General features: G+C 41.0%; 5 protein-coding genes across 9 annotated transcripts; 2 read left to right on the forward strand and 3 right to left on the reverse strand.

Annotated features, from left to right (window-relative positions):
- Positions 1–1,274: 1,274 nt before the first annotated feature.
- Positions 1,275–3,303, reverse strand: LOC121974436 (probable mitochondrial adenine nucleotide transporter BTL3). The gene is made up of 4 exons (XM_042525501.1): positions 2,580–3,303; positions 2,202–2,505; positions 1,628–2,098; positions 1,275–1,488 (listed from the first exon to the last, which is right to left on the reverse strand). Exons 1-4 carry the CDS (start codon positions 3,143–3,145, stop codon positions 1,420–1,422), a joined length of 1,410 nt encoding a protein of 469 aa, XP_042381435.1. The 5' UTR covers positions 3,146–3,303; the 3' UTR covers positions 1,275–1,419.
- Positions 3,304–28,431: 25,128 nt separating this feature from the next.
- On the forward strand, positions 28,432–29,616 carry LOC121974455 (protein EMBRYO DEFECTIVE 514-like). The gene is made up of 2 exons (XM_042525521.1): positions 28,432–28,829; positions 29,190–29,616. Exons 1-2 carry the CDS (start codon positions 28,479–28,481, stop codon positions 29,511–29,513), a joined length of 675 nt encoding a protein of 224 aa, XP_042381455.1. The 5' UTR covers positions 28,432–28,478; the 3' UTR covers positions 29,514–29,616.
- Positions 29,617–30,139: 523 nt separating this feature from the next.
- LOC121974445 (phosphatidylinositol/phosphatidylcholine transfer protein SFH12-like) lies at positions 30,140–33,093 on the forward strand. The gene is made up of 12 exons (XM_042525512.1): positions 30,140–30,265; positions 30,351–30,597; positions 30,674–30,773; positions 30,839–31,105; positions 31,199–31,276; positions 31,370–31,471; positions 31,546–31,595; positions 31,684–31,777; positions 31,857–31,952; positions 32,275–32,353; positions 32,438–32,802; positions 32,983–33,093. The coding sequence occupies exons 1-12, from the start codon at positions 30,223–30,225 to the stop codon at positions 33,076–33,078; spliced, it is 1,617 nt and encodes a 538-aa protein (XP_042381446.1). The 5' UTR covers positions 30,140–30,222; the 3' UTR covers positions 33,079–33,093.
- Positions 33,094–34,482: 1,389 nt separating this feature from the next.
- On the reverse strand, positions 34,483–41,083 carry LOC121974461. Of its 4 annotated transcripts, none has more exons than XM_042525552.1 (6): positions 40,932–41,083; positions 39,307–39,606; positions 38,404–38,559; positions 37,561–37,871; positions 36,653–37,481; positions 34,483–35,253 (listed from the first exon to the last, which is right to left on the reverse strand). In XM_042525552.1, exons 2-6 carry the CDS (start codon positions 39,557–39,559, stop codon positions 34,733–34,735), a joined length of 2,070 nt encoding a protein of 689 aa, XP_042381486.1. In that variant the 5' UTR covers positions 39,560–39,606; positions 40,932–41,083; the 3' UTR covers positions 34,483–34,732. The 4 variants fall into 4 exon arrangements, with proteins under 4 accessions (XP_042381486.1, XP_042381495.1, XP_042381469.1 ...); XM_042525561.1 differs by having other exon boundaries at positions 39,358–39,612; XM_042525535.1 differs by having other exon boundaries at positions 39,307–39,612.
- Positions 41,084–43,985: 2,902 nt separating this feature from the next.
- Positions 43,986–47,929, reverse strand: LOC121974484 (calcium-dependent protein kinase 10-like). Of its 2 annotated transcripts, XM_042525579.1 has the most exons (8): positions 47,644–47,928; positions 46,699–47,530; positions 46,030–46,173; positions 45,737–45,889; positions 45,432–45,547; positions 44,780–44,947; positions 44,365–44,589; positions 43,986–44,262 (listed from the first exon to the last, which is right to left on the reverse strand). In XM_042525579.1, exons 2-8 carry the CDS (start codon positions 47,486–47,488, stop codon positions 44,152–44,154), a joined length of 1,707 nt encoding a protein of 568 aa, XP_042381513.1. In that variant the 5' UTR covers positions 47,489–47,530; positions 47,644–47,928; the 3' UTR covers positions 43,986–44,151. The 2 variants fall into 2 exon arrangements, with proteins under 2 accessions (XP_042381513.1, XP_042381505.1); XM_042525571.1 differs by having other exon boundaries at positions 43,986–44,589; positions 47,644–47,929.
- Positions 47,930–70,702: the final 22,773 nt, after the last annotated feature.

A 70,702-nucleotide genomic window follows, 5' to 3' on the forward strand; every position in this document is an offset into this window, starting at 1 on the left:
GAATCTTTTTTATTTTTTTTTCATTATACAACCTTCTTTCATCTTAGGCGAATAGTGAAGTCGCAATTAGCTGATAGAGGAGCTGTGACATTGATCCTGCTATATTGATCTTGGCATTGAACATTGTAGAAGAGTTTATGATTACTACTCTATCTAAATAGAAATTTCTCTCTCAAGTAATAGCAGTAAATCCAGTAATCATGCTTTATCTTTCTTCTTTAAAAAAGACAGATAATTCCTCTTCTTTGAGGAAAGCATGTGATTGATTTCTCTCCATGTTGAGGAAGCATAGAAATTACTTTGTATCATTATATAAAACATGATTTATACCATGCTCTTTATATTGGTGGTATCTGTCAAGGCTTGAAACTTAACAAATTCTCAAAGCCTCGTAGCCATTATTTGGTGTGGTCTTGTTACTAGTGCAGATCCACCATGTCGCCTTGCATACATTGTTGTTGCTGGGCGAAGCCCCCCCATGATTTACCTCCCTTTCAGACAGTGGGAGCTACCCTGGAGGGACCGCCAAGGTGACGGTTTTACCTTTTGCTGCCAATAATCAACTAGCTAATTAAACTTAACTTGACACTACAATGAAACTATAGAGATGTTTCTACATTGATGTCCAGGATTCCTAGTACTGATGGTCGTCTCAACATGGGAACTTGGCAGGTGAAAACTTGTTAGCTTTGAGTTATAAAGATTCAGAATAGAGCAGACTAGTTCTAAATATTCTGTAAAGTTTTAGTGGGTTTAATGAATCTATTTAGGACCATTCTTAATGAATGAACTGGTTTTGTAACAGGGAATATGGCTCTGTGAACATAGGGATCATACAACTCACAAAATTGTGATCACTCTTAATGGTATGTAGTTTACATAAGAACCATGCAACAACTCAGAATTATCATCAGAATTCTCAATGATATGCAATTTCACTGTTAAAGAATTGGAATGTTTTGCTGGAATTTCTCAAATAGATTTGTGGATTGATTTGTGAGAAAACATTTGTTGTAGCCTAATCAGTTTCCTACGCTAGAAAGATCCATGGAAGAAAAGGGTGAGGGAAAAAGCTTCTTGACCTTTTTATTGTTTACTGGGTGGAATGGCATAGTTTTCAAACTGTTTGTTCATTCTTCTATGTAAAGAATCACACATTAGGAAAATCTTTTATCCATTCCCTCCATTTTTTTTTTCTTATGTCTGTTTCTTAGCTTTAATACAAATCAATTCATACAATCAATTTCAATTGATTCACATTACAATGGCATAGTAATAAAGCTTGATGTCTCTGATTTGGTTTATTCGAATACATTAGCAGTAAGAGTAAAGAAAAAAAAAATTAAAAGAAAGAAGCAACTTGCAAGAATCCTTTCTCAAATGGTTAAAGAATGGAAGATGCATGACTTGTCACCTGTTTCATTGCACCTTCAGCACTATCTTCATGACCTCATACACCAAGTAACTAATGGAAGCAGAAGGTAACACCTGAGATGCAAGTATGAACACCCCCATCAAATTAGATCAAGGTTAGTATTTATATCATTCTCATCTTCAAATTGCATTTGGCTCAACTATCTAGTGTCTTATGCGTGTGTATGTTCATGTTTGTGACTAGTGCAAGTACCTGTAACAAGCTGGGAACCACACCGGCATAGAGTGCAGGCAGACCACCTTGCTCGACTATCTTCACGAGCGTCGCCGCTGCACTCATCTTGTTTGCACGAACCTGCATCTGCAACTGCCGCCGCACCACCTCAAATGGGTACGTAGCCGCTTCAGCACAACAACCGGCGACTGCCCCATACAACAACGTCCTCAAGGGTCCAAGCTCCAGCTGATCCAGTGCATTCACCTGCTTCCCTTCTTGCTGCCTCATCAGAGTCACCCTCTTTTTCCCCTCCGGTGAACTCAAATAAGCTGCCTTCAACATATCGTAAACACCGTAGAAGACCGCACCCGAAGGTGCCATGCTCACAAGGGACGGCACAAGCCCCTTGTAAAGCGAGAAGAACCCCTCGGTACGCACCATGTATCGAAAAGCCCCGACAATGCCACCTAAAGCTTCCCCTCCGGGCGCCACCATCTTGGTTCGAATCTAACAAATTCAAACACGAGCGCTGAATTGTGAGGAGTTCCTATTTACCTTCTGGCATTCTCAAAGAAATCAATGTGGCACGCGATTGAACGCTATGCCGTACCGTGTCCATTGGAATGCAGAGGACAGTTGCTGTGATGCCAGCGGCAGCACCAGCAATGAACCGCTCGAAGTTGGTGATCTCTTGTTTGCCGGAGAGTTGAAGGAGCTGCTTCCGGTAAGTGTCGTAAGCGCAGAAGTGAACTGCTTTAAAGGGCGCAGTGCGAAGAATGTTCGCAAGGTTGCCTTTCCAGAAGCCCTTGAGGCCTTGCGTGGTGGCGATTTTGTGGACGAGGGCAAACAGATGGCTCTGTTCGCCGCGAAGGATGTATTCAAGCTTCAGCCTCTCGAGAGGAGCAACGAAGGTTCTGATGCAACGAGAATGGATTGTTTCAGGATGCGGTCAAGGAAAGAAATTTGTACAAATTATAATCCTCAATACCTGGAAACCATGGCGGCGACGGCGCCTGACCAGAGGTGCTTGGTGGTATTCATGGCGGTGGCTTTCGCCCTCTGGACTCTGCGATTGGTATCCTGCTTTTTGTTCCTGTTTTGGATATCACTAATTTGCTGGCCCTCCGTCACCGATGAAGCCACTGATTCCAAATCGTCGCCCCCCTTCACGGATAAGCTGATCGATGTCAAGGGATTCCAGCGGGTGGCAGCGGATACCCATCCGATTGCGGCGAAAGGAGCGGGATTTAAGCGGTGAGGGGGTGTAGAAATAGGAGATTCGGGCTTGCATCGGGGATACTGAGAGAGGTGCCGCCCGACGGCGAAGAGGGTGAAAGGGTTGTCTGAGGCCTGGATTCCGGGGAGGATGGCGGCCAAAGGAGCGAGCTTTCTTCTAGGGGTTGGATTAATGTCGGGTGATTCATGATCCCATCGGAGATCCAGAAAGAGGTGGACACCGGCGGCAAAGAGGGGCGGATGATGGTCGGAGGCCTCGTCTGGGGTGCGGATTCCAGAGAGGGTAACGGTGCGGAAGCGGAACTCCATCTCCGGCATAGCGGCAAAGAAGGAAGGTGAGGGAGGCAGCGGGATTGAGGATCCGGTCCCAGCGGGATTCGCTAGGGTTCAGAGTTCGGAGAGCGAGGTGGAGGGAAGCGAGCGGGCGGACATGGTCGAGGAGACCTCGAGGTGCAACAAGAAGCGACACAGATGAAATGAACAACGTTTATTTATTTTATGTACTTTTATTATTTATTATCTATTTATTTTTGTACTTGTAATCTATTCATTTTATGTACTTTTATTATTTATTTATCTATTTAGGGTTTAAGGTTAAAACAATAGTTTAATTAAACTGAAAGCATATCGCCATTAATTAATACAACACAAACAAATTGACGTTCGTTATGAACTTGAAACAAAATAGATCGATTAAACTTAAGATCGGCATTGGAAGATGAAACCAATAATGTCGTTGCATTGTATAGAAAATGCAAACATTGTTCTTGATTGATGCGGTGAGGATCAAGGATCCCATCTCGTTATCACGGTGGAGGTCAAAGTCAAGATGATTAACAGATGTACGGTGTTAGTCGGTCGAACGAGTCATATGTCGATCGGAGATTAAGCGCCGATCCATCATCTTCAGCACATGGAGTAATTAAACCGACGCTCAAAGGACACGCAGAAGCCGGGCCGATCGGCTCCTCCGCTCGATCTAGCAGCAGACTCGACATCAGCTGAGCACGCAGACAATGAACTACCCACTGAGCGGCTATCCCACTCGGCCCGACAATGGACGATACTTGGACAGTGGACTCTCAACCGAGCGATTATCCCACTCGACGCAACAGCAGACTTTCAGTCGAGCGGCTATCTCGCTCGGCGTGGCGACAGACAGCGCAGGGATAGCAGAATTTCGATCCAGCGACCATTCCGCTCGGCCAAGCAACAGACACATCAGGATATCTTTCGACATCCTTTTAGAAGCTAGTGTTGGTGACAGGCGGCATGGTCAGACAGAAGATCGTATGGCGGAAGCTTCCACTGTCACTTCAGAGATATGCTTGATCCGTTAAGGTACTATGTCAGCGACACTTTACTGACATGTCTTTTCAGGGAAAACTTTGAGATGTGTGCTCACCTTGGGAATCATGTGTTAGGATCGATGGTCGCGGCTAGAGAGGGGGGGTGTGAATAGCCGCCCCCAAAAACTCGTTTCGTTCTACAAATCAAGGTTAGCGCAGCGGAAATAAAAATAATAGAAACAAAAACGGAGAAATCAAACCTCAACACGCGTCGATGTAACGAGGTTCGGAGATATACTCCTACTCCTCGGCGTGTCCGTAAGGTGGACGAAGCCTATCAATCCGTCGGTGGATGAGTCCCCGGAGAACCGGCTAAGATGAACTCCTTCTGGGTGGAGAAACCTCGCCACAAACTCTTTGCAACAGCAATAAGGAGTACAACAGTAGAGAAAGCAAACAAGAACAATCGAAATGTAAAACCCTTTGCTTGCCTTCTCGTTGTCGACTGGAATCCTGATGAAGCAGCAACTTCTCGGTTCCAACAACAGCAGCTAGAAAACCAGCAGGAAAGCTCACGCGAAGCTTCAGTGATCCTGTCCGAACCAGGAGTCAACGGACGCTGGGGATGTGGCGCTCCCTGCTGGATCCTCGAGTGCTCCGGCGAACCTGCAACAAAACCGAGCCGGGGGGGGGGGGGGGGGTCCCGGCGACGGCCCTCCGACGCTAAAGTTAGGCGAAGGAATAAGAAAGTGGCTTAGAAAATGTAGACTTGTGTACCTCCGGTTGAAGAAGTGGATGTCTTATATAGACCTCTCGAAGGAGCCTGGGCACACCAATCGAAGCGATCACCTGCTTTCGACCATGCCTAGGTGTGGGCCTGTCAGAAGGGCATTCATAAGACCATATTGCTACTGTATCAACCTTTCCGTGACGTGATGGTGGGGCCTTTAATAGTGCCATCTTGCGTACAGTCTAATCATCATGCCTTTGCTGACATACCATATCCCGAGCCGAGCGAATAGGCCGCTCGGCTAACCACTGTTCCCTCGCCACGATTCCGGCCGAGCGGACACCTCCGCTCGGCCATTCTGTCCTCGGCCGAGCGGACACCTCCGCTCGGCCACTCGGCTCCGGTTCTTCTGCTTTGGCGTCGGAAACCCAAACCTTTGGCTGGGTAATCTCTGGTTCCGCTCGGACGGGACCCCATCTGTGGGTCCCCCATTCTTACCGCCGGATCACTTGCCTCCCCTTCAAGTCTAGTCGAAGGAGGCAGTGAGTCCGACTGACTGGACTGGTCGTCGCCTTATCGCTGCTGCTGATATCCCTTGAGTCGTTCGGCCCTCATGCCAAATTTAGCTGCTCGGCTCTTCGCTTTGTATGCCTTGGCGCCCAACATGGATGTTTGCTTGTCTAAATCCTCTTGAAAATCGCGCAAGTCTTTTTCATTAAGCCGAAGCATGCGCGGTATGGGCGCATTAATTGCGCTTGGTGACAAAGCGCCACGTGGCTCGTCTCTAGTGGCGGTGACGCTCCGTACGATGGGACGCCCTTTGTTTTGAAATGAACGGCTAGATGATGACCTCGTCTCTTGTGCCCTGCATCCGACGGACGAGGCTGAGCGGTCTCGTTTGTATAAAGCCCTCGTTCTGGCCTTCACGCCGCACTCTCTGTCTCCTCGCGCGTCCTCTGTTGAAGCTGCCTGCAGCTAGCTTTCTCCGGCGACTCCCAGTGCTTGCTTTCCGGCGGTTTTCGAGTTCCTGGGGATTCTTTCCTTTGATCTTCCCTCAGTAAGCTTCTTCTCTTCTCTCGTCCCCTTGTTTCCGAGTATTGCTAGGCTTCCTTCCCTTCTTTAGTCATGGCGAGAACTTCTGCACCCGCTACCGAGGTTCACGGTCCGTGGTATATGAGTATGGAGAGTAGGTTCGATGAGGAGCGCGCCCGGCGCGTTGTTAGGACCTACGGGATCCCGAACGACCATGAAATAGTTGTAGCCGGCCCGACCGACCGGCCCCATAACCCGCCGATCGGTACTATTTGTTTTTTTCTGGACCAATTCCAGGGCGGCCTTAGATTTCCTACCCATCCATTTATTTTGGAAGTTTGTAATTATTTCCGCATCCCGCTCGGCCAACTTGTGCCGAATTCCTTTAGGCTACTGAGCGGGGTGGTCGTCCTCTTTAGGCTGCACAGTATCCCACTTGACCCCAAAATATTCCACTACTTCTTCTACCCCAAACAATCCGAGTTGGGTACTTTTATTTTCCAAAGTAGAATAGGCTTCAAATTTTTTGAGAACATGCCGACCTCCAACAAGCACTGGAGGGAGTTCTTCTTCTATATACGACTTCCCGAGCGGCCCGCATTCCGAACCAAATGGCAGACCGCTGTGCCGACCCAGCCGGAGCTCGGCAAATTCAGAAGCAATCCGGCCTACCTTCATGCGGCAAATTGCTTGTCCGGTCAGCGGTACAAAATCGACCAGTTGCTTCTCAAGGGGGTGTTGTACATTTTTGGATTATCTCCCGTTCGGGCCAATCTCCCCTACCGCATGGGTAAGGACTCTTTACTCCCTTCGCCTTTTTTGTCTAACTGATTTTAATTTCTTCCACTGCAGCTGAAGTCATGTGGCGCTCCAAGGCTACTGATCATCTGAAATTGAAAGTCGTGGAAATTGAGGCAGCTACCAAAAAAGAACTCGCTGAGCGGGGTCTAATCCCCAGCCGCCCGGCAGCTACAGGAGAGGGGGGGACGCAGTCCGCCCCTGAAACAGAAGTTACCCAATCCGCTTCAACGGAGGTTGAGGCGGATCCTGGGAGTCCCCCAGGCCGGGATTCACCACAGGAAGTTCGGCGGAAACGTCGAAGAGACTCTAGAGGGCGAACCACAGGCGCCGATCGAGATCGCTTCTCCAGATCGCACGCCGTCGCAGATCAGGACCCCCGTGGCCTCGCCCACCGCACATCCCTCTGGCTCTCCTCCACGGACTCGTCGTCGCTTACGACGGTTGGGCGAAACTTCAACCATAGGGGAGTCCTCGAGCCAGGCGACTGCGGCTGAGGAAGTGCCGGCCGACCACCCGACCATCAAGACTACCCTTCGATTCCCATCGGAGGAATATTTATTGTCTGTCGATCGGCCATCAAGCCCCGTTCATGAAATAACCTTGATGGGTCCGCTCGCCAAACTTTTTGAGGACGCCCAGATTCGGGTGGCCCTCATGACGCCCAAGCAGCTCGGCGATAACCACATGCAGCAGGCCACTCAGGTAGGTTCATTTTTCTTCCTGTGCTATGCTACTGTTCGGTTCCTGATTTTATTATTTCCCTTACAACATTGGGCTGAGCAAATCGCCACTAGCCATCGGCTGGCCGAGCTGGAGGATCTTATGGAAAAACTCCAAGTCTCGGGGGGTCCATCGGCCGAGTGGGAGAAACAAGCCCGCGAGGCCGAACAGAAGAAGGCCGCTAACCTGGTGAAGAAGCGCGACGAAGACGTGAAGCGCGCCAGTAGCCGGAAGAAGCGGGCGATCGCTGATCTGGACAAGATGAAAGTTGAAGTCCGAGCCCTAGATCAGCGATCTAAGGAGCTGGAAGCCCAACTAACTGCCGAACGGGATGGGCACTTAGCTGAACGCACTAAAGCAGAGGTGGACCAGAAAGTTCTCCAAGATTCACTAATTGCCTCCCGGGCGGCGCTCAGAAAGTACAAGGAAGGGGAGCCAAGTCGTCTGGCTGCTGCACGTCAAGATTACCTCCGCTCGGAGAGGTTTGGCACGAAATTTGGCGGCAGCGTCTCTTCAACCTTTGCCGAGGCCGTTAAGGTCACTATGGCCTACTTGAAGAAGGGCGGCCACCTTCCTGCGGGAATGCACATTCCCGCCTCCGATCTGGCGGCCATGACAGACGACATTCCGGACGGTTTCTTCAACTTCGAAGACCCCGAGTGAAGAGTGTTCCTCGTCTCTATCTTGTTTTTGCGTTTCTTACACCCAGCGCAACTTTTTGTACTTGTCGTCCGGCATGCTTTCCCTTTAATGCAATTATGTCTTTGCTTGCGTCTTCCTGATCATTATCCATAATATTCTTCTGTTTGCTTAACGTTTATGCTTAGAGTCAGTCATGCTCCAAGTGTTCTCCGTCACGCGGCCGATCAGCTTAACCCATTAAACAAAGCCCGAGCGGGAGGGCCTACTCGCTCTGCACGTATCTAGCCTGTGTGAAGTCAACAAACGCCAAGTATCGAAGGACCAACGCCCGAGCGGGCCTAAATGTTTTAATATTTGTGGTTTCCGCGGTTTCTTATTCTCTGATATTCGTTCATCCGCCCGGGGTATTTATAGTCGCCGGACCGACTCTCGATTTTTAACGATGGTGCTCGTCGGTTTTCCGCTCGATTTTTATAGACGCCGGCTCGTCTCTCGATTTTTAACGTCGGAGCTCGACGGCGCGGATATTTATAGCCCGTCGGCGCGGCTCTCGATCTTTAACGACGGGGCTCGTCGGTATTCCGCTCGGACGTTTATAGACGCCGGCTCGTCTCTCGATTTTTAATGTCGGAGCTCGACGGCACGGATATTTATAGCCGGTCGGTGCGGCTCTCGATCTTTAACGACGGGGCTCGTCGGTCTTCCGCTCGGACGTTTATAGATGCCGGCTTGTCTCTCGATTTTTAACGTCGGAGCTCGACGGCGCGGCTCTCGATCTTTAACGACGGGGCTCGTCGGTCTTCCGCTCGGACGTTTATAGACGCCGGCTCGTCTCTCGATTTTTAACGTCGGAGCTCGACGGCTCGGATATTTATAGCCGGTCAGCGCGGCTCTCGATCTTTAACGACGGGGCTCGTCGGTCTTCCGCTCGGATGTTTATAGACGCCGGCTCGTCTCTCGATTTTTAACGTCGGAGCTCGACGGCGCGGATATTTATAGCCGGTCGGCGCGGCTCTCGATCTTTAACGACGGGGCTCGTCGGTCTTCCGCTCGGACGTTTATAGACGCCGGCTCGTCTCTCGATTTTTAACGTCGGAGCTCGACGGCGCGGATATTTATAGCCGGTCGGCGCGGCTCTCGATCTTTAACGACGGGGCTCGTCGGTCTTCCGCTCGGACGTTTATAGACGCCGGCTCGTCTCTCGATTTTTAACGTCGGAGCTCGCGGGCGCGGATATTTATAGCCGGTCGGCGCGGCTCTCGATCTTTAACGACGGGGCTCGTCGGTCTTCCGCTCGGACGTTTATAGACGCCGGCTCGTCTCTCGATTTTTAACGTCGGAGCTCGACGACGCGGATATTTATAGCCGGTCGGCGCGGCTCTCGATCTTTAACGACGGGGCTCGTCGGTCTTCCGCTCGGACGTTTATAGACGCCGGCTCGTCTCTCGATTTTTAACGTCGGAGCTCGATGGCCTTTAAGGCTAATTTTGACGCTTCCGTTCGGCGAAGCTTTTTGCCATCCTTTTTATCACTTTTGCTTCCTGCATTATGAGGATATAGGCTAACAGAAAATATACAAAGAATTAGCGCCATATTACACCACTTTGCTTCCTGCACGTGGCCTTCGGTCCTCGAGCGTTTGGCTCGACTAATTTACCACCGGCCGAACGGATCGGGGCCTTCGGTCCTCGAGCGCTTGGCTCGACTAATTTACCACCGGCCGAACGGATCGGGGCCTTCGGTCCTCGAGTGCTTGGCTCGACCAATTTACCTCCGGCCGAACGGCTCGGGGCCTTCGGTCCTCGAGCGCTTGGCTCGACCAATTTACCTCCGGCCGAACGGCTCGAGGCCTTCGTTCCTCGTTGACGATGCCTTATATTTGTTCTCTTGATTTTTCATTTATGCATTTCAAGTATTCAGTCGAAAAAAGTACACAGGATGATTTATATTGGCACACCTTTCATCCTGCCCGGTAAGGCTGGAGGTGGTTTGCGCTCCACGGCCTATCTAGCTGCCGACCGTCCTCATCCTCCAAATAATACGCGCCCGAGCGGAGCTTTTCGATGATTTTGAAGGGACCTGCCCACGGAGCTTCAAGCTTGCCGACGTCGCCGACCGGCTTGACTTTCTTCCAGACAAGATCGCCGACCTGGAATGATCTGGGAATGACGCGCCGGTTGTAGTTTTGCTTCATCCGTTGCCGGTACGCCATCAGCCGAACGGATGCCTTGGCTCGCTCCTCGTCAACAAAATCCAGCTCCATGTTCCTCCGCTCGGCGTTGCCTTCATCGTAACATTGGACCCGGACGGACTCGACGCCGACTGCTTGCAAAGTGGTGGAGGAAGGCCGTTCGGAAGTCTTTGAAGCTGGTGATAGATCCGTCCGGCAGCCTCCGAAACCACCGTTGAGCCGATTCCGAGAGAGTGGTAAGAAAAACTCGGCATTTTACTCCATCTGTGTATTGATGAAGTGTAGCTGTGTTATCAAACTTACCCAGATGATCATCCGGGTCGGTTGTCCCATTATACTCGCCGATCGTCGGGGGCACGTAGTGCTTCGGCAGAGGATCTCGCAGAATAGCCTCTGAAAACTGGCGATTAATCCTCTCGGGTGATGCGTCCGCTCGGGGGGTTTTCCCCTTTCTATCATCTCGTCTAGGCATTTCATCCGAAGAAGATCCCCTATCTCTATGAGCTGGTACGGCCTCAGGGGTGCGGAATAAAGCCCGATGAAATGCAACGGTGGCCTGCGGTGCTTCCGCTCGGCCACCAGACGCAGACGTTGCTTGCTGCTCCGGCCGCTTGGCTGTTGCTTTCTGTTTTTGCTCCACAAGCTTGGCGGCCCTAATTTTGACCAGAGCGTCGAGTTCCTCCGTGGAAAGCGTCACCGTGTGTTGTCGTCCAGCCTCGTCCATTGTTCCCGTTCGGATGCAGAAGCGTTCCCACAGACGGCGCCAAATTGATCCTGTCCGAACCAGGAGTCAACGGACGCTGGGGATGTGGTGCTCCCTACTGGATCCTTGAGTGCTCCGGCGAACCTGCAACAAAACCGAGCCGGGGGGGTGTCCCGGCGACGGCCCTCCGACGCTCAAGTTAGGCGAAGGAATAAGAAAGTGGCTTAGAAAATGTAGACTTGTGTACCTCCGGTTGAAGAAGTGGAGGCCTTATATAGACCTCTCGAAGGAGCCTGGGCACACCAATCGAAGCGATCACCTGCTTTCGACCATGCCTAGGTGTGGGCCTGTCAGAAGGGCATCCATAAGACCATACTGCTACTGTATCAACCTTTCCGTGACGTGATGGTGGGGCCTTTAATAGTGCCATCTTGCGTACAGTCTAATCATCATGCCTTTGCTGACATACCATATCCCGAGCCGAGCGAATAGGCCGCTCGGCTAACCACTGTTCCCTCGCCACGATTCTGGCCGAGCGGACACCTCCGCTCGGCCATTCTGTCCTCGGCCGAGCGGACACCTCTGCTCGGCCACTCGGCTCCCGTTCTTCTGCTTTGGCGTCGGAAACCCAAACCTTTGGCTGGGTAATCTCTGGTTCCGCTCGGACGGGACCCCATCTGTGGGTCCCCCATTCTTACCGCCGGATCATTCAGCAATGGTGAGCTCAACAAAGCTCAGATCGCAGGAGCAAGAAGCGTTCAGCAAGTTGGTAGGAAGAAGAGGAAGAAGTAGAAGATGTTCTGTAGTGCCTCTCGATCCTTTTATAACCTCTGATATCCTGAGCCAACCTGCGAACCTGCAAGGCAAAAAGGCCAGAACACAGAAGCCCGAAATAGCCTAGCCGTTGAGTCACAACGGCTAGGCCTGGACCGATCAGGCTCCACCCTGATCGGTCCAGGGTGCTGCTGATCGGTCATGGGGACCGATCAGGCTCTATGCTGATCGGTCCCTAGACCGATCAGAATGCTTCACAGAGAGTTGCCCAACTCTCTGTGCGTACCCTGATCGGTCCCGGGGACCGATCAGGCTTCATGCTGATCGGTCCCCAGACCGATCAGTAAGCTCACAGAGGCACACTGATCGCTTTCTGATCGGTCTCCAGACCGATCAGGAAACCACAGTATCACTGGATCGGTCTGCCGACCGATCCAATGGCTAGGTTAGAGCTTCCCAGCTCTAAACCCTAACGCCTGGTCTAGAGAACGAGCTACCAAGCCCTCTCTGACCTAGTCCGGAGAACGAGCTATCGAGCCCTCTCCGACTTCCACGTCCGGTCCAGAGAACGAGCTACCGAGCCCTCTCTGACTTAGTCCGGAGAACGAGCTACCGAGCCCTCTCCGACTTCGTCCGGTCCAGAGAACGAGCTACCGAGCTCTCTCCGACTTCCCATGCCAAGTTTCCATACTTGGACTTCTCCGTGCCAAGTCTTCATACTTGGACTTTTCCCGTGCCAAGCTCTTTGCTTGGACTTTTCACCATATGTCTGGTCAATCTTGACCCATCTGGATTTCCCTTGCCTGGTTTCACTCATCAGGACTTTCCAACTGCCTGACTTCACTCACCAGGACTTTCTCATTGCCTGGCTTGATTTTCACCTGGCTTCACTCACCTGGACTTTCACTTTCACCTAGCTTCACTCACTAGGGTTTTCACCTGGCTTCACTCACCAGGATTTCCAATCTGCCTGGCTTCACTCACCAGGACTTTTCCGTCTGCCTGGCTTCACTCACCAGGACTTTCCAGTCAAGTATCCGGTCAACCTTGACCTACTTGACTCTTCTTCATTCAACCTGATCAGACCCTGATCAGAGTCTCTCCGCATGGACAACTGCACCTGCATTGTCCATGTCTACATGTCTTTCTGTATTGTCAAACATCGAAACCATGACCAAGGTTTACGCTTGGTCAACTAGGTCAACCTTGACCTACTGGAAATTGCACCAACAGCATGTACGCACACTTCTGGGGCTCTATATAAAGGGGGTCCAAGCATTGACGAAGATATACTTTAGACACGATTTCTACTGTTGCGCTATAGTTCTCTTTGCTTCTTTTTGCTTCGCAGGAGACTGACTTGAGTGTCGGAGAGCCATCGCGGGGGATCCCTTCCCTGGCTCGGCACTGACGATGGTTGTGTTGCAGGCGGGAGCGGAGTCCACAGGAGGTTAGCAGGAGCGTCACGTTCCCAGCATCCATCTCATCGACTTTCAGACAGGATCATTGATTTTTCAGAAGTAATGCTTTTGTTGGGATAAAATACCTTAATGTACTGACCCAACCAATTAGGGCAGCAAACAAGTTAAGTTTTCTAATATTTAAGTTTCTGTGTTAAGATGGTCAAGTCAGACCCAAAATAAACTAAATCATTTTTAAGTTTCTGTGTTAAGATGGTCAAGTCAGACCCAAAATAAACTAAATTTTAAAATGATTATTTAAACTTAACTTGATTTTTTTTTATGAGTTTGAGTTTGGTTCAAATTTGATTCAAAAACTATGGAACCACCATATTAACCACCATGCGACGGTCCTGTGTCGATGGAAGGAGGTTCATCAGGAGCACAGATATTAAGTATATGGCGGGACGAACATAGACGGTGCATTCTCTAAGATTTGAACCCTGTCTACTATGGACAAACTATTATACATTTACCATCTGTGCCAACTCCTAAGGCTTTAAGTTTAGTTCAAGTTTGGCTTGAGGTTGGTTCATTTAGGTGTTATCGAACTATCAAATCAAACTTGTTTAATTGTTTGAAATTTTTACATTATAAACGGTTTATTTTGTTATTGAACTTGATAATATAAACTTGTTTATTCATTTTAGTGTTTATTTAGTATGTTGATAAAAAATTTATTGATGAACCTGGTTTTAGACTGTTAGGACCCATGCGACTGGCAAGAGGGGGGAGAGTGAATTGCCTATAAATTAAAAATGGACCTTTCTTGATCTTTCAAACAAGATTAGTAGTACAATTAAATTAAAGTAATTTAACAACTAATAAAATAAAGAGGCAGAGAAAGTTACTTGATTACAACCTAGGTAGTTGTTAATCCAAGACAAAAGAAAGCACTAAAGATCTCCTTCGGTGAAAGCGGAGAAGCCTCTTACACTCGTTGAATGCTCAGAAAGTTAATAGGAAATGAATACTTGAGTTGTTAAATAATTCCTACCTCCAGGGGTATTTTTATAGCCCCTGAAAAATTCTATCCGAGGCTATAAGACACCTTCAATGGGCTTGAAGGCGCCTCCAGCGTGACAAGTTTTATCCGTGCGAAGATAAACTCTATCTTCGCTAACAGTTACTATTTGCCCAATCGAAGGCGCCTTCAAAGGATTGAAGGCGCCTTCCACCAAAAAAGGCGCGAGGGTGCCTTCAACGTTGTTGAGGGAGCCTCCAACAGCTCCACAACACTCCGTTTACTTTTCCACTACTTTGATCACTTGGGTGATTTCGTCCATCCGAAATTGGGCTCACCCGGACCCATCTTCCGACCTTCTCCTTGAGCAAACTTTAACTCCGGCTTCTCGTTCCTCAGAAACATCGCACACTTCATTCTCATCTACCAGCGTACTCTTCCGCAACATCTCGTCCCTCGGATACACCGAGCCCATTGAGTCTCTTTCGTGTCGTCCTTCTCGCTAACTGCGTCTTTCGCTCGACTTCCTGTGCTCCTAAGTTCCTACACACTTAGACACAAGACATCAAATACACACAGGACCTAACTTAACTCGGTTGACCACATCAAAACTACCTCGAGGTACTAACAATCTTCCATTTTTGATATACATCAATCCAAATTAAAGTTAGGAAAAATCATAATTGAAACTATAACTTTTGCCAACTACAAAAGTACAAATATAATCTTCCCCTAGACTTAAGCTCTCAACTCTCATTCTCCCCTTTGGATCACATTAAAAATAAAGTTGGGAAAAGTAAAGTTAGATAAAAAATTTGAAACTTTTCTAAGGGTAAGGAAACATATTTCAATTTTTATAAAAAAAAATCTGAATTTTCATGATTTAATAACTACATTTGCAAAAAAAAATGAGTTAAATTTTAAAAATTTATCTTATGGTTCAATAGAAAATTTTTCACAAAATGTTTATAAGTGTTTTAGTACAAACAAATCATTTTGCATAAAAACATAGGTTTTGCAAGTTAAATTTTAAAAATTCATTAAAATAAATCCTCAACTATTTTGCAAGTATTGATAAAAGAATGCATATCTAAAGAAAAATTTAAAATTTAAAATTTCAAAATTAAAGTTTCAAGATTTTTTAAATTTAAAAATAAAGTTTTCGGTAAATAATCCATAGAAAATTTATTATTTATAAAAAATATACAAAAATATATTTCCGATGATTCTATCAGTATAAAAAATTTAGATAAGAATTTCTAATAGAAAGATTATACAAAAAAATATTTTGACCAGTTATGATTCTTTTCAGAAATAAATATTTTAAAAATAGTTTTATTAGTCCAAAAATCAGGTTAATTTTTCTTTGTATTCAAAACATAAATGTAATTTTCCAAAAGCTTAGGGTGTGTTTGGTACGCGCGCTTTTCATTTTCATTTTTTGAAAAACGTGTGTTTTCTTAAAAATGGTGTTTGGTTTGCGTTTTTCGTACTTATTTTCTAAAAAAATAGATAGCGTTTTTAGAAAAACAGAGAAGGACAAAAAAGTCATTTTTTGTTTTCTAGAAAATACACGTTTTTTAGAAAATAAAAATGAAAAACATGCGTACCAAACACACTCTTAGGTTTTTCAAAATACTTATCCGAAGAATTTTAAATTTTAAATTATGATTTTTTAAAAAGTATTTTATTTGAAAAAAAAATCTGAAAAATGTAATACTAAGAGATTTTCTATTCTAGTAACAAAAAAAATTCATAAATAATTATTAACAGTAAGCATACAAACTTGGTTTTGCAAATTAATATTTCTAAACATGCATAATCTTTTATTTATTCTAAAAAGATTTTGGGATCCAAAATAAATTTTATCTACATGGTTAATAAGAAATTTCTTTGGAACATATTTTTGTAATATTTTTCTAATTTGTCCCTTATGATATTTAAGATATCAATTTAGACTTTTTTCCAGGCATTTTGATTATGACATGACCAATTTCTAGATTTTTAATTTGGTCTTTCAATTTTTTTTTTCTTCCTTTAACTTATCATACATTTCTAAAGGGCAATTTTTCGCTAAGATTGTTTTTAATTCAAGAACTTCTCTTTTAAGTTATTATTTTTCGATTTTAGCTTATATAGTGATCTAGTCATAGATTTAATATCTGAGTATAACTGGTCAGGGGTAGTAAACATACCTTACTTACTAGATCCGCTCTGAAGTCTGTTTCTTCCTCCTCGCTGTAGCTTTCTTCCAAGGAACCTCCCCCTTCATCCATGCTCTCCTCCTCCTAGTGACTTGCCATCAGTGCAAGTCTAGCGTACTCCTCCAAATCAGATTTTGATGATGACTCATCTCAAGTCGCCTTTAAGGTTTTGTGGTTTATTGTACTCAGTCCGTTCTTGTTGTCATTCTTCTTTATCTTTGGGTAGTCCTCCTTGATGTGTCCCTCTTCATTGTAGTTATAGCATCTTATCTTCATTGTTTTTCTTCACTTCTAGACAAAGTCATTTTAAGAAATTAAATATTTAATTTTCTTTCTGAAAGCCCTAAGTCCAAAAAAATAGTCAATCTAAATATGATTTTGGAAGTCAACTTAAAATAGATTTCATTCTACATGATTAATCAAGAATTTCTTAGGAATATATTTCTGTGATATTTTCCTAATTTGGCTTTATGGTATTTAAAGTGTTAATTTAATTCATTGTATTTTCTAACATGTTGGCTTTGTGAGCATGCATGACTTTTTAATTCTTTTCAGTTTTTCATTTTCTATTTTTATTTTATCGAAGTCTTATAGTCGATAAGATGTTGCTAAAATTCCTTTTAGTTCATCATTTTCCTTTGTGAGTTTGTCAAAATCTTCTTGTACTTTCGTATTCTCAATTTCTAATTTATAAGACGTTTTAGTCAGAAACTTTATAAATTTAAATAGCTTATCAGGCGGTAAGGATCGTAGCTGACTTACCTTGTCGATTTCATCATCTGAGACTCCCCCTTTAGAACTGCTCTCTTCTGATGTTGCTCCCCCTTCATCAATACTCTCGATGCTTATTGCGGAAGAGCTTGCTTCATCCTCTTCTTCTTGGTGACACGCAATTAGCGCGATTCCGGCGCGGGCCTCGATTTCTGATTTGATGAGGTTTCGTCCCACATCACTTTTAGGTTCTTATGCCTTTTCTGGGTTGGTCTCTTGTCCATGTTTGTGTCCTTATTCTTGTCCTTGCTTTTTGTTGGTGCAACATCCCTCAGGTCAAGGTTGACCTGGTTGACCAAGCTGAGTCTTGGTTTGAGTTTAGATGTTTGACAATAAGATATTGATTGAAGAAGAGTCAAGTAGGTCAAGGGAGTGACCGGATACTTGACTGGGAAGTCCTAGTGAGTGAAGCTAGGCAGATGGAAAGTCCTAGTGAGTGAAGCTAGGCAGATGGGAAGTGCTAGTGAGTGAAGCTAGGCAGATGGAAAGTCCTAGTGAGTGAAGCAAGGCAGATGGAAGTCCTAGTGAGTGAAGCTAGGCAGATGGAAAACCCTAGTGAATGAAACTAGGTGAAAGTCCTGGTGAGTGAAGCCAGGCAAGGGAAAATTCAGATGGATCAAGGATGATCGGACATCTGGTGTTGGGAAGTCCAAGTAGGTCAAAGGATTGACTGGATACTTGGCATGAGGAAATCCAGATGGGTCAAGGTTGACCAGACATCTGGTGGAAGTCCAAGTAGGTCAAGGGAGTGACCGGATACTTGGCACGACTAGAAAAGTCCAAGTGGGTCAAAGGGATTGACCAGACACTTGGTGGGAAGTCCTAGCAGGTCAAAGGAGTGACCAGATGCTAGGCATGATGTACCAACGGGTCAAGGTTGACCGGATGTTGGTTTGGGAGTCTTGGAACTTGGTTTTGGGCAAAGACCAAGTGCTGGATCGATCAGGGGATCGATCCAGGAGCTGGATCGATCAGTGGATCGATCCAGGAGCTGGATCGATCAGTGGATCGATCCAGGCTTTTCCCAGCGAACAGAAAGCCTCTGGATCGATCAGTGGATCGATCCAGGCTTTTCCCAGCGAACAGAAAGCCTCTGGATCGATCCGTGGATCGATCCAGGCTTTTCCCAGCGAACAGAAAGCCTCTGGATCGATCCGTGGATCGATCCAGATGTCCCAATCGATCAGTGGATCGATTGGGACGCGGCTGCTTCGCGCGATAAGCGCTGGATCGATCCGTGGATCGATCCAGGCGTTTTTCCTAGAGCACAGAGGCACTCTGGATCGATCTGTGGATCGATCCAAAGCCTCCCCGATCGATTGGGAACATTTGAATCGATCGGGTTCTGACCGTTGGCGTCGATTTAAACTGCAGGCGTGCGATGGCTGCGGCATCTCTTCACCGATTCACTCCAGATCTTTCGCCAACTTCTCCACAGCGCTCTAAAAGATCAGATCGCCAGTTCTTGAAGGATCTTGGAAGCTTTCCAAGTCAAGAGGCGGATCAAAGGCAAGAAGAGAAGCTAGGGCTAGGGTTTTCTGTACTCATTGTAAGCTTTGCGCTTGTATTTTGTTTCCCTTTCATTTCTTCTTGTACTGAGAGTCTTGTAGGGCTTCTCCGCCCTCGGTAGTTACCGAAAAGGAGTGTTTTCATAGTGGAGGGTGCGTGCGTGGTGTGGATCCTTGGATTAGTCACCTCTTGTGAGGTGGATACCAAGTAAACCAACCTTGTTAGCGTTGTGTGTTTGTTTCTGTTATTTTCCGCTGCATATCCTTGAAGAAACAAGCCACGCCGAGCGACGAGCTATTCACCCCCCCTCTAGCTACTTTTGGTCCTAACAAGTGGTATCAGAGCAAGGCCGCTCTTCACCGGAATCATCGCCGGAAGGGTCAAGCATAACAAGAAAAGCTAGAGGGTGAAGAAGTTGGAGCAAATTCTTCAAGTTCAAGACTTTATCAAGCTCAACTTCAAGATGCAATTCCAAGACGGACTTGGATTTGACACAAGGGTGGCTCCACCATACACTTCTACGAGTTTCGATTCTTGGAAATCAAGAATCGAAAATTTTCTTATGATGGAGATAGAGCAATGGTTTGCTCTAATGGAAGGCTTCAAGGCTCCAAGAAATTCAAAGGGTAAAGTTCTCAAGAGGAGCAAGTGGAGCCAAGAGCAAGTCCAAAGGTGCGAGGCTAATGACAAAGTGACCAAGCTTTTGGTCAATTTATTGCCAAGCACCATCCTTTGCAAAATTGGAGAATTTGAAGATGCAAAGGAATTATGGAGCAAATTGGACAAGCTTCATGAAGAGATCCCCTCCACTGTACAAGATCATGAAGAATCCAGAGAGGGTGACTCTTTGGAGCAAGACCAAGAGGAGGACTCCGAGGTTGAGAGATGCTCAACCTCCGAAGAAGAGGAAATCCAAGAAGCTTCATCCTCAAGGGAATGCAATGAAGGGAACAAGGAGGGAGCATACTCCTTGTTTCATGTTCAAGATGATGAAGCCTCCACCTCTAGGATTGAGGGGGAGCAATCCTTGGTGACGCCGGATCAAGAAGAAGGAGAAGCTTCGACATCCGGGTCAAGTGAAGAAGAAGAAGGTGGTGCCACCTCCGAAATTCAAGAAATAGCAAATGGAGGAGGAAGTGCCATCCCTACACAAGAAGGTATAAATGTTTCAATTAAAAATAAAAATCATATAATATGTTTTGAGTGTAGGGAAAGTGGGCACTACAAGAGCAAGTGTCCCAACTTGGCCAAGAAGAAGGACCAAGTGGCACAAAAGGGCAAGGAGAAGCCCAAGGAGACCATCCCCGGAACAAAAAGGAGCAAGGAGCACATTGTGTGTTTTTCTTGCAACCAAAAAGGGCATTACCGAAGTCAATGCCCCAAAGGGAAGAAGATGGTCAAGGCTCAAGGAGGCATTAGTCAAGGGGGAGCCTCCAAGGTAAAGAAGAAGGTAACATTTATTGAGCCTACCCCTTTACATTATGGTAAAAAGCATGATAGTTCTAACTTTTATCATTTTAATGCAATTTACCATAAGAATAGGAAGCATGAGGGCTTTAAGGAAAAGCATGTGGCCCTACATGCCAAAACTACTACACCTAAGGCTAGGAATGTAGGTAAAAGTCTAGGCAAGAACTCTAAGGATTGTAGCTACAAGCCTAGAAACAAAAATGCTCATGAACTTAATGGAAAAACAAAAACTAAGGACTTAGTGATGGAAAATCAAGTCTTGAGGTCAAGACTTGATAAAATGGAAAAGACCCGAAAAAGGATGAAAAATATCCTATTAGGGCAAAAAGAGCATAACCTAGGTTTAGGGGTACAAAAGCCATCCAATGGCCATAGAGGTTTGGGATACAAACCGAAGGCTAAGAAGGATGTGCCCTCTTACCATAGAGTTCCATATACTTATGGAACAAACCCTAGGTCTAGTGGTCAAGCCAAAAATACTAGGGAAGTCATCCCTAAGAGTATTTTTGCAATAAATGTGACTAAGGCTTCTAAGAAGTCTAAGAAAGTCACAAACAAGGTCACAAGGGAGACTATCCCTAGAGTTGACCTAGAAAGTGTGACCAAGGCCTCCAAGAAGCCAAACAAGGTCACTAGGAAGGTATCTAGGGAAGTTATCCCTAGTGAATACCTAGAGCATCCAAGGAGCACCAATAGGTGTTGGGTTCCTAGGAGCATCTTCTCTACCCCATAGATGGGTTAGAGAGTGTCAACTCCGATTAGAAGGGTAGTTAACCCAACTTTGAGGAAATTGACACTCAAGGAGCATTTTCAAGGTTTTTGTTAACCTTTGAAAATGAAATGAAATTATTATTTACTCCTTGAAAGAGTAAAATGTGCCTAATGGTGGAAGAATTGATTTTAATCTTAAATGGCACATATTGGGAAATTCATAAGAACTACCAAGTTGGGATTTTGGTATGCTCTTAGGAAATTTAAGGCAATCCGGCCCTTAATTTAACTGTGCTACTCTTGTGGAAAAATGAAATATGCCAACATTTGAGGAATATGCTTAATTTCAATTGGCAAAAATTAATCAAGGGAAGTAGAAATGACAATTTAGGCTTTGGCATTTTCATGAAGCACTTTAGGGCAATCTAGGTTTAAGTTGTAAGTTTAGCTAAGATTTCAAGGATACTTAGATAGTTAATCTAGGTATATTTTATTTAGGCTAAATCTTGCCATGATTGTTTGCCTATCATATGCCATGACATCATGTCTATTTTTGCATTCATGTTTTATTATGCAAAATCCAAAAATACCATGTCATGACATTCATACATCATGTAGTTATAGGAATCTTTCTTTTGAAAGTTATTTTATTTTGATGTACGTCATAACATTATCATGCATTAGTTTAATTCCTTGTAATTAAGGACAAATGACATTTAACAACACTTATTAACGAGTGACATCCTAGGTGGATGTCAAATATCTCTAAAATGCCTAGATAGATATGCATGATCCCTAATTCAGGGCAAAACCAAAATCTACATCTCACAAAGACTATAAGGTGACTTGTATGTGGTTTAGTGCACATTAGATACAAGTGAGATGTTAGGATGATGAACAAAGCTTTAGATGTTGATTTAGTGCATTCTTTTGAGCTTTTAGGTTCATCAAAACACATAGTTATGTGTTTTTCCCATCATTGGGAAAGCTAATGTACAAGTCATGTGCATTATGCCCAAGGAACATGATGGGATATTGGTTTTGAAAATGTTTTTAAAATGTTTTTGGAAAACCTTGGTGAAGACTATCTTTTGATAGTAATCACCGTTGAATAGTTAGACACAAACTTGAAGAAAACGCTAAAGTTTTTGCAAGTTTTCAAGTTTGTGTCAATCTTTGAAAATATGAAGTATTTTCATAGAAAACTATTTTTCCATGATTAAGTATTCCCTAAATAATGTCTACACGAAATTTCATGATTTTGGATTTTGTAGAATTTTCTAGGGTTTCAGTTGGCTGAATTTAAAATTCAGCAACTATCGAGGTCTCGATCGATCCATGGATCGATTGGGTGCTGAATCGATCCGTGGATCGATTGGAAGACTCCTCGTGCAGAAGCTCGCTGGATCGATCAGCCGATCGATCCACATCTGAATCGATCGGTGGATCGATTCAAATAGGTTGAATCGATTGGAACCCAACTCAATCGATCCGGGACGCCGATTTAAATGTCTGATTTCAGCACTCTAAACCTATTTTAGTCTAGGTAGCCATTCCAAACCCTTAAAATATATTTGTATACATAAAAAGGGTGTTTTCGTGTTGAAAACAAGGATGGAATGATTAAGGAAGACTTCATTGAAGTTAAGGTTGAGGTTTGTTTCAAATTTTGAACATTTGAACCTCAAAACTTCAAAATCTGGGTTTCCTAAAGGTTTAGGGATTCCAAGTCATTGTTGGTGCAATGACAGAAGTTACCACCATGTCTTTAGGGGGAGGGACTCTTTAAAGGCATGAAAATTATTTTTCATGAACCTTGGAAGGTGGTTAACCTTCTTTAAAGAAAATGCTCATGGACGAGCTTTTGAACTTGAAATGGGGAGTGGATATCCTCATTATTTCAAGTGGAAACTCAAGTGGTTAGAAAATGCTCAAGGTTGGGTATTTGTCTACATTGAGGGAGAAGTTAAGGATAAATGAAGGGTATGGGACCTTCATTGTCATGTTGATCACAACGAGCAATGTTGTGAACAACGATGAGCAACTCTTCAGGGGGAGAGTTGTCAACAAATGGATTTGTTGATGTATACCCAAAATTGGGGCATGGGTTGATGTGTGCCCAAAGATGGGTTGATGTGTTTTATCAGTAGGGGGTTTGATGTGTGCCAATAGGGGGAGAATGAAAGGACTTGTGAATGGGAGTAAGTTAGGCTTTCATTACCTAGAGGGAGTTTGCCCTCTTAGGAGGAGAATGAAGAGTCTAACTTATGTGTTCATTACCTAGTGGCATGAAGAATGAGGCTATGGGATTAGCTTAACTTACATGTGGTATTGTAAGTGTTATTGTGGTATTGTCAAACATCAAAAAGGGGGAGATTGTTGGTGCAACATCCCTCAGGTCAAGGTTGACCTGGTTGACCAAGCTGAGTCTTGGTTTGAGTTTAGATGTTTGACAATAAGATATTGATTGAAGAAGAGTCAAGTAGGTCAAGGGAGTGACCGGATACTTGACTGGGAAGTCCTAGTGAGTGAAGCTAGGCAGATGGAAAGTCCTAGTGAGTGAAGCTAGGCAGATGGGAAGTCCTAGTGAGTGAAGCTAGGCAGATGGAAAGTCCTAGTGAGTGAAGCTAGGCAGATGGAAAACCCTAGTGAGTGAAACTAGGTGAAAGTCCTGGTGAGTGAAGCCAGGCAAGGGAAAATTCAGATGGATCAAGGATGATCGGACATCTGGTGTTGGGAAGTCCAAGTAGGTCAAAGGATTGACTGGATACTTGGCATGAGGAAATCCAGATGGGTCAAGGTTGACCAGACATCTGGTGGAAGTCCAAGTAGGTCAAGGGAGTGACCGGATACTTGGCACGACTAGAAAAGTCCAAGTGGGTCAAAGGGATTGACCAGACACTTGGTGGGAAGTCCTAGCAGGTCAAAGGAGTGACCAGATGCTAGGCATGATGTACCAACGGGTCAAGGTTGACCGGATGTTGGTTTGGGAGTCTTGGAACTTGGTTTTGGGCAAGACCAAGTGCTGGATCGATCGGGATCGATTCAGAGCTGGATCGATCGGTGGATCGATCCGGGCTTTCCACAGAAAGCCTCCGGATCGATCCGTGGATCGATCAGATGTCCCAATCGATCGGTGGATCGATTGGGGCGTGGAGCATGCGGGATCGATCCGTGGATCGATCCAGCGTTCCCAGCGCTCTGGATCGATCGTGGATCGATCCAAAGCCTCCGATCGATTGGGAACATTTGAATCGATCGGGTTCCGACCGTTGGCGTCGATTTAAGGCTGTTGCTGCGGCATCTCTTCACCGATTCACTCCAGATCTTTCGCCAACTTCTCCACAGTGCTCTAAAAGATCAGATCGCCAGTTCTTGAAGGATCTTGGAAGCTTTCCAAGTCAAGAGGCGGATCAAAGGCAAGAAGAGAAGCTAGGGCTAAGGTTTTCTGTACTCATTGTAAGCTTTGCGCTTGTATTTTGTTTCCCTTTCCTTTCTTCTTGTACTGAGAGTCTTGTAGGGCTTCTCCGCCCTCGGTAGTTACCGAAAAGGAGTGTTTTCATAGTGGAGGGTGCGTGCGTGGTGTGGATCCTTGGATTAGTCACCTCTTGTGAGGTGGATACCAAGTAAACCAACATTGTTAGCGTTGTGTGTTTGTTTCTGTTATTTTCCGCTGCATATCCTTGAAGAAACAAGCCACGCCGAGCGACGAGCACGCGACGAGCTATTCACCCCCCCTCTAGCTACTTTTGGTCCTAACACTTTTTAGTTTTGGACAGTTGTCTTTTACGTGCCCTTCTTCATTGCAGTGGTAGCATTTTACCTTTCTTTTTTCTTCTCTTACCATGCACTTGATTAAACTTATTGAATTTAAATAATTTTTTAAATCTCCTTTCCATTAACGTTGTTTCGTCATCATCAAGTGATGTCTCAGAACCTGGTTCGTCTATTTTAGCTTTTAAGACAATGTTTTGCCTTGATTCCTTTCTTAGACTTGCACATCTTGACTCATGAATTTCAAAAGTTGAAAAAAGTTTTTCTAAAGTGCTTACCTCTAAATCCTTTGAGATGAAATACACATCTATTAAGGTCGACCATTCCAGAGTCCTTAGAAATGCATTAAGTGCGTAGCTTAACAAATCTCGGTTGATTATCTTTTTTCCAAGATTCGTGAGTTCGATAATGAGCTCCTTGATTCTTGAGTGGAGGGGCACGACGATTTCGCCTTCTTCTAATCGGAGGTTGCTGATCTGCTTCCGGAACAGGTCTAGTCTCGCTAGTTTTGCCTCCGAGGTTCATTCATGTAGTTCCAGGAATTTCTCGCAGAGCTCCTTGGCTGACTCGTAGGTTCTGATACGGTTGACTTCTTAATGTGGTAAAACACTAAGCAAATGAAACTCTGCTTTGTCGTTTGCCACGAACTCGGTTTGCTCCTTCTTCGTCCACTGATATTCTTCTTTGTCTTTTGGTGCTACAAAACTATATTTCATAATGATTAATAATTCAAAATCTGTTTTAAAAATTACTTCCATCTTTTTCTTCCTGCTCACGAATTCCCCTCGAATTTCGGTGGGTAGATGCTTGATCCGACAATCTCGTGTGCTTCGTTCGACGATTAGTCCTGCTGAAGTGAACCTGCTCTGATACCAATTGTAGGTCCCTTGGCGGCCGGCTAAAGGAGGATGAATAACCTTGTAAAGAAAAATGAACCTTTCTCAGACTTTATAGCTTTATTAAACTAACACTTGCATGAAATAAGTTTAAGAAGTAAACTAAAAGCAGAGACATGAAGGGGTTACTTGATTACAACCGAGGCGGTTTTTAATCCAAGTTGAAAGTTCAGTAAACAATCTCCTTCAGGCGGAGAAGTCTCTTACAACGTTGATGACTCACAAACAAGTAGTAGAACAAACTAGAAGCGTTTACAAGTGTTGTTTTGAACCATTTGGACCAGAGCTGTATGTATAGCCCTAGTCGGGATGCTTGGAAGGATTCTAGGCTCCTCTAAGGGATACAACTTTATCCCTGCTGCAACGTAATAAGCCACGTCGCGTTTCAAATAAAATCCAGTTCTGGCGCCCGGACCAAAAAGTCAATCCGGAATAGGGCTCATCCGAACCCAATTTTCGACCTTCGAACAGTCTTCCGCTCCGGCTTCTCATCCCTCAGAAATGTAGCACGCCTCCTTCTCGTCCACCCGTATACTCTTCTGCAACACCTCATCCCTTGGACGCACCAAGCCTGTCGGCTCTCTCCCGTGCCGTCTTTCTCTCTAGCTGCGTCTTTCGCTCGACTTCTTGTGCTCCTAAGTTCCTGCACACTTAAACACAAGACATCAAATACACATAGGACCTAATTTAACTTGGTTGACCATATCAAAACTACTTTGGGGGTACTAACACATGATTCACAAATATTGTTCATAAATTTTTCATTGGTTGTCTAACCTCCCAATGCAAAGGGTTGTTGTACTAGGGTAAAAATGTCCCATGTGATTTATATACATGTATCTAATAGAGGGATGATGATACTAGGCCGCCTAGGATAAGCATTATTACCTTTTGCTCTAACAAATATTGTTTACAAATATTGTTTACAAATATTAACGAGAGCTGAATATATATATATTCAATCTTGTTTGTTTAGTTTAACAAATTATTCAAGGTTGTTCATTTAATTGATCTCGTATGTATTGAACGAACATAAATAATTTCTTATTAAATCGAACACTAAATTTATTTACAAACATTCTAGTCATTTAAAACTAATGTTGAAAACTTATATTTTGTCAATAAGATCTAAAGAAGAAACCATGGAACTCACTAATATTCATGTGGTACTAATGATAATACTTTAAAGGTGGAGCGAAGGAACTTGATATTGTAAAAGATTCAATGCACTAACAATCAGAGAAATTCATGTTCCGTGTTTGGTTTTTTTTATTCTTATTATTTTTAGCTTGTGGTTATGTAATTTAGGAGGATTTTATCATTAGAATTTAGGGATTGAATTTTTTTAATGTAACAGTGTCCTATTAAAATTAGCAAATACAACGTTATAATAGCTACAGAACTATAGTTATTATAATATTCTTGTTTGTGGTATTACCATGTTGTAGTAGTTATGATTTCATGATTTCTACAACGTTTTATTTTGTGGTCCTATCATATTGTAACAGTTACGATTTCATAATTGTTACAACGTTCTGGTCTATGGTCTAACTATATTATAGCAGCTACAAAATCAAAGTTGCTACAACGTGACGATGCTATAGTATAAAAATAATTTAAGATTTTTTTAAAAAATTTTGACGAGCACTACTACAATAGAAAAGTAAAAAAATCTAACAAAGTACTGCTACAGTGAAAATCGTACATAGTCACAAAGCAAGAGTCGGGAGTATATATATATAAATACAAGAATAATACTATGCACAACTTATCCTGAGCGACAATAGATGACACCAACTTGGATGATTTGACACAACTAAAACTTTTTTTTTTTAATTTTCCTCTCTTATATACCTGTAATATTTTTCTCTCTCCTATATGCAATTAACTCTTTTCTCTTTCTTACATGCAAGGTATTAATGGTTTGACCAAACCAGTACTATCGTTGGTGTTGGCTGGTGTTGATTTTAAACCAGCGCTAGTATTAGTTGGTGTTATCTTTAAAGATCAACACCAATGCTGGTTTGAAACCAGCATCAACTAGCACCAACATTAGTGTTGGTTTGTACAAACCCACACTATTTTATATGCAGGAGAGAAAAAAGGTTACTTATATGTAGGAGAAATAAAAAATTTAATTGCATGTATGAAAGAGAAAAATATTACATATAAATAAGAGATAAAAATATTAAATAATCCAATTAGATATCACCCACCGTCACTCAACATAAGTGGTACAGTATCATTTTTAGGAGTGTAAATGAATTAAGCCGCTCATGAACTAATCGAAGCTCAATTCGATAAAACTCGTTTAAGCTCGTTTAATGAGGCTTGTTAAGATAAACAAATCAAGTTCAAGCTTCATAATACTCGACTCGTTAGCTCATGAACATGTTCGTTATACGCTCATGAATCAACTTTTAAATAAAAAAATAATAATTTTGATATTTAATTTATAGATTTTATACTCATAATAGACAAATATATTAAATTTATTTATTAGAATAAAATTATAAATTTCAATAAGAATATTATAATTTCCTCTAAATATATAATTTAATTTTAAATGAATATTTTAATTTATATTTATTAAACTCGTTTAGACTCGATAAAAACTCGAATAAGATCGTGTGCCATGAATATATTCATTAAATAAAGCTCAAGCTTAGCTCGATTATAAACTAGTCAAACTCGAATATTTAAGAGTTCGATTTGACTCGATTATACCCCTAATAATTCTTAATGGGTTTTGAAGGTGGATACATAAAGATTATAGATGTTAGGCCGAAATCTTAATGGGCTTTGAAGTTGGACACATCAAGATTATATGTGTTAGGCCGAAATCTCAATGGGCTTTGAAGGTGCATACATCAAGATTCGTGCACGCCAGTATAACAATCTAAACCGTCCTTCAGATAGAAGATATCTATAAATATGGAGAAGGTTAGGGTTTTGCCTACTCGAACCAGTATCGCACTCTGCTCCGTCGCCAGTTTTTTTGTTTCGACATATGGCGGAAGAGGTCTCCGAGAAGCCCCAGTTGATCGAGGGCGACGAGATCGCGGCCGAAGGGATGGCGGCGGAGTCCGAAGGCCTAAAGAAACGGGAAAGAGAGGAGGTGGACAAGGAGGATAGTGATTCGAAGAAGCATAAGGTTGAGGAATCATTAGAAGAAGGCGATAACGATGGACTGGACGGAAAGGAGGAAGCCGGAGTAGATATGGAGGTGGGAAGAAACGAAGAGGAGAGCGAAGCGGCTGGAGCAACTGTCGGACCGAAGGTATTTGGATCGTCAGTCGAGATGTTCGAATACTTCCTGAAACTTCTCCGTTCTTGGTCGACCAATCTGAATCTCAACAAGGTGAGATTTTTTTAATTGGTTCTTTTTGTCAACTTTTGTTATTGTCGTTGGTGCATGGAAAAAATTTATTTGTTGCTATCTGAATATAAAATGCATATCTCCAGTTGATCTATCAGCTTAATTCTAGATTTCAACAGTTGTTGGTCTTCATCATTGTAGCTTTGATTCTATTCTTTTGGAATTTCTTCTTAAGTTAATGTTGCTAATCCCTGACCACAAGAGCCGGCCGCTTGCATCATTGAGCTATGCAAGTGATGGACAAGATGCAAAAGCAACAAAAATAGCAATTCAGGAATCAGACTATAACAATCTCTTCCTAGTTCACAATGCTTTTGTTGTTGTTTTCCTTTTATGTTGCAGTATGAGCATCTGGTATTATTGGACTTGCTGAAGAAAGGGCACCCTGATCCTGCAAAGAAGATCGGAGTAGGCATCGAGGCGTTCCAGGTTCGCTTCCACCCGACATGGAAAAGTCGATGCTTCTTCGTTGTTCACGTCGATGGAAGTACTGACGATTTTAGCTTCCGCAAATGTGTCGATAAGATACTGCCATTGCCCGATAACATGAAAGCTGATTCGTCGTCTGGTCACTCCTTCGGCTCCTTCGGCGACAGAAACGGGAGCCGAGGTGGTAGAAGAGGCGGTCGAGGCCACGGAAGGAGAGGCGGCGGCTTCAGGAGATAGATCGATTGTTTCTTTATGTTTAAGAATTTGAAATAGTTTTGGCTCTAATGGAACCTTGTGTTGTGATGATTTGATGAGTAACTATTATTATTATTCAGCCAAATAGTTTTGTTTTTCCTTCATTATAAAAAAATCATATTATTATTTTCAAAATCTAATTTTGCATTCTTTATTGGCTATTAAATAATCTATTTAAAGAACTCTCACTTTTTTATCGAACTAATCATGCATATACAATTTGAAACCAATGGCGTCCCTTGCATTTCGGCAACAACAAATTAAAAATACTCTTCTTCCATTGAGCTTTCTATCGACGTTTCTCTATTTCTCTCCATTTTGGTAGCAATAGTTTGGTTGGATACATATCCCGCCCCTTCCTCTCCCCCTCTCTCTAAATAACCATCAATTTGCTCTCTTTCAAGGTAAACCTTCTGCCTAGTCTTTCTTTTATCGACTCCCCTTTCACTTCCTCTCCTCCCGTACCAATCATTATCACAATCGAAAGCTCTTGTTCATGCTGGATTTCTCCCGGTTAATCTTCCTCCCTTACATTAGCTGATTGTTTGTTAAAGATTTAGGTGCAAATTCACTTAGTGAAACAATTCCAAGGGAACACATTTGCACATTGATGAAATTTATTCTTTCATTTCTTAAAAAATTGTAAAAAAGTTTTATTCTTTAGATATCGATATCAGGTCCAGGTGGGAAAATGGCTGAAGTCGTCTCAGGGACGGACCATATTCACAAATATGGTATATTCAAGACAAATTCATTTAGTTTAATTCATACTTATTTGTATAATTTTATTTTATTTTGGTATTTGTTTTTGAACTCGAGATGTCGACAACTCGGAGGACGAGAGGAAAAATAGGATGGGGTCCTTCAAGAAAAAGGCAATTAGTGCCTCCTCAAAGTTTAGGAACTCTATCAACAAAAGAAGTAGGAGAAGTAGCAAGGTCATGTCTGTTGCCATTGAAGATGTTCGCGATGCTGAGGAAATGCAATCCGTCGACGCATTCCGCCAAACTCTTATCCTAGAAGAGCTATTGCCCGCTCGGCACGATGACTACCACATGATGCTAAGGTCTTTCAATTGTTAAGTCTACTAGCTAAGTCGTTAATTATCCGATAACTAATTTTGATCGATGATGATGATGTAGGTTTCTCAAGGCGAGGAAATTTGATATCGAGAAGACTAAGCAAATGTGGGCAGATATGCTTCAATGGAGGAAGGAATTTGGATCCGACACAATTATGGAGGTGCATTAGGCATTCCTAGTCACTATTATTTTTGCACCCATTTTGATCCTTGTATCCACTTGAAGGACTTGGAATTCGGCGAACTTGATCAAGTCTTGGAACACTACCCGCAAGGTCACCACGGGGTCGACAAGGAGGGCAGGCCTATCTACATCGAAAGACTAGGCTTAGTCGACGCCAACAAGATGATGCAAGTCACGACCATGGATCGTTACGTCCAGTACCATGTGAGGGAATTCGAGAGGACTTTCGCGGTCAAGTTCCCTGCTTGCTCAATTGCGGCAAAAAGACACATAGATCAGAGCACAACCATCATGGATGTTCAAGGAGTGGTATGCAACTCGACTCACTAAGCTCATCACTCGCAATGCCGGTGAATGGACTCGACGATGAATTATGTTATGTGTGCGCTTGATGCATCATAGGGTTGCAGACAATTCAACAAAGTCGCGAGGGAACTCATCGGTCGGATTCAAAAAATCGACGGGGACAACTACCCTGAGGCGTGTATCAACTAAGCTATCTACATTAGTATTCTTTTTAGTATCCAATCGAAAAGATGATAACACTGCAATGTTAAATTCTTTCTTCTCCAGACCTTGTGCCGGATGTTCATTGTCAATGCCGGCCAGGGATTTAGACTCCTTTGGAACACTGTGAAGAGCTTCCTCGATCCAAAGACCACTGCCAAAATCCATGTAAGATGGGAATTCAATATTAGATTATGCAACATAAACTAAGAAAGTTGAGTTCTAATGAGATTTTCCTTTAGGTTCTCGGAAACAAGTTCCAGAGTAAGTTACTCGAGATCATCGATGCTAGGTATGTATAGTATTGCATTTAAAAAATAGCACCACAGTAATATTGATTTTAAGGTACCATAGCTAACAAGTGATTTTGAGCTCTCTAGTGAGTTGCCAGAGTTCCTCGGTGGCAATTGTAATTGCGAAGGAGGTTGTCTTCGATCGGACAAAGGCCCATGGAAGGACCCTGAGATCGCCAAGGTCTATCTTCATTCCACCTATCTTAGGACCTAACTCGATATCGGTTCAATTTGTTCGATTTTTTGTCAAACCTGTACAGATGGTTCAAAATGGCATTGGGTGTTGCGGAAGGCAACAACATGCGAGTGCGGCCGAGGAGAAGATGATCTCCGAGGACGAAATTGTGTACCAAAAGGTGGTCGAGTCTTCTCTCGAAACTTAGTATAGTTTGCTTTTCTAGTCGGGGAAATTACTAATTAACCGACTTCTACAACATGAAGAGACAAGAGTCTTTCCATGACGATATCCCCAGGAGCCACATCAAACACCCTGAACTCTCACCTGTTCATGAAGAAATGGGAGGTTTGGATTGTGAGGTAAAATTCACTTTGAAGATGAATCTACAAAACTTCACTCATTCTATCGAAAAATATGTGGAAGAAGATCGGTTGTTAATTACTTTGCAGAAGAATAGTGCACCTGAGGAGAGATTTCCCACGCCTTGCCAATACGAGGAGTTGTTGCCGATCGTGGAGAAGGTGGTGGATGCGGGTTGGACCGACGATATGGTGCACGAGAAGCTTGCCCTCTCCAAAGGTCGATAGAATCCTTGGCTTTGTCTTTTTTTAAAAAAAAAATAATGAAAAATCAGGTATCTCATTAGCCTTCGGTCCAACACAGATTCGTATACTCTTTCTGGGATCAACAATGGGTCTAGCAACAACAGCCACATCTTCGGCGGAGTCGTGGCGTTTGTCATGGGCGTTGTCACTATGGTGCGCGTGGGGCGGTCGATGTCGAGGAAGGTTACGAATGCAGACGTCGCGAACTTGATGAAGAGCCAAATGATGCGACAACCGCCGCCCGCGCCGGCTGTTTCTGTTGCTGAATTTGCATGCGTGCTGAAGCGCCTCGGTGAGCTCGAGGAGAAGGTGAATGTCCTCGGCAATAAACCGCCGGAAATGGAACTCGACAAGGAAGAGATGCTGAGTGCCGCGGCGAACCGTGTGGAGGCCCTGGAGTCTGAGCTCGCGGAAACTAGGAAGGTAACATCCATCAAACTGAACGCCTGGTTTTCTCAGAGCTTTTATAAGTCAAGTTATCTACATAGAAACTCAAACTGAAATAAGTTTGTTCCATTCTAAAAAGATTAAAAAGAGGTCAGGAGGTCACATCATTATACAGAATAAACACCAAATATTTACTTATTTCATTTGTCTTTGCAGGCTCTTGAGGAGGCTTTGTCAAAGCACGAGGAGTTCGCTGCATATCTCGAGAAGAAAAAGAAGAAAAAAAACAAGTTGGCAAGTTTTCTTTATTAGTAGTTTGCGTTAAAGTCCTTTAAATCGAATGGAAAACATTAATTTCTTCGGGTAAAATCGAAGAGAAAAATGAAAACAGAAATTTGAGAAGAATATTTTCTCTAGTATTCCTCTTGTTTAAATAAATGACAAGATTAAATTAATTAACGTCTAATTCCTGGTATCTGTGAGGGATTTATATCGTTACAAGAATGTATATAATATTAGATTTTTTTTGTTTACTTCATATTACAATGTGGGTTTTTTTTTTGTTTACTTAATGCATTTTTCCCGTTTACAATTGCAGATTTCTTTCGGCTGGTAGTCTCTACCCATCAGAAGACGTCCTCAACTTTGTGTTCTCTAGAATGTCACAGACTGAAACCAAGAATCAAGCTGCCTTAACAAATACTTCTGAGAACTAAAAATATGTATCTATCTAACTTAATAAATATTTTCTTGTAGATAAAAGGGGGAGAAAAAAACAGTGATGAACATTATCAATGTAATGCCAAAAACATTGGCTAATTATTTCTCATCCTTGATACTGATAACGATCTCATCCATTCATGAGGATAGTCTTTATTTGCTGAATGACTTGGCTTCTCCGAAGCAAATTTTGTGAGATTATGGTACGGCTGGTCTCATGATTGAATGTAGTCTTTAACTTCTTGTAACTTTATGGTAACAGCAATCAAACTTGCAGAATTCAACCTAGTGCTATACAAGGAGGTCGACTATGTTTAAACTTGTTCGTTTAAGCTATCAGCTATTAATTATCATTGATGAACGAGACTGGCACAAGGGCAATGCAGCCCTTGAACCAGTGCCTCGCGATAAGTGAACAAAAAGAAAAAATAATAAATTATTCCTTCTGAGTTGATTTCAAGTGCCTAGAGGCAAATTTTGAGGAAACAATCACTGTAAGGACAAAGGATCCTTATATGTGTGTGTATATATGTATGTTTGATAACCAAACCAGACTCAACCTGTCCAAATATCATATTAACTGATCAGAATGGGTTATACCTAATCGACGCAGCTATATTCATCTTACATCACCTGCACAAGAAATGCTTTGAGCAATAACATATAAAGCATGAAAAACACTGGAAAAGTTTACGACTTCAGATTTGCTTTTGTATGGAGGCACCAGACTACTATTATTCTGTCAATGTAACAGTTATGCTACCTACAATAAGCCAATGTGCTTATAAAGACGTGGCAGGCTCATCATTGATGCTACAATTAATAAAATTTGTTTTATCCTTACAGTAGAAAATAAACCATGGTGATTCTTACCTCTTTGGTGGAATCTTATCGATGCAACAAAGACTATGGAATTATGAGAGCAAATTTGGTGACGACTTCTTGACGCAGCTTGTGTCTGGAGCAGAACAACATTTCAATTTGAAGGGTGTCTGATGGAAATTTACTTTGCAAAGAATAAGGATAGAATAATACACATGAAACAACCCAGTAATGTAACCAGAATCTCGATCGTAAAGCATCTAATTACATGAGTCTCCAATTAAACAACCCGACTGGAGAATGGAGGCGATCATGCAATCTACAATTTCTCGGCCTTGCCTCCAAGCTGCAGCCCTTCCTGTCCTCTTCCACAGTAATGGAAGATTGCACTGGTGCTCTGATTAAAATATAGCAAGCAGATGAATTATTCATGCTTGTTTTTTCCCCGACTCCAATCTTTGATGTAAGTCCCAACTGTCAATGACGATAGCGTTGTTTTCCTGAGCTTCTGATGACTTTCATAACTATTTCCAACTCGTGTGGTTGGAATCAAACTCCCTGATCTGACAGTAATATTGTGCAATGACCTTGCACCAACCTGTAGATCCTTTTCCGATTTGTAAGGAGAAACTCCACCTTCGCCTTCCAACTGAGCTGAATTTTTTACAGTTGCTCCACCAGCATTTTTCATGTCATTTTTCTTCTCGACTAGCTTATGTTCCCAATACGGACGATCTGCAGTTTGAACAGAATCATGGTTCCTCGTTCTAAAGAATTCTGATCTCCCCATTGGGGATATTGACTTATGATTCTTCGTGGCCTTCTGCGGAGAAGATTTTGGCCACCTTATCTTTCCAAAATCTTCAGTTTGGAATTTGAGGGCACGCCCGTGCCTTGCCATCTCAAGTAATATGTCAGCAGCAAGCAGCTCACGTGGCGGATAATCTGTTACGTTGACAAAAATGTGCATTTAATGGTTAGATCTTTTCAGTGAGGCCAAAGTATATTGCTTGTAAATAGTGTTGACTTTCGTGATTTTATAGCATTATTGATAAAAACCAAGATACTTTATAGGACTGGATGCAATTTGTTGGGCACATAATAAGGTGGCAGAGTGCAAAATAACTCAGGAATAGCCTTAGAAAGAAAATAGAAACAGAATGATAAATAGTGGTATATATTTGTGGCGACACAACATTTAGGTTGGCTTTTACATGCATTTAATGTTATACAACTACAATTCACTGTAGGTTCAGTCATACATGCAGTTTGGTTATTCACATAAGTGGATACATCAAAAAGTTCTTTCAGATACTGAAAATCTTCCATATTCAAATATTAATTAGTAGCTTAATTTTACCTACTCATTATGAATTCGTCCTTATGGCAGAATATGATTAATCACTAAACTGAGAATTTAGGCATTGACACAATCAATATCGGCGCTACAGGTACGTTGAATCATTATCTTATAATCAGACTTCATTCGTTCTTTGGACTTGAAATTTTTTTTTTTCAAGTAAATCCCCTGGAAGTCCACAAACTAAGATTGGCCAATTTCTTTGGGCTTCCAAACGAAATCATAATGAATTTTGTATTAAAAATATCTGAAATCATTAACAAATAAACCAAATAAACATTTTGACAATAGGAACTGAGTTCAGGAGTCTGGCTAGAGTAACATAAATTTGCAAGTTTACAGTATAGCTAAAGCAAGCATTAAATAAAAAGAAGGCTGGACTCGTTCTAGTAGGTATTTGTAACAGCCACTAGAAGAAAGGTTTCTGATATATGATTGTGACCGTCCTAGATGATAGGAGTCAAACTGTCAAGCCACTTTCCCAAGACAATAATAGGTTCCAGAGTGGCAAAGAAGCTCAAAAGGCAATAAATTGATCAATGTATTAATTGTATTTAACCCATACTATAGAATAACTAAAGTTTTACATCATTTTGCAAGCAAAAAATCAAATAAAAAAGTGAAAACCCCTGAAAAATCAGAAACTACGAAAACCAAAAACATGACCTGAAATTTCAGGTTAGGGTATACGGATTTTCTTAAACCCATCTTTAGTATTCGCCCACCCCAGTTTGAATAATGTCAAATTTAATTTGCAGCCCATATAAATTCACTAACTCCAGTGGGATTTAGTGGCTGATGGTGGATTTGGCCATCAAAATAACAAACAGAAACAAGATAAGCTACCTTCTTGATACCAGAGAAGCTAGAGGGCATTTACTACCAGTCCAATATCAACAAAATGCTCCAAATATGAAGGGTAAAATACATAATAGAGAATCAAATTAGCAGCAACTATGCATTCAAAAACAATTAACATATTACCATGTCGTGACATATTTGAAGCAGATAAATTGCGTAAACTTCGGCTGCATTCTCCAGCATCTTTACAACTGAAGGAGCATGAAGAAGCAGAGCAGACATGCTCATTTAGTGTGTGGAGATCTTTCGGGACAACTCCAGTACTGCATAACTTAGATGTGGATCTTACATGATCTGGTAAGTCTAGATTCTTTCCTTGAAACTTCAAACTAGCTTCAGATTCAGAAGTTCTAACCAGGCCACTAGCTTTGTTGTCACATTCCAGGCTGGTGCTTGAACAGTTGGTGTGGTCTTCAACCAACTTAAATTGTTTGTGAGCTAACACAGATGAGTTAGATCCTTTTTCTAACCTTGTATCATCTGGAATATTCCCTTCAACACAATTTGATGTTTGGAACTCCATGGTTGATGGCTGACCACATAGAAACTTAGGAGACGAGTCTAGATGATTATCTTGAAGAGCACTACTCCTTTGTAATGGGTCTTCATTGCTATCAACTGTTAACATTTCCAAATCTAAAAAGCAATTCTGGCTGTCCCCAGTGAGAAGAGAATTGCAATCAATTCTAACCCATTTACCCTGATATGCATGTTTAAATGAAACTTGTTTACTGGAATCAGCAGATTTGCAAGCTGAACTATGAAAACTAGACCATGAAAAAGGAGGCAAGCTAGCTGCATGGAGATTTTTGGGGGGCTTAGTGGACTTCGAAATGGATGAAGGCAAACATAAATCTTCTAGAAGAGTATTAAGATCCAATACTGAAGGAATGGCTAAATGCTCAAGAATTTTCTTTGGCTGATATAGATCAGCATCACCTGCATTAGGATACTAAATAGGGAAAAGAAAATTAATTCAATTATTGAGATAGCTTAAAAAATTGAAAGACAATTTGAGCACTTAAGCTGACCTTAGTAGCGGTTGATTCATCAACAAATTTACTGGGGTGGCAACAATCCTGAATGAGTGATGAAGAATCAGGTTTACCGAGGCATATAGCTCCTTTTCTGTTGCTATTGTTATCTGTCAGACCATCATGGGGAAGAAGAGAGATTGCCTTTCTCAGCGAAGTCAACATACTTTCACAGACAACTGGGAGTTTCTTTCCTTTTTCAGCATTGACATTAGAATATCTGTAACTACCATCAAGAAGTTCACTAATGCCCACCTCATCAATATGCCTTGTGATGTCAGAGAGATCAGATTTTAGTCCATATGCTCCTGAATACAAGGTGATTTCATAAGTTTCACTTGATACATGAGACCTCCACATTACTGAAAGGTATTCAAAGCAGAAGATTGAGGTCTGTGATGTTTCTTGTCAGAAAAGCATAATTTTCTGAGACGACGGCCAAACAATTAGTAAATAAATATTCATGTAGTTCTTTTGTTAAATAATGCAATTCAAATTTCCTTATTTCTAAATTTTCATAATTACCCATATGTGATAATCGAGTGACCTTTATTGTTAATGTTGCTTCAAGTTCCTTTGGGTAGATAGGTGACTTTAAAAGATTGATATATGATCCAACACATGCATTAGCCATCATATCCCTATTAAGCTTGTGTGATGCTTGGCAAATTTCAGTTTTTTGAAATTTCGAGTATAATTAAGAAGAGAAATACTCAGAGAAATTGGGCCACTTTTCCAACAGAATTAAGTCAGGAAAAAAATATACTACTGCAACATATACTGGGAATATAACAGTGGAAGAAGTATGAATGGGGAAAAAAGATCATTTTCTTTGCATACCTAACAGGTTGTTTCCTGCAAAAGTAGAATCAATGCCAGGAAACCCCATCTTTGTTGAAAAAGTATCATATCTGATTTTCGTTCCCGATCTGAAGTTTTTCCTATCATTTCTTTTACCATCAAGACTACGCTTTGTCTTGATCAACCGTGCTTTATCTGAACAATTAAACAAGTTTATGGATAAAATAATACAAAAACAATAGGCAAAGTTTACTGTGGCAAATGTTTGATTTGTAGGCATCCAGAAGGTGCAACTATATTACGCAAGGAGTTTAATAATAATAATAATAAAAACTGGCCATGCTCAAGGAAATCTAGTTAGAGAGATATTACATCAATATGATTTATGTATTTAAAAGGAAAAAAGCATATGCATCTGGTAGTTATTGTTACCACTTCATGGTAATTATCCATAGACATCCACTTAAATGTAAAATCAACAGGATGAACAATAGTTTTGGCTTTCAGTAAGATGATGATCCAATTGAAATAGGTTGGCATAGAAGATAATTTTCAGGCTCAGACACCAAACCATTGGAAGAGGAAAGTGGTAGAAGCACAATTGCACCAAGATACTGGATGAATATCCACAGATCTCTCACTTTATACTTGCTCACCCAATATAAAGTCTTACAATATAATAGGCTAGTGAAGAGGATACTTGTAACTGAATGTTATAACTCATCATCAAAATATAATTTTGACTCATTAAAAAGCAAGAAAAATCTTCATATGATCCCCAATAGGGAACTCAAGAGACAACAGAGACATATAAGTGATAACTGATCAACCGAACCATAGTCAAATGCAAGACTTCATGCAAGACTTTCAACAAAGAGATCTATGTTTCTTTCTTTTTACAATACACATTATACAACTTAGATAGAGGAAATCTATAATTACCAGCAAATGAGCATCTTTTCAAATCTAATTTTTTTTGGAAGATAATGCTACCATCATCAACTTGAGTATTTGTTGTGTAGCTTTCTGCTTGATCTAAACGTGGACGCTTATTGTCAGGACCGTTGCTCAACTTCCTATCAAACTCCCTGTTAGATGCTTTGCCTTCATGCTTGGACAACAATGAAACTGGCATACTTGTTTCTCCAAAGTTTTGTCGTTTATCATTAACTTGACTTTTGAGACCAAGAATCATCTTGGCATGTGTATGGAGAAGTACAGTTTTGAGGTTCAAACTACATCCTGAAACTGAAAATCTGCCGTAAGCAATACTTTTGCACATTAGTGAAACAGTATAAAAACAAGCGATAAGAAAAAGTAATGCCTACAAACACACATTTCCATGTAAGATGTATGAGCAACCAAATTTGTTAACCATGTGCATAAAATCAATTTATCATATCTTAAAGAACAACTATAATAAAAATTCTTACAGAAGACAAAATTCAATATCTGAGAAACAAATGAGAAATACCAAATATGTGTTACAATAAATTGAGCAATAGTGGTTATTGAAGTAACCTATGTTGAAGGTCCATGTAATAAGCATTGAGCAGCTTGAACTAAGGAGGCCAAGTTTATCCCATTTGCTGATTGGTGAGGGTTAATGAATGGCTTAAAGTACAAGAGCCCAGGTTAATTGTAGGGTGAATGCCTGAGCTAATGAATCCCCATCGCTAGCCCGATGCTGCCAATATGGGAATAACTAGGGTGTCTCATCCTAAGTCCTAAACTTGAATAGCATGGACGAGCGATGTAAAATGCTACTCTATTTACACGATTCTTCTCTGCAATGTTAAGCTAGATGCCTCAAAGGTGCAGCAAGTTTACTTGAGTTGCTCCTGGAACCAGCATGGGATAACAATATATTTATTGTCACAGAGATCACTGTCAATTTCTCCATGATTAAATCAATCTTGCCATGAATTGACCATAACACAACTGAAAATCTGTAGCAATAGTCATTCCACATCTAAGAAATTTTGACAGACGTTAAATACTTGTGAATGCTCATTCTTAAAGAATGCATGCAATATAAGTAAAATAGCATTAGAGGCATAATAGGACTTCACCCTCCAGGGACTTTTATGGACAGTCAAGGGTTAACGCAAATGAAAACATTAAGCTCAACCTCAGCCTTTGTCCTGGCCTGAGCACTGAGAAGACTGCCAGAGGCGCGAAAGAGAACAGGATAGATTCATTCGCTACGATCCTAAAATGCCGTGGATAATGTCTTTTTCCTCCATTCCAAATATCCCAAGACAAAACAGTAAATTTTAGACAAACAAATAGACAGCCATACACAATTATTGACCACTAAGTATTCCAAAAACACATGAAGATCTGCAGAAGCCTAAGTTTAACACGGGCAAACAAAGGATCGGCAACAAATCACATGATCACGGATATGGAGCGACCGAACACTACAAACAGATCGAAGGGGAAAACTGCTAAATCCGAATACCTAGACACACAGGAATCATAAACCGTAATTCGAGCCAAACAAAGCACCGCCGATAGCCCTCGGGCCGAGAAATCAAGCCAATAAATCACTAAAGAAGCGGTACCAGGTCATCTCGGCTCCATCTCGCCGCCGTCTAGGTGGTAGATACCTCCGAGGGAGATGAAAGGGACCAACTCCCGCAGCAAACGATGCGCTCGCCCTTGCTCGAGCGGTGGTGGCGGCCAAAGGCAATCGCTGCCTCACCAGGCGATGCGCCGCTGGGGAATAGGGGAGAGAAGGGCTTTATAGGTTTCACCGAGATGGGTTAAGATGTCATCTCAGCCGTTGATTACGAAGAGGATTAGGAAATTATACATACATACATATATATATATATATATATATATATATATATATAGGGTCAAGATGTCATCTCAGCCGTTGATTTCGAAGAGGATTAGGAAATTATATATATACATATATATAAATATAGGGTCAAGATGTCATCTCAGCCGTTGATTACGAAGAGGATGAGGAAATTATATATATATATATATATATATATATAATTTTGGACCTAATAAAGTCTTTATGTATTCAAATTTACAAATTCAACCCCTCATTTATCTTTTTCCAAAATCACCCTCATTGAGTGATTAAAATATTTTAAAAGTAAGGGATAGATGCTCACTAATTTTAAAATTGATATTTTTATTTATTTTTGTTTTTAATTTTAGTGGACTAAATTGATCAAGTCGGTTCTTAAATTTATATATAAACAAAATAAAATAAAATTTTAGAGAACAGAGCCTTTAAATGGATAGTTTTCATTATTAAGGGTCCTACTTGAATAATTAATCTACATATGAGTCAGTGCGTTAAAACGGTTTCAACCCTCAGTTATCACAAGTGCTTGACTCGAGCTGAACCAGTTCCAACCGATCAAATCAATTATAGACCTTGTCCTTATAATTCACAATTGATTAAAACATATCCCAAACACAATTGCCAACTAGGATGCACTAAATTATATTTTCTATGGAATAATAAACCTTAGATATTAGGTTATCTATCTATTGAGAGCATTCTCAGATTTATCAATAGATTTATATTAATAAATGATAAAAAAAACTTTTATAAAATCTGATCACTCATGTCTAAGATTTGTCACTACGAAGGGATTAGCTTAAAAAACAATTGATTACCACGACTTATTTCAAATAGTTGGGATAATTTGATAAGATTATAGAGGCGTAGTCAGAATCTAAATTTATCTAGATTGATAATTGAGATATAATAAATTAATTGATTAAAAATATAAACAAAAAATAATTATTAATTTTACAAAATTATAAAACAATAGTATCTAATATTCAATACATTCAAAATTAAAGCATAAAGTAAAAAATGCTATTGAAATTATACTCTTCGATTTTTGTTTTTAATCAAACTCATTAATTATTATATCATTATCAATTTTTTCAACCAACTCCCGTTCAATAAATTCATTAAATAAAACTAAACAAATTAATTAGTAAATCTGTTAATAAATTTAATCAATTTATTAAAATAAAAAATAGTAGTTGACTCATACAGATAATATCAAAAGAAAATATACCTACAACAATAGTCGTACCGATATCGTGTGCTATTCGAGAGAAGGGATGTCGCGCTTGTATTCGTCGAGTTACTGCCAGACACCTGTATAGAATATGAATATAAAATATCACGTGAATGATAATGTAAAGATCTTTAAGAAATTGAGAGATTATGTCGCCGAGAAAGGAGCTCGATTGCTCGAAGGAAATCCATTCTAAAAATAAACAGATTTACTCGAACCTAGTGATGGAAAAAGAGGATCAAAATTAAAATCTTTCACACCTACGACTTTATGGATAAGAGGAAAAACAAGGAGGTGGAGGGACGACGGCACTTGTGGCTCTGCATATAAGAGGAAAAATAAGAGATAGCGTGCGTAGAGTTTATAAAATTTTGATTTAATTAAAATTCCTAATAAATTGACATATGTTTTGGAAATTTAATTAAACAAAATCAAAAATTTTGATTTAATGAAAAGTGCACGCGGGAAAAAAGGAAATAATTAAGGAAAAAAAAATATAGGGATGATTTTTATTTTTCTAAAATTGGTGGAGTTGGAGCCCATCCTAGCCCAATGTGATTCCGCCCATGGTTGTTAGCTATAAATATGTTAAGAATAATTATGATATGATTAGTCAACCTCAAATTTCACAATGTTATTGCATAGTTCATGGATGCAACGAATGTTAGTCCCCTCGGATGGGTCTAGTCACTAGCGCATGAGGTGTTGTCACAATGAGGTCTGAGATTTGAATCTCGGCAAAGCCGAGGTAAATACCTCCCTTATGTGCTAGTCACTATTCCAATGGCTAGTAGCCGTCCGTGATTTACCTCCTCTGTGTTAGTTCTGGGACGAATTAGCGGGGACGCTGGAGACGAGCGTATTCACCTTTTACCATAATGGATGCAACGAATGTTACTTACGGACAAATGTCGTTGGTTCATATAAGATGTTGTCAATTAATCGATTTTGAATCAGTGTAACCTTAATCCTTCATTGCATGTACTAATATTGTTGGATGAAACCCCTATCTCCCTTCAAGAGAGCGTGGGATCACCTTGGATATGTCGTCAAGGTGATAATTTCACCTTTTTAGTGTTAATAAAATTTTTACCCAAAAAGTGTGTAGTCGCTCTAAAGGACCACTAAATGTCGATTTCATCTTTGCTTCAATGAATACAACAAATGAACATGCAAACAGACCATTACACTAGGGTCAAAATATCCTATAATTTATCTAATTGTATCTTATCATGGGACAATGATACTAGACAGCTTGAAATAAGTGATACCACCTTTTACTCCAATATATAAAACGTACAAAACTCCTACGAATTGACACAATTAGTAGCTACATAGATATTTATTCTAATAAATCTTAAAATAAATTTCTAACCAGTAAAAAATATCGTATTGAATATCTAATCTCATCCATACAAAATTTATTTATTTATATTTTACCATGAAACCAACAATCTTTAATCATTTAAGATAAACGATATCACTTTTACGCTGGATACAACGAATGAAACTTGTTTTGTCCTAATTTGTGTTTCTAGTAGAAAACACAGTGGCAGATCAGTGTTTCAGAAACCGGACTAGGTCAACAATTCGATCAGTTAAGTCGAGTTCAACCCTCCTGATCAGTTCGAAAAACATCCGGAAAAAAGAATATGACATTCTAATGGAACAGAAAAGAAAGGTGAAACAAAGCTCTTTCACGAACAGCACTGTCACAAACTTCTCACAGCTTTCTAAAACTAAAGGTGAAACTATTTTGCGATGCTCTTTTGTCAAAAACTGTGTTTCCCGCTTGCATCATTTCGACGAATTCGTTGTAGTCAATGCGCCCATCCTGCACAGAAAAATTCGATGAAACAGACAGTTCATCAGATATCCAACTTCGCGATCTATAATTGACAAAAAAAAAAAAAGGGGGGAGGGCATGTTTGAATACATTATCTTGATCTACTTCCCTGATCATTTCTTCTAGCTGAACATCTCCTACACCAAACTCTTCGCAAGCTTGCTGCAGTTCATCTGGGGTTATGTAACCACTCCCGTCTTTGTCGAAATATTGGAAGGCGGCAAATAAGTGATCCTCTTTCTCGATCTTGTTAAGGTGCAGTGTGGCAGCAATAAACTCATCGTAATCTATGGTACCACTGTTATCTACGTCTGCCTTCAATTCACATTTCCAGAAAGAGGAATAAGTGAAGAATTGAAGATGACTTCTTTGTTCATGAAAAGTTAAATTCACAAAATGTTTTAGTGAGTAATCTCTGAAATAGCATGGAATAATCAGATGCTGTTGCTTAGGTTGATGTTTTATAATCCATAAACTATTTATCAGAAGAAGAAAAAACACTTACTGATCTCATAAGCTCGTAAATTTCTGAGTCCTTGAGATCGGCGCCAACTCTTTCTAAACCAGCTTTGAGTTCTTCAAAAGTTATTTGCCCACTATTATCTGTGTCTATCATCTTAAACATCTCCTTCAGGCCAGCAATTTCATCCTCGGATAGGCTAGCAGCAATAACCTAAGGAAGGAGAGTAGGTGACATATCAACTAAAGCCTCAAACCTGAGCTAGAAATTAATGTTATATAATTAACACAAACAACAATACTACACCACAATGCTTATAATTCACACTGTTGTTTGTCAGACAAGCGTATTTTTCCTGGTTTGAGAGCATTCTTTTTTCATTTATGAGTATTCTTGGTTGATTTATGACCAATTTATCAACTAAATTAGTGGAATGGTAAATGCAGATTGTAAAACAACCATTTTCAGCAAAAACATGGTTTAAAAGGCACCTTAGTCGTAAATTTAAAAACAGGTTAACCTTGTTCTCTACCGCAATGCAAAGATACGTGTGATAGATCTCACTGAGACGATGAGTTATTACTTATGCCCTGGATCACATGTATGCATGACTAAATGCTTTTGATAAATACGATAGTTTGTAGTTTGGCCACACTCAAAATGATTGTTTTGAACCAAGGGGCATCAGAAAATGTACCCTAAGCGCCATCTTTTTGAACTTGTTCATTGCCGAGAACCTTTTCAGGCGGGTGAGAACTGCAGAATCCAGAGGTCTATCAGGAGCTGCACCGTCAGTTTGTACCCAAGGATGGCCTACAAAGAGACATAATATCCAATATCAAATTAACAGTGTGGATACAATATTTGCGATGTCAGTCAAAAATCAGAGTAGCCAATCATTCATGTTCTTAGGAAGTCCTTCACGCTCTTCTTTAAAAATTGGAGAATATATAGTATTTATCTAAACAATCTAGAAGTTGAGACTGGATTGAGGAAACTAACATAGAACTTCATGGGCAGTCAACCTTTTCTTCGGGTCTCTCACGAGAATTTTTCTTAAAAGATCTTTTGCACTTTCCGATATACTTGGCCATGGATCTGAAGTCAGGTTAAGTTTACCATGCAGAACCTCTTTAAAAATATCCTGTTCGGATTCTGGAGAGAGTGCACAAAAAAGAAATAAGTTATATAGTCCAATGAATTAATAGTTCAGACACCTATTCTTTCTACATGCTAAATGGATTTGCAACCATTTTATAGTGAAAAGTATAATTAGTCAAAGGTAAGTTACTGGCCTGCCCAAAAGGGAGGTACCCCAGTCAAAAGAATATAGATTATTATTCCAGCACTCCAAACATCTGATTCAGGACCATAGCTCTTATTCAGGACTTCCGGTGCAACATAATATGGGCTACCGACTACATCAGTGAATATTTCACCTGAAGAAAAGTATATCAAAGATAGTGAAGAAAACAAAGTCAGTGACATGTATAAGTGAAGAATTAGCCAAATAATAATGCATCTTATTTGTTTTTGTTTTTGTTGTTTTTCTTTTTGTATAAAAACCACAACAATATTACTACTATCATATTCAGTGAACGAATTAAGAAGGCGAGATTAACCAAAACATGATAATTCATTTCCATCTTTGTGAAAAGGAAAATGCATCTGAAGTCATAAATTTCAGGAAAATGTAGCAAAACCAAAGCAGAAATTTGTGCATTGAAATCCAATGTATTATGTTTAGTTGATAAATGCAACATTGACCAACTGATAATTCACAAACCTCCAAAGTCGAACTGCATGGACTTAATTGTGAGACTATATTTTTATCTAAATAGAAAGATGGCATTGGCTTAAGTAACAAACCGTGAACCGAGTATGCGTGTTAATTCTGCATTTGAACCTTGTTTGTGCAAATATCAACTAAATGTTCAAAACAACAATGAAATTAAGAAGTATACCAGGTTGAAAGAATACCGACAATCCAAAGTCAATGGTCTTGAGGGGTGAGTCCTCCATTTGGTTTACGAAAAGAAAATTTTCAGGCTTGAGGTCCCTGTGCATGACACCCATGGAGTGGCAAGCTTCCACAACCCCAACAATTACCCTTGCAAGTTCAGCAGCCTTTCGCTCAGTATAGTACCCTTTTTGGATTATTCTATCGAATAGCTCACCGCCTGCACACAACTCCATCACCACATGAACAGCCACAGCATCTTCATAAGCCCCCTTGATGGAGATGACATTAGGGAGGCCATTTACATGGTGCATTATCTGGATCTCCCTCCTCACATCCTCGATGTCATCCTCAGTGATCAACTTCCTCTTCAAGATGGATTTGCAAGCGTAATGCTTGCTGGTTTCCTTCTCGACACAGAAGTAGGTGGTGCCGAATTGACCCTCACCGAGCTTCTTTCCTAAGTTGTAAATATCCTTCAAATTCACCGTCTTTTGCCGCAATACCGAGTCCACCTGGAGGCCGGCAGAGCTGACTCGCTTTACTCGGGAGGGCTTCTTGGAAGGGGCTTCGGCCACCAACGGGTTCCCGGCCACTTGGAGGGCGCCGGGAGGCTTTGCTCCGACGCCGTGAATCGTGACGGGCTCGGGAGCTTCAGTGACTGAGGAAATCGGAGCCAAAGCGGCAGAGACGTCGTTACCGGCGACGGCGTCTTCCGCGTCGGCGGAGCGCCAGATGACGCTGGAAACCGATTGAAAGAAGACATTTCTCGGTCCAGCGCATGTGTTGCCCATCGATTCTTGTACTCGAGCACTATTTTACCATTCGCTTCCAGTCTGCCAGAAATTATCAACAGACCAGAAAAAAGCCTACTCAGCAGCTACAACTCCAAAGGAAGCGTGGAGCTCAAAAACGCAAACAAAATCGAAGCTTTGGAACGACTACATACCTAAATCCGTGACCGAAGTCTACCTAAGCTCGAAAAATTTGCACTTTTCTCCAGAAATCGGAGGCGGAAGCGAGGAGGAAGAGGATAGACTAAGCGCATGCCTTTTCCGCATGGAGAATAACACTTCCATGATCGGTCGGCACGAGAAATCCGTGGAAGAATCTTGCAGCAATTGAAGTCGCCCTAGAGTCGAAATCGAGTTGACATGAGAGAGATTAGCGGAAGAATCGATGCAGGCAGGAAGAGCGTGAGGAAGCGGAGGAAGGTAAAGGCACTTCTACAGTCCCATCCCTGGATAACTCTTAAATTGTAAGCATACCCTTCGATATAAAATTGCATATACACCCTTGTACAGTTGTAATTTAGGTGAATTATTTCCATAAAGTCATTCAATTTAATGATATAAAAGAAAAATATTCGAATCCATTTATAAGGGAATATTTGCATTTCAATTGGGCAAGGAAATATTGAAATTTATGTACAAATTCTCAAATTAATAAAAGTAAACAAGATTAATCAGGTGAGGTGCCATCGGGTTAATCATAGGTGAATAGGCAACAGTGTAGAAAATCAACGTTTGTAAACATATTATTTAATTAAAATAATTCTTTGAGTGATAGTTGAAAATATATATTAAAACGAGAGATAAGTTTATAAGTGGATTCATTTCTTTAGTTATATCATCCTTATAGGAGTAGAAAAGGGAGAAATGTAAGAGAATGTTTGGTTTGTATTTTACATTTTATTTTCTATTTTTATTTTATGAAAAATAGGAAATATGTTTAATTTACATTTTTCATATTTATTTTCTAAAAAAAGATCCAATTTTTTCTAAGAAAATGAAAAATATGAAAAAGTCATTTTTTTTTAAAAAAAATAAAAAATATGATTTTCTAAAAATAAAAATAAAAATGCAAATAAATCAAACGCTCCCTAAGTATCCTGTGGTAGTTTTGATGTGGTTAATCAATTTAAGTTAAGTTAGGTTTTATATTTGTATTTGATGTCATGTGTCTAAGTGTGCAAAAACTTAAGAGCATAAGAAGTCGAGCGGAAGACGCAGCGGATGAAAAGGACGGTACGAGAAAGGAGCTAATGGGCTCGGTGCATCCGAGGGACGAGGAGCTGTGGAAAAGTATAGCGGTGGACGAGAAGGACGTGCGCGACATCCGAGAGAAGAGAAGCCAAGAAGGAAGTCTACTTAAGGAGAAGGTCGGAGTTAGGTTCGGGTGAACTCAACTCCGGATAATCGGAGCATTGTCCATGCGAAGAAGACTAGCTGGAAGTTGATCAGCCTTATGGAAGGCGCCTTCAACGAGCTTAAAGATGTCTTCAAAGCCTCATGGAAGGTGCCTTCAACACCCGTTAGCCGAAAATTAAATTTTATCTTTGGTGGATAAAACTTAACCTATTGAAGGCGTCTTAGACTTACTTGAAGGCGCCTCCAATCCACAAATAGGATTTTTCAGAGGCTATAAAAAGACTCCTATAGCTAGGAAATCAACAACTTTTGTATTCATCTCCTAACATCTTTCTAAGTTATTAAAGAGTGTAAGAAACTTCTCCACATTCAACGAAGGAGAATTTTAATGAGCTTTTATCTGCCTTAGATTAACACCCACCTAAATTGTAACCAAATAAAATACTGTAGCCTTCTTACTTATTTCTTTTTATGTTGTTCTTCTTTAATATTATAATTGCTTAATTAATATTGCATCCTTACTCTGTTTAAATAGCAAGAGATTATTTTAACTTTGATTTCAGGCTATTGACCCCTCTTTAGTAGGTCAAACAAGGACCAACAAGTGGTATCAAAGCCCAACTACCTCAAAAGGACTAACCGCCAACTGAAGCAACGAGATGATCGAAGCTAGTATCTATCTACCAACGTTCGAGTGAGAGTTTGCATTTTGAAAACGTCGAATGGAAGTATACTTTAAAATCAATTTTAATATTTTACTAATGATTAAGTATGGTTTTGAAATGCCCAAAAGCGAAGAAAGAAAAGAACTTGAGGAGCATCGATGGATTGAAAAGCAGTGCAACAATTTCATGCTAATGGTAAGGCTAAGTTTCACCTTCTGATTGTTTTGCCTACTCAGGAACTCGGCAAAATTGGCGCCTACAAATGTGTAAAAGAATTTTGGGAAAAGTTCTTGAAGCTCTATGAAGAACCAAAAGAAGCTGAATCCAACTTCTCGATGAACATCGAGCCGTTGTCAAAAGAATCCGAGACCGAGGAAATTGCTGGAACAACACTTATAGCCGAATACTTACATGAAGACAAAGCAAGCTCATTCGAGATAAACATCGATGAAGAGGGAGAGTCTTCGGAAGAAAGCAGTGACGAAAGGGGAGCATCAGCCAACGAAATCATAACTGTAAGTAAGGTGCGTTCTTGATCTCCTGAAATATCATTTGAGTTCATTAAAATGCTTTCTAAAAATATGGTGAATCTAGAAAAAGAAAAATACATGCAACTAGAAGATTTTGATAATTAAAAAATGAAAAATGAAAAATTGAAAGTACAAATAGATAAATTGAAAAATAAATAGATAAATTGAAAAATAACTATGCATGTTCTAATATTCTTTGAAATTTAAAATTTAAGATTTATGATAGATTTGGTTGTTATTTTAGACCCCATAAGGGTCAAATTACAAAAATAGATAGAAAATTAATTTCTAGAAAATATTTGATTAATCCAATAGGAAATAATTTATTTTGGATATCAAAATCATGCTTAGCTTAATAAATTAATTTATATAAATTAATTTATTGATTTATTCTTGTGGATAAAATCAATTATTTTATCAACTTTTGTCATATTTTCTACTCAAAATTTTATTTATGCAAGATGAAAATATTATCTACTAATAGAAAAATTTTGAAAGTTTTTAACCGATATATTAATTTTTATGAATTTCTCAAACAAATCATATTTTTAAAATTAAAATAATTTAGTAGATTTATTTTTAAAAAAATTATTTTTCTACATGACGTTCTTTATCATAATAAAAATTTTGTCATTTTTTAAGTAATATCTAAATTATTATAATTTTTTACTGAAAATAAATATTTTATTATTAAAATTTATTTAACATTATTTATGAAAATTTTAATTTTTTTTGGATAAATATTAAGTGTTACATATTCATGAAAATTAACAAAAAATTTAAAGTTAAAAAAATATTTTTAAAAATTGGGCTGCTATAAAGAAATAATTCATTTCTATTAGATTAAATAATATCTCTTTGTAAAATTTTTTATACTGGTAGACCTTATTCTTTTTAAGTTCAACAAAAATTTTCATGATTTTTTGAAATATAAAAGTAATTTTTAAATTATTTTTTTGAAACAGAAGATTAAATTAGTAAAAATAGAAGATTTTTAAAAATTATTTCTGGAAATATTAGCCTCTGGTAATTCTTATTATATACCTCTAGAAATTTTTTTAATATTTTTTAACTATTAATTTTATTTTTTAATATGATCAAAGTAGGAGAACTAGGTATGAGTTAAGAGGAAGGTGGGATAATTAAGATAATTGAAAATTTTATTCGTATAATAATTTATAAATAATTAGTGTCATTATAATTTTCATTCACTTACTTATTATATTACATTTATTTTAACCCTAACTTTAACTTAGGTTAATGCACATTAAGAAGAAAAGATTATAAGTACCATGTGGTAGTTTTAATGTAGTCAACTAAGTTAAGTTATGCTATGTTTGTGTTTGATGCCTTGTGTCTAAGTGTAAAGGAACTTAGGAGCACAAGAAGTCGAGCAAAAGATGCAGCGAATGAGAAGTATGATACGAGAAAGGAGCCGATGGGCTCGATGCATCTAAGAAATGAGGAGCTTGCGAAAAAATACACCGGTGGACGAGAATGATGTGCACGATGTTCAAGGGACGTGAAAGTGGGAAGAAAGTCCGAGTTGGGTTCGAGTGAGCTCAACTTTGAATAATCGGAGCATCACTCACGCGAAGAAGACCGGCTGGAAGTTGATCATCCTTATGGAAGGTGCCTTCAATAAGCTTGAAGGCGCCTTCAAAGCCTCATGGAAGACACCTTTAAGCATGTTGAAGGCACCTTCAACACCTGTTTGTCGAAGATAAAGTTTTATCTTCGGTGAATAAAACTTAGCCTATTGAAGGTGCCTTGAACCTACTTAAAGGTGCCTCCAAGCCTCGGATAGGATTTTCCAGTGACTATAAAAAGACCCTTAGGTTGTAACCAAGTAAAATACTATAGCCTTCTTACTTATTTCCTTTATGTCATTCTTCTTTAATGTTATAATTGCTTAATTAATATTATATCCTTGCTCTGTTCAAATACTAAGAGATTATTCTAATTTTGATTTAGGACTATTCACCTCCCTCTAGCCGGCTTAATAAGGACCAATAAGAAATTTAAGTTTGTATAAATAACTTGCTAAAAATATTAAAAGAAAACATAATTTAATACTAAATCAGAAAATAAAATTTGTTTAAATATTTTATTTAGTTGGCATATCTAGTTAACTAACTAATCCGGGGACTACCGATCCATCCCAACAAAAGTTTCTTACTAGGCATTAGATTAATCGAGAGGCGCTTTGGTGATATATCCAAACAATCCACTTTCTCAGGTCTGCTACCCATTGGAGGGAAAATCTCTTACCATTCACTGCCGCAACTGAGTCTAGACCCTGAGATTCATGGTATCTGCACTGAAGGGTCTAACCTAGTACAAGGGTATTGATTAAACATTTTGGTGGCAAAAGGTAAAGTATCACCTTAGCGGTCCCTCCAGGGCAGCCCCACACACTCTGGAATGGGATAAAAAAAGGTAGTTTATTCAACCTTAACCGAGCGGCTTCCTTAAACAGGGGCATGAGATAACCCAAAACAGTATTTGTACTTGCTGGAAATCGAACCATGCCTCTTTGGTAGCAAATCCTATCCGAGTACTAACTTGGCTACACTCGTGGGAGCAAAAATGAGATAAATGCTTATGCTTCATTGATGGTGTCGCTTTTTGCTCTCTCAAGCTCCTCCTCCCCCAAAGCTTCAATCATCTCCTCCAAGGTCTAGATCCAACAGCCTGAGATGTAAAAGATGTTAGGACTGCTCGGCCCTATCGATTGGCCAACTCCAACTCACAAGTTAGCTTCGATCTGAAATGGAAAAACTAACAATAAGAAAGAAAGGAAGAGTTGGAAAGACAAAGAGGCTTAAGGAGAAGAGTCGCCTCCGCTCACGAAAAAAAACTCTCTCTTTTTCCACTTACTTCCTTACATTCTTTATATAGCCTTCTAGAAGGGAGTCTTCACGTAGCCCATTAGCTATCCACTTGAGGAGTAGTTAGGGGACTAGATCCGACAATCATTACATGCTTCTCCATTAATTGATCGTCGCGTATTAGGAGAAAGGAATCAAGCGAACTAAATCTTGTTGAATCGAGACACGCGTGAGAGGGGGGAGTGAATCACATGATTTTAAAAAATTTTATTTTTGTTTTGAAATCAAAGTATACGCAATGGAACAACACAAAAATTAAAAGCAAGTAAAAAGATAGATTCGATTTTACTTGGTTCGGAGTCTTCAGCGACTCCTACTTCAAGACCCGGGTCTCACAGATCTATCGACGGATAATCCACTAAAAATCTCCTCCGGGACCACCGGAAGAGAGAATCGAGTACACGAGAATTAGAAGAGTGTAACAAGCTACACTTTCCGTTTGCAGAAATTAAGTACAGTAATTAAATTATTGTTACCAAACACTCTTGTTGATGGTTAGCTTGAGCTTGGTGTTTGGATGACTTTTCGATGATAGTCGGGTGTAACAGAGTCGTAACAGGACAGTAGCAGCAAGCTAGAGCAGTTGAAAAGCCGACCAGATGCGTAGAAGCTCGTATGGAAGTTGATATTGAAGATTTGCTCGAAGTGCCCTTATAAAGGATATGGAAGGCACCTTCCATAGCCTTGAAGGCACCTCCAACCTGAGAAATCTGATCCCGAACAGTCTGGTCCTTATCTACAACGAAGTCTAAATTTTATCCCATGGAAGAGCCTTCCATAGCCTTGAAGGCGCCTTCTATGAATAGTGGAAGACGCTTCAGGTACTGTTCACCCGAGGTCTTTTGTGCTCCTTTTGCCTTACAAAATATGTTAGTCCAACAATATAAAGTATACCCTTCAAGATAAAGTTTAGCACAATTATAGTAAGAAATAGTAATTAGATCTCATCTCCCTGAGATTAGGATCTAGTTAGGGTCTCAATTTAGGTTTCTAAAATAGACTTAAATTGGACTAACGCCTACTATCCCTTCAAACGGAGATGCACCCTCACATAATTACTCTTCTCTAGTGACTTACCTTCACTTACCAATTACAGTCTATTGACTAGCCTCTTAGCTCACCAGGTCTTCATACCAGTTGTCAGGTCTGCAGATCCAACTAGACTTCTACCAGCTATCATGCCCCATGGACCCAGCTAGACTTCCCGCCAAATATCAGGTCGACCCTTTAACCTATCTAGGCTTTGCACCAACTATCGAGTCCTAAAATCTCATTAGGTTTCATCCTGGTGTTAGGTCTTCTAGACACGTCAATCTCTGCACGCTCGGTAAATATAGTAGATCACAAAAAATACTCTAACTTTAATTCCCTTGCCATTCATCAAAATGTGAGTTAGATCATTAATGTAAATTGCACCAACAGATCTGACATTCATTACTCACTTCTCCACTCTCTGATCACCCTATATTCTTGACCAGAAACTTTGAAACCATTAATGCTCGGCAAAAGATATCTCTAATTCTTGGTGGAAGATATTCTTGATGCTCGGTGGAAAGTATCTCTGATGCTCAGTGGAATTTGGCTATATTATTCAGCGGAATTTAACTATATTGCTTGGCGGAACTTAGTTATATTGATCAACAGAACTTGGTTATATTGCTCGATAAAACTTGGTTGTATTGCTCAGAGGAACTTGGTTATATTGTTTGGTTGAACTTGGTTATATTAGACTCAACCCCGGGTCGGGTTTGGCTCTGGCTTGGGCTCATAATTGGGCCAACGGGCTAGTTGCTCTTTGACCCAGTTCGCCAGGCCAAATAGGAACTGGCCCGGCAAGTTGCCGGGCCGATTCTGGTTCCTTAAGAGTAAAATCGACGGACTGTCGATTAACCATCGGTTTGGCCCGCGGGTCCAACCGATTTTTTTTTATTTTTGCCTATTGGAACCGTCAGTTAATCGATGGTTCCTAACCGTTAAGGGAGGGGTGGGGGGGTTTGGATATTTTTTTAACGGTTAGGATCATTTGACCATTTTTTTTAATCAATGACTATGATTTAGTATCTGTTACTATCTAAACTCTATAAATAAAGAGTTCATTTCATCATTTTCACACACATCTTCTCTACTTTTAATCTCAATTTCATATTCTCTATACATTTTCATATTTATTTCTACACACTTTTGTTTCTAATTTTCAATTATAATGGAAGGAGGTCGTGGAGGTGCATCATCTCGAGTTCCGAAGGGAAAGAAAATAGTAAATCCACGGGAGGAGGACCCCAACATTCAATTCACCGATGATGAGATCGAGCACCTTCTGAATCTAACACCCGAAATACAAGGAAGTATTTATGCAATTACTTCTAAGGTTCGGGAAATTCCTCCTCTAAAGTCTTTTATTTTCACTAAACATTTTGAGAAAGTTACTCTTCCATTGGGAGAAATGCGTGCAAAATGTAAGCATTATAATGCTTCCTACAAATTTCAAGCTGGCGGCGGCTATGAGTCATTGAAATGACATGTAGAAACAAAACACCCGATGAAATATGGACTCAACTGTTCTCAAACATAATTATCAAGATTTTCTTCAACTAGTGATAATACTAATTCTGATTTATTTTTATATTTGGATAATAAATTAAGAGAATCATTAGTTAAATTTATTTCTGTAGAATATCTTTCTATTGGAGTAATCTAATGACCCTAGGTTTTGATGTTTGGGCAAAAGTTTAAGTTAGGTTTATTATTGTATTTGATATGCATTGTGAGTGTGCAGGATACAGGTACAATAATGAAAGCCCAAGTGTGATCTTGACAAAGGAGGAAAGTCTAAGGATGAGTCCTGGTGGTGTAAGTCCAAGCATGTAGTCTTGGCAACGTAAGTCCAAGTGTGACTTGATAATGGATAAAGTTCCAGAGGCGCGATCTCTTGGCAAAGGAAGATCCGACAACAATGACAAGGCCGATGGAAGCTCCAGAAGGCAATGTTAGGATCTTCGGATGGCTAGAGAGGGGGGGTGTGAATAGCCACCACTAAAACTCAAACAATTTCCTCACAAAACTTGGTTAGCACAGAAATAAACAAAACAAAAACTGATGCAAGGAAAGAAAACCAACCAACACTAACAAAACGATGTACGAGGTTCGGGGATAACTTGCCCCTACTTCTCGGCGTGTCCGTAAGGTGGACGATCCCTTGATCTTTCGGTAGATCACACCCCGGACAAATTCTGGCTAAGTATTTCTCCTTCTCGGTGGAGCAACCTCTCCACAAAAGTCACAGAAAATGATATGAAATGAAGCATAGACTTACAGAGCTTTGTGGCTAAAGGAATGAACAAATGAACTCACAGCTACAATGAAAACAACGTGCAAAGACAGAAGGATTCCTTAGCCAAGAGCTCAACCACACAGCGCCCTTGCTTTGGTCGACAGAGAGTTTTTCCATAACCTTAGCAAACCTCTCTTCTTCCTCCTTCTTATTCTACTTTCTCACTGTCCCGAATCACTGTCACCTGTGTCGAATCGCTGCAACCAACTCAGGCGTCGCCAATCACTCTTCCTTCTCATCTGGTCCTCTGAACTCACACCAATACCATCCATGGTCTTCACTGGTGTCTCTGAGCTCGAACCAATGAGCAAGAGTCTAACTGATCGCGGCCAGTGATCGTTGAAGCCCGAATTGCATCACTTGCAGTGAAATACAGCATAAAGGGCACTTGTTCTTATTCTTCTGATGGAGCTTTATTTGAAATTTAGCTAATGGCATGATACCTGCAACCTGTAACTTAAAAATCTCACAGCAGATGATTTTATCAGGTGAATCGGTGAATCGAAATATCGAGAAGCGTAAACAACGACAAGTTGTGGATCGGTCACGACGATCCATAGCTGACCGATCGTGACTCATCACGATCGGTCGAGAATAATCGATCGTGGACCGATCGGACTATGGTGGATCGGTCCGCATCCCCTTCTCGCTTTGAGTCCAGCGTCTTCTTTACGATCGGCGTAGACCGATCGAGATAACCCGAAACTTTCGTGGTTCTGATCGGTCCACGCATCGATCGATAAAAACTTTACGTAGTTGTCACCGATCGGTCACGAGACCGATCGGTGACTAATATCATCGATCGGTCCGGACCGAACTGATATTGGATCGGTCATCGATCCAACGTCCTGTGTTAGTTTTAGAACCTCTCACCCTAAACCCTAACGTCTTCGTGAGAACGAGCTACCAAGCCCTCTCGACTTCGTCGAGCTGTCGAGCCCTCTCCGACTTCGTCCGGTCCAGAACCGAGCCCTGTCTGACCTAGTCCGGAGAACGAGCTGTCGAGCCCTCTCCTGACTTTGTCCGGTCCAGAGAACGAGCTACCGAGCCCTCTCTGACCTAGTCCGGAGAACGAGCTGCCGAGCCCTCTCCGACTTCGTCCGGTCCAGAGAACGAGCTACCGAGCCCTCTCTGACTCTGTGTGCCAAGTATCCGTACTTGGACTTTTCCTCTCCTCATGATCAACCTTGATCATCAATCAGTCTGAGTTTAATTAATATCTGATACAAACTTAAATCGGTGTCACCATCAGGTCAGGCTGTATCAACAATCTCCCCCTTTTTGTTGTTTGACAACACGATTTAAGTTTAGATCAGAAATGTTCATATTTCCATATTTCCCTAATTTTAGGGGAATCAAGATCCTTCCCCTAAGACAGATACAACACCATGTAAGGATAGGGGAATCAAAGTCCTCCCCCTAAAGCCAAACTTTCATTTATCTCTAAACTTAGTTATTCTCTCCCCCTTTGTCAAACACCGAAAAGGTGAGAATTAGGTAAGAAAACTTGAAAAGACTCCCCTTTAACCCATACTGTCGTTTTCTTAATTCACCTAGAACACCCTCTAAGTGTATTATAAGACAGTGATAAAGAAAAGAGAGACATACAAGACATGGCATATGAACACCATATTGAAAACCAATAAGGAGAGAAACATAAAGAAAGAAAATAAACAGCATAAATAGAAGAAATCAGTAAGTATCCAGGACAGACATGCATATCCAACAACCAACATCCAAAACATAGACAGTCAAAATGACATCATGGAACAATGTATATCAATCAGCCTCCTCATCATGAGGAGCATCAGCATCATCAACGGGAGGAATGGGTCCTTGAGGTGGCATGCCGCTGCTCGAGGATGGATAGCCCGGGAAATCCTGCGGAGGTGAGTATCTGGCCATCAAATCCATAATCGTCTGATGTGTCGCCAGCTGCTGACTGCGTAAATCATCGTAGCGCTGGTCAATCCGGACGCGCAGCCCGTGAAGCTTAGCAACACATCTCTATCGTCAGCAGCAAGAGGAGCAGCAACAGAAGCAGCTGCAACCTGTCGTGGAGGTCCCCGTGGCAACTCACCTAGAGCTCTCCCATCCTTCCACCAAACATCCCCATTTTGTCCTATGATTCCAGACTTGGAAAATGCCCGCTTCCCAAGTCTGCAATCTTGTCTGACCATCTTGACTATTCTACCCTTAGAGACATCAATCTGAAGGGTCTCGAGTCAATCTGTAATTATATGCCCATAAGGCATATAAACAGTGTAGCCGCTCGGCTCACTATAGGAGATGATCGAAGAGTAGATACTAGATATGATGTCAAAGTCGAGACACTAAAGCATCAGGCAATGATATGGTCGGATCTCAGACAATGGTTTAGATGTGATAGGCAGAAGGCAGTTTGTGACAATTTTAAAAAGAATGTAGTCTTGAGGAGATAATCTCAAGGCTGTAAAAGTAGAAAAGTCAACATCTAGCTCATCAAGGCCACCCGGTCTAGGATGTCTGAAGAAGTACTCATAAATATCGTCAGATGAGATATCAAAGGGTGGAGGTAAAGGATCTGGCAAGTCAGGAAATATCGAAAAGACATTACCGGAACACCTCCGACAACCGAGATAGTCAAAGAAGGATGAGAAACTGAAATCAAGAGTCTGCTTAGCAACTCTTGTTTTATAACCTACATCATTAGTCTGATGAAGGTTGTTATAAAACTCAGAGACCAAGTCATAGTTGATATCCCGTTCTAAGTAGACAAGTGAGTCAAGTTTGTAGTAGGTTATGGTTTCTGACACAGTTGGACAAAAATCATCCATGAATCTCCGATCCACAGACCTACATGGGAGTAATTTAAATGTTCTTTGTCTAAAGGCTTCCTCAAAATTATGGTTCGGGAATCTCCCGGAAACAGATGGTTGAGGTCTGGAAGGAGCCTTAGACTTCGACTTCGCAGGTGACTTAGAGGTCCCCTCACCCACTGGTTTCTTTCTAAGAGGTAACAAAGTGATATAATGGGGCAAGTAAGTGAGCACCGGAGCCACCCGAAACAAAAACCACAGATATGGTGAGAAATGAAACCGAAATGCCAAGTGTTAGAGAAGTAAGGACTTACCTTGGTGCCATTGAAGTTTTGGCTAGGGTTCCGGCGTGCAAAGAGAAGAGAAGAGGTGAGGTGTAGGGAAGAGTCGGCTAGGGCTTCCGCGTGAAGAGGGAAAAGAAAGGATCGGGAAGTTTTAAGGGTTTTCTGATGGTGTATAGTTGATGAAATGATCAGACGGCTGTCCGATCAGGAGGTATCAGGAGCCTCCTGATCGGTCCATGGACCGATCCAGGAACATCCTAATCGGTCTATAGATCGACTGATCAGAGAACTTCCTGATCGGTCGGTAGACCGATCAGAGAATGATCAGTGGCCTTGCGTACCGGATTGATCTGATCGATCTCCGGACCGATCAGGGAACTCCCTGATCGGTCTGTAGACAGATCAGAAAGTGATCAGTATGCATGCAGGCTGACCTGATCGGTCCGTAGAACGATCAGTGTCTGATACTTAGATGTCTCCAGTAATTTCAGTAACTGAAATTAGTAATTTCAGTAACTGAGATTCATAGAGATGTTCGATAGTCCGTGGAAGATTCTCTAGAAAAACTTCCAAGTTCAGAACCTAGAACCTGGAGGATCTACAAGCATAACTATTACCTAAAAATTATGGCCTGAACTTGTTTATAGCCCTAAAGTTGCAGACATTTAGAAAACAGACAACTTAAGGTCTGAAAACTGAAATTTTTGACCTTTGTTATGTTCAGTTTCAAGTTTGTCAAAATATAACCAACTTGCTATCATTCTTTCAAGGACTTGTCCTAGTATCAATCAAAATCATGAAAAGCATCGTTAAAATGTATCAAACAGTCCATCAACCAAAGTTACATAATTTCTAGGTAAGGGTCCAACCAAGTTTCCTTGGTTGGGATATATGAGTAAGATCTAGGAACCAAATACACATGAATTATGTAATGATCTTCCTCATACTCAATTTATGTCTCTTCAACCTAATTATTCAAGGGATGCATGATACATTTTGAATAATTCGGCTGATCCTAGCATCTCACCCCATTTCTAGCAAACAAAAATCATTTGTTAAACCTTATAGTTTGTGTGAGATGTTCCCAAGTTGCCCAAATTAATTTCCCTATTTCTCTTGTGGTTTTAATTGTCCTTAATGATCATGATGAGGTCCTTGGCCTATTGAGCCAAACACATTCCCAATTCTCTCCTCAAATGACTAAATTCATTTTCCGGAAGAGGTTTGGTGAAAATATTGGCTAGGTTTGACTTTGACTCAACATAGGTGAGTGCAATGTCTCCCCTAGCTACGTGATCTCTAATGAAGTGGTGACACACTTCAATATGTTTGGTCCTTGAATGATGGACTGGGTTTTTTGTTAGGTTTATTGTGCTGATGTTGTCACACAACACTTGCACTCCCTTATACGAAAGTCCATAATCTTCTAGAGTGTGGATCATCCACAACAATTGTGATACACTCTCTCCCATGGCAATGTATTCAGCCTCGGTCGTGGAGAGAGCAACACAATGTTGCTTCCGACTTGACCAACTAACTAATGATGAACCTAAAAATTGGCAACTCCCACTAGTGCTTTCCCGATCCAATTTGCACCCAGCGTAATCGGAGTCGGTATAACCTATCAAGTCAAAAGACTCCGTGCGAGGGCACCATAGACCTACTCTAATTGTGCCCTTAAGGTATCTCAGAATTCTCTTAACTGCAATTAAATGAGATTCCTTGGCACAGACTTGATATCTAGCGCATATGCCCACAGCAAAAAGTATGTCCGACCTACTAGCTGTGAGATATAGAAGACTACCAATCATGCTTCTATATTGCGTTAGATCAACTGATTTTCCACTCTCATCATTGTCTAGGCGAGTGCTCATCGCCATTGGAGTGGATACTTCCTTAGAGTCACTCATTTTGAATTTCTTGAGCATCTCTTGAGTATATTTTATTTGTTGGACATAAATACCATCTCGAGTTTGTTTGATTTCAAGTCCAAGGAAGAATGTCAATTCTCCCACCAGACTCATCTCAAACTCACTTTCTATGTGAGTGATAAATTCATTAAATAGCCCTTGTTATTTGAGCCACAAATTATGTCATCGACATACACCTGGGCTACAAATATGTTTTCACCATCTCTACGTAGAAATAGTGTTGGGTCTATTTGACCTCTTACAAAATCCTTTTCTAATAGGTAAGTTGACAACCTTTCATACCAAGCTCGAGGTGCTTGTTTAAGCCCATAAAGAGCTTTCTTGAACTTGTACACGTGGTTTGGAGCTTCGGTATTCACAAACCCCGGTGGTTGTTCAACATAGACTTCTTCTTTAATGAAGCCATTTAAGAAGGCTGATTTGACGTCCATTTGATAGAGCTTGAAGCCTCTATGTGCAGCAAAAGCTAGCATTAAACGAATGAACTCTAATCGGGCCACGGGAGCATAAGTTTCATCATAATCGAGGCCTTCGACTTGACTATAGCCCTTGGCTACAAGTCTTGCCTTATTTCTCACTACTTCTCCCTTTTGGTTTAACTTATTTTTGAAGACCCATTTGGTTCCAATAATGGTGGTCTTCTTAGGTCTAGGAACTAAGTCCCACACTTGGCTCCTTTCAAATTGACCTAACTCATCTTGCATAGCTATGATCCAATCAGGATCGTGCAATGGCTCATCAACTAATTTTGGTTCGATTTCTGAGATCAAGGCGACCTCATTAGACTCATTTCTAAAGAATGACCTAGTCCTAACCCCTTGTTGAATGTCTCCCACAATCTGGTCTTGGGGATGACTAGAGGCTATCCTAGATTACCTTGGTGTTGATGGTGCCTCATGAATGGTCTCACTAGACACAGCCAAGGGCTCAGTATCAGGTAAAAGATCAGACTGAGCTCTCTCTTGCCTTTGCTCATCGTCATCGGAGTCAACTTCGACTCTCTCTATGTTTTGATCATTTAAACTTAGATTTCTAAGTTCAAATTGAATTTCTCCTACATCCCTTGATTGATCATTTGATTTAGGGATTTCTTCAAATGCTACATCCGAGGACTCTTCAATTAATTTAGTCCTATTGTTGTAGACTCGATAGGCTTTGCTGGTTAGAGAGTACCCGACTAGTATCCCTTCGTCAGCCTTAGCCGTGAACTTTCCAAGATGATCCTTGGTGTTCAAGATAAATACCTTACAACCAAACACCCTAAGATGTTTAATATATTGTAGGGGGTTTCTCAAACCAAAGTTCATGGGGAGTCTTTCCTAAAAACCTATGTATCAAGACTCGGTTTTGCACATAGCAAGCGGTATTTACCGCTTCAGCCCATAAGTAGCTCGGTAGTGAGTACTCATTGAGCATGCTTCGTGCAGCCTCTTGCAAGACTCGGTTCTTTCTCTCCACAACCCCATTTTGTTGTGGGGTCCTTGGAGTAGAGAACTCATGCCTATATCCTTTTTCTTGACAAAATTCTAAAAATCTATGGTTTTGAAATTCTCCACCATGATCACTCCTAATTGTTTTAATTGTTGTTGATTTTTCATTTTCGGTTCTTCTACAAAAAGAAACAAAAACATCTATGGTTTGATCCTTATTTTTCAAAAAGAAGGTCCATGTATATATAGTAAAATCATCAATGATCACTAAACAATATCTACTCCCATTCAAAGAAATAACATTACTGCGATCAAACAAATCCATGTGCAATAAATCTAAAGCAGTAGATGTACTTACAGTGCTTTTACCTTTATGAGCCGCTTTTGTTTGCTTACCCTTTTGACACGCATCACATAATTTTGTCTTTTGATACTTGATGCTTGGTAAGTCTCGCACTAATCCTTTGTTGGCCAACTTTCGAATGTTCTTCATGTTTACATGGGCCAACCTTCTATGCCACAGCCATGATTCTTCTTCTTTTGACATGAAACACTTAGCAGAGGCATTAGTAGCACTTTTAAAGGATACTTGATAAATGTTATCTACCCTTGTGCCTACTAGTACCGTGTCAAGTGTGTCAATGTGTTTGACCAGACATTGACTTGAATGAAACTCAATTGTGTAACCCGTATCACACAATTGGCTGACACTTAGGAGATTAAAAGTCATCCCCTTGACTAGAAGGACATTTTTGATTTGAAGACATTCGGATATTTGAATATCTCCAACTCCTATAACCTTAAGACTACCATTATTACCAAAGGACACATTACCTCTATTTTTGTTTTGAAGGGTGGTAAAGAGTGACTTGTCCCTGGTCATGTGCTTGGAGCATCCACTATCAACAAACCAAGTTGATAGATGCTCCCCCTTGACAAATGCCTACAAGACACGAAAGATAGATGTTTTAGGTACCCAAATCTTGGGACCTAATGCATCTACAATGAAAGACCTAGGAACCCATGCCTTGGTTACACCCTTCCTAGTCTCATGAACCCTAGAAGCATGTGATCTATGAAATTGGGTTCTAGACACTAAGGAAATGAAACTAGACTCCTTAGGTTGGTATCCTAATCCAGCCTTGTTGTAGACCGCCCTTTGGGCATTTAGAATCATATCTAAGGTCTTAGAGCTAGTTGAGAATTTCTCAAGCATTTTCTTGAGTTTCTCAACTTCACTCTTTAGGGCATTATTTTCATCCTCAAGAAGCTCTTGATGAAGGTCATCAACCTCATCTTCCTTAAGAGTCTTCAAGTGTTCTACTTCTTCTTTTAATAATTTGATTTCAGTTTTTGATTTCTTAAGCAGTGTAGATAAATGAGCAATAGTCTTATAGCATTTTTCTAAATGTGGAGAGGTTACCTCTTCATCATCCGAAGATGATGAAGCCGTGGTTGATGTATCACTTCCGGAGTCCGATTCCTCCCTTGCCATGAGTGCTAATTGACGAGTGCTTTTCTCCTTCTCTTCCTCCGATGAGCTTGAGGAGGATTCATCCCAAGAAGCTTTGAGAGCTTTCTTCTTCTTGGCCCTTTCTTCCTTCTTCTTGAGTTTCGGACACTCGCTCCGATAGTGTCCTTTCTTGCTACACTCATAACAAGTAACGTTAGTCTTATCAATATTTTGATCAATAGACTTACCTTTCCCTTTGAATCTCCGACTCCTTCTCATGATTCTTCTCACGAAGTTGGCCATCTTGCTTGATGATGATCCTCCTTCATCATCAGACTCGGAGGAGGATGAGGATGTAGGAATTTCTTTCTTCTTCTTCTTTTCTTTCTTCCTCCTTCCATCCTTGCTCTTTTCTCCTGCAACTAAAGCAATACCTTTCTCTTTTTGACCCTTGTTAGCAAATTCATGAAGTTCCATTTCACAAAAAAATTCATCTAACTTAACAATTGAAAGGTCCTTGGAAACCTTGTAGGCATCTACCATAGATGACCACAAGGCATTCCTCGGAAAGGCTTTGAGAGCGTACCTTACGAGATCGCGATTCTCTACGCGTTCATCTACGGAATGAAGACCATTGATGATCTCTTTGAACCTTCCGTGTAATTCACTTACCGTTTCGCTCTCCTTCATGGTGAGGTTTTGTAGTTGGTTTAGGAACAAGTCTCTCTTGGCGATCCGAGAGTCTCGAGTTCCTTCTTGAAGCTCGATGAGCTTGTTCCACAAATCCTTTGCACTCACGAATGGACCTACCTTGACAAGCTGATCTTTGGCTATTCCACATTGTAGTGTGACCACCGCCTTGGCATCGGCTTGTCCTTTGTGAGTTTGCTCGGCGGACCACCTCGACGACTCTAGTTCCTTACCTTCTTCATCCTTCGGAGGTGTGAAACCTTCATTGACCGAGAACCACATGGAGATGTCGGTCTTGAGATAATACTCCATACGACTCTTCCAATATTGGAAATCCGCTCCATCGAAGTAGGGTGGGCGATTGGTACTAAAACCTTCCTTCATAGCCATCTTCTTGCTCTTTAGGGTGTTAATCTGGATGAAGAGCGCCTTGCTCTGATACCACTTGTTAGGATCTTCGGATGGCTAGAGAGGGGGGGGTGTGAATAGCCACCACTAAAACTCAAACAATTTCCACACAAAACTTGGTTAGCATAGCAGAAATAAACAAAACAAAAACTGATGCAAGGAAAGAAAACCAACCAACACTAAGAAAACGATGTACGAGGTTCGGGGATAACTTGCCCCTACTCCTCGGCGTGTCCGTAAGGTGGACGATCCCTTGATCTTTCAGTAGATCACACCAAGGACAAATTTCAGCTAAGTATTTCTCCTTCTCGGTGGAGCAACCTCTCCATAAAAGTCACAGAAAATGATATGAAATGAAGCACAGACTTACAGAGCTTTGTGGATAAAGGAATGAACAAATGAACTCACAGCCACAATGAAAACAATGCGCAAAGACAGAAGGATTCCTCAGCCAAGAGCTCAACCACACAGCGCCCTTGCTTTGGTCGACAGAGAGTTTTTCCAGAACCTTAGCAAACCTCTCTTCTTCCTCCTTCTTATTCTGCTTTCTCACTGTCCTGAATCACTGTCACCTGTGTCGAATCGCTGCAACCAACTCAGGCATCGCCAATCACTCTTCCTTCTCATCTGGTCCTCTGAACTCACACCAATACCATCCATGGTCTTCACTGGTGTCTCTGAGCTCGAACCAATGAGCAAGAGTCCAACTGATCGCGGCCAGTGATCGTTGAAGCCCAAATTGCATCACTTGCAGTGAAATACAGCATAAAGGGCACTTGTTCTTATTCTTCTGATGGAGCTTTATTTGAAATTTAGCCAATGGCACGATACCTGCAACCTGTAACTTAAAAATCTCACAGCAGATGATTTTATCAGGTGAATCAGAAGTGAATCAGAAATATCAGAGAAGCAGCAGAAACAAACGACAAGTTGTGGATCGGTCACCAGACCGATCCATAGTTTTCTGGACCGATCAGGACTCATCCTGATCGGTCTGAGAATAGTCTGATCGGTCTGTGGACCGATCAGACTATGGGTGGATCGGTCCACAGACCGATCCCCCTTCTCGCTTTGAGTCCAGCGTCTTCTTTCTGATCGGTCTGTAGACCGATCAGATAACCCACAGAAACTTTCTGTGTGGTTCCTGATTGGTCCACAGACCGATCAGATAGCCCACAGAAACTTTCTGTGTTGTCACTGATCGGTCACGAGACCGATCAGGTGACTAATGTATCACTGGATCGGTCTGCCGACCGATCCAGACAACCAGAGTATCGCTAGATCGGTCAACAGACCGATCCAACGTCCTTGTGTTAGTTTTAGAGTCTCTCAGCCCTAAACCCTAATGTCTTCCTGGTCCAGAGAACGAGCTACCAAGCCCTCTTTGACTTAGTCCGGAGAATGAGCTGCCGAGCCCTCTCCGACTTCGTCCGGTCCAGAGAACGAGCTACCGAGCCCTCTCTGACCTAGTCCGGAGAACGAGCTGCCGAGCCCTCTCCTGACTTTGTCCAGTCCAGAGAACGAGCTACCGAGCCCTCTCTGACCTAGTCCGGAGAACGAGCTGCCGAGCCCTCTCCGACTTCGTCCGGTCCAGAGAACGAGCTACCGAGCCCTCTCCGACTTCGTCCGGTCCAGAGAACGAGCTACCGAGCCCTCTCTGACTCTGCGTGCCAAGTATCCGTACTTGGACTTTTCCTCTCCTCATGATCAACCTTGATCATCAATCAGTCTGAGTTTAATTAATATCTGATACAAACTTAAATCAGTGTCAACATCAAAACAACAGCCAGGTCAGACTGTATCAACAGGCAAGACGTGAATGATGGGGAGACATCCGAGGGACGCAAGGCTGATGGAGGAGGCTAGAAGGCTAGGTCTAGGTTGGTCGGGCGAGGACGAGTGCTGAGTGAATGTACTCGGGGGGGTTAAATCCTAGGATTAGGATTTTATTGTAGTGTTACTGTAACATTACTGTAGCAATACTATAGCGTTACTATAGCATTCGACTGGTATTTTCATCAGTCGACTGGTAGCCGACCGTTGGCTTGTAACGGTTGAATTTCACTTAGGACCAGTCGACTGGTGGTTGTACCAGTCGACTGGTGGCGGAAAAAATAGTAGGTGTTTTCCTCCCGAGCTCTATTTAATAGTGCTCAGGGTGCTTGGCCAAGGTTGACGAAATTAGTGGTGGTTAACTCTAATTAGAGTCTCCAAATGCCCAAGTGATATAGCGTGCTTATACGAGATTGTGGCGAGTTTTCTCCACCCACAAGGAGCTACTCGAGCTAGCCGGAAGTTCTTTGGGGAATCATCCACTGACAGATCGAGATCGTCCACCTTACGAACAACCGTGGAGTAGGAGATTTATCTCCGAACCACGTTAAATTAATGTGTTAGGTTTGCTTTCTATTGTTAATATTTGTTTTTATATTCCGCTGTGCGTACTAACCATTGTAGGAAGCGACGTTTTGGATGAGACCCTATTCACCCCCTCTAGCGGACGTTAAGGTCCCAACACTTTCTTTTAGTTTTGGATCTAAATGCATATTTGAAGATTTTTGTAAATAATCTCTTAATCTATGTGCTAAACGTGTTCATAGGACTATACTTACTCGTACAATTAAAAAAATAGTAAAACAAGAAAAAAAGAATTTAATTGATGAATTTAGTAAATTAGATAATAAAGTTTCTTTATGTTCCGATATTTGGAGTGATCATTGGCAAATACATTCGTATATGGGTGTAACTTGCCATTAGATCGATAATCCTTGGAACCTCCAAAAAAAAATTGTTAGCTTATAAAATTTTTGTTGAATCACATAATGCTTATAACATCGCACAATTATTATGTTTAATTTTAGAAGAATATGGATTAACTCATAAAATATTTTCACTATCATTAGATAATGCTAGTTCAAATACCACTTGTATAGATGATCTAAAATTTGTTTGTCAACCTATTATTGGTGATTTATTTTTTCATATTCTTTGTGTATGCCATGTTTTAAATTTATGTGTTCAAGATAGATTAAAAATTTTAAAAAATTATATTAAACCAATTAGAATTATAATTTCTTATTTATAGTCTCATCCATATATAATGAAATAATGGGGTAGATTTTGTAAAACTAATGGAATGAGACCTAAAAAACTTCCACATGATGTACTAATATGTTGGAATTCAACATATCAATTATTACAAGATTCATTTCAATATAAAGAATTATTATGTTCATTTTTTGTACAAAATACTAATACTAATATATATTTGTATTCACAATAATGGAATATTTATAGTAGTATTTGTGAAATTTTAAAAATATTTAATGATTCAACCGAACAACTTTTCGGTGTTTATTATCTCACTGCTCAATTAGTTTTAGAAATTTTTTCTAATATAGTATTTGTTTTAAATGAACATATTAATAATGAACTTTATCTTCTTGCATCATAGCTATGAAAACTAAATGGGAAAAATATTTTTATGTTATTCATGAAATTTATTTAATTACATTTACTTTAGATCCTAGATTTAAATTAGAAGTTTTATAAGAAATATTAACTTTATATTATGACGCTTTAATTTTAATTAATTTCAATTAAAGATTCTTCTTCTCCTGATCTAGTTAATATTATATATAATATTAGAATTTATTTATATGATATTTATAATCAATATTATATAAAATATGGAACATAAATTAATATTTCTGAAATACAACAAACTATTAGTAATAATTTAAAATTTACAAAAGCACAACTTTTATTAAAAGAACGGACGAAATGTCCATGAAGATCCTCAAGTTCCACACAGGAATTTGAGAATTATTTTACGACTTCTTTTGATTTTAATGAAGCATATAGCGAAAATTTTGATATCTTAAAGTGGTGGTCACAAAATGCTCAAAGCTTTCTCGTCCTCTCTGTGATCACTAAAAATTTTTTAGCTTGTCCAGTGTTAATTGTTGCTGTGGAGCAGACGTTCAGTGCCGACGACAACATATTAGATGAACGACGATCAACTTTGTCTCCCGACTCATTGGAAGCCCAAGAATTACTGGACGATTGGACCAGAGTCGAGAAAATAATCCAAGGAATGCAACTTTCAGATGACGAAGTTGAAGATTTCGATACTGAAGGAACGAATGCAACAAGAATGGGAAATGGAAATGAGTGACAGTGTAAAAGGGTAGAAATATAAAAGAACTACGTGGGCCTTGATTCTCCTATACCCTAAGTGGAAACGTAGGCAACTTAAATAGGTGCAAGTCTCTTTTTTAAATAATTTTTATTTTTTTTTAATATAATAATCTTGAACCGTGACGAATCGTGGTAAACAGTGAACCGACAGTTCTGAACCATGAACCGTAACCATCTTGGGCGGTTAAGGCTAAGGGTCAATCTATTAGGAATCGTCGAAATTGTTAGCGCTGTAGGGACCTGCAAGAGGGGGTGAATTGTCTGTATAAGAGAAAATAGAAAAACCCTGCTCGTTCTTTCAACGTAAATTAGCAGAACGATAGCACAATTATAATAACTGATCCTGTCCGAATCGCCGAACCAAGGGACGCTGGGCACGTGGCGCTCTCCTAGTCAATGACACAGGCCTCCGAAGCTCCGGCGTTCCTGCACAGAAGTCGGGCCGGGAAGGTGTTCCCGGCGGCGACCCTCCGACGCTCAAGTCAGGTAAGTAGTGGAAAAAGGAGCTCCCAAGCTTGTAGAATGCGTACCTTCGGCGAAGTCTACGGTTCTTTATATAGGGCGATGAAAAAGCTCCTACACGCCTATTGAGGCGCGTGCGTATCCTCAGCCCATGCCTCGGTGGGTGCCTGTCAGAAAACTTACCTGACGCCATACTGCAACAGTCCCATCGCGCCTTCGATGGGACAACAAGACACCCCGTTGTCAGACTAAGAGTATGGCTTAGTCAGGTGACTTGACGGCTATCAGGAGATGTTCCTGTTCTCCTTTATCGCCGGCCGGGACGTACGTCCGACCGGCTGGATGGAGAACATCGTCCCGACGGCCTTCATCCCCTGCGCCGGCCGGACGGCACGCCCCTCATATCTCGCCTGTCGCTTGTGCTGCGCTGCCGGGGAGACCTCCCGGCGAGTGACTTCCTCTCGGCTCTGAGACATTGTTTCATTGAGCGTTGGAACCCCGACCCGGTCAGGGCGCCTTTTACTACCGAATGCCCATTGGTCGGCCGATCGGCCTTATCCATTTCTTCCAAGTCCGGTCGGCTCCCCCTTCTCCGGCGGGCTACATGGCCATTTGGCCTCCACGTGGCGTTGACCCCTCGTTAGGGGGTCCCGGGCTCTTACCACCGGATCACTTGCCTTCCCCTCGAGTCTAGTCGAAGGAGGCGAAGTCCGACTGACTGGACTGCCGATCTGACAGAACAACGATAATTGTATTGGGCCGCTCGGCCAGGTCTAATGATGCTC

The sequence above is a fragment of the Zingiber officinale genome, chromosome 1B, assembly GCF_018446385.1.
Source record: "Zingiber officinale cultivar Zhangliang chromosome 1B, Zo_v1.1, whole genome shotgun sequence".
NCBI lineage: Eukaryota > Viridiplantae > Streptophyta > Magnoliopsida > Zingiberales > Zingiberaceae > Zingiber > Zingiber officinale.

Bases quoted from the DNA above. Each gene is read 5' to 3' on its own strand.
- LOC121974461 (XM_042525552.1), bottom strand. From the start codon at position 39,559: ATGATTCTTGGTCTCAAAAGTCAAGTTAATGATAAACGACAAAACTTT. The intron at 38,560-39,306 runs GTAATTATAGAT...TTAATTGTTCAG, and splicing joins GAAAAGATGCTCATTTGCTG to ATAAAGCACGGTTGATCAAG. The intron at 37,482-37,560 runs GTCAGCTTAAGT...TTCCCTATTTAG, and splicing joins ATGAATCAACCGCTACTAAG to TATCCTAATGCAGGTGATGC.
- LOC121974455 (XM_042525521.1), top strand. From the start codon at position 28,479: ATGGCGGAAGAGGTCTCCGAGAAGCCCCAGTTGATCGAGGGCGACGAG. The intron at 28,830-29,189 runs GTGAGATTTTTT...TTTATGTTGCAG, and splicing joins CCAATCTGAATCTCAACAAG to TATGAGCATCTGGTATTATT.
- LOC121974445 (XM_042525512.1), top strand. From the start codon at position 30,223: ATGGCTGAAGTCGTCTCAGGGACGGACCATATTCACAAATATG. The intron at 30,598-30,673 runs GTCTTTCAATTG...ATGATGATGTAG, and splicing joins GACTACCACATGATGCTAAG to GTTTCTCAAGGCGAGGAAAT. The intron at 31,953-32,274 runs GTGGTCGAGTCT...CAATACGAGGAG, and splicing joins ACGAAATTGTGTACCAAAAG to TTGTTGCCGATCGTGGAGAA.
- LOC121974484 (XM_042525571.1), bottom strand. From the start codon at position 47,488: ATGGGCAACACATGCGCTGGACCGAGAAATGTCTTCTTTCAATCGGTT. The intron at 44,948-45,431 runs GTACATTTTCTG...CTCCTTCCTTAG, and splicing joins TCAAAAAGATGGCGCTTAGG to GTTATTGCTGCTAGCCTATC. The intron at 44,590-44,779 runs GTAAGTGTTTTT...TGTGAATTGAAG, and splicing joins TTTACGAGCTTATGAGATCA to GCAGACGTAGATAACAGTGG.
- LOC121974436 (XM_042525501.1), bottom strand. From the start codon at position 3,145: ATGCCGGAGATGGAGTTCCGCTTCCGCACCGTTACCCTCTCTGGAATC. The intron at 2,099-2,201 runs GTACGGCATAGC...TGAATTTGTTAG, and splicing joins TCTGCATTCCAATGGACACG to ATTCGAACCAAGATGGTGGC. The intron at 1,489-1,627 runs GTACTTGCACTA...CTTGCATCTCAG, and splicing joins TGGTTCCCAGCTTGTTACAG to GTGTTACCTTCTGCTTCCAT.